This window comes from Zea mays, chromosome 2 (assembly GCF_902167145.1).
Source record: "Zea mays cultivar B73 chromosome 2, Zm-B73-REFERENCE-NAM-5.0, whole genome shotgun sequence".
NCBI lineage: Eukaryota > Viridiplantae > Streptophyta > Magnoliopsida > Poales > Poaceae > Zea > Zea mays.
Window position 1 is genome coordinate 47558084 of NC_050097.1, and position 69472 is coordinate 47627555.

Below are 69472 nucleotides of genomic sequence, written 5' to 3' on the forward strand. Positions count from 1 at the left end.
TCCTAAGGGGAAGGGAATTGTGATCAACGACAAGGAGAAGGAGTCCTTCGTCAACGAGCCAAGGGATGACAAGTCCAATGACTCGGGCTCGGGCCACAAGCGAAAAGATGGGAAGAAGAAGAAGACAAGACGCATCAAGGAGATCGTCTACTACGACAGCGATGAGTCCTCTTCTTCCCAAAAGGACGACGACCACGACAAACAAAAGACGGTTAACTCAAACTTTTCTTTTGATTATTCGCGCATTCCATATAGCTCAAATGCTCATTTGCTCCCCATTCCACTTGGCAAGCCTCCTCACTTTGATGGAGAGGACTACGGATTTTGGAGTCACAAAATGCGTACTCACCTATTTTCTCTCCATCCAAGCATTTGGGAGATTGTGGAAAGTGGAATGAAATTTGATAGCTCGGATAGCCCTTCATTCATTAATGAGCAAATCCATAAGAATGCACAAGCTACCACTGTTCTTCTAGCTTCATTGTGCAGGGATGAATATAACAAAGTGAGCGGCTTGGATAACGCCAAGCAGATCTGGGACACCCTCAAAATTTCTCATGAGGGGAATGACGTTACCTTGCTCACCAAAATGGAGTTGGTGGAAGGCGAGCTTGGACGATTCGCGATGATAAGGGGCGAGGAGCCAACTCAGACATACAACCGGCTCAAGACCCTTATCAACAAAATAAGGAGCTACGGAAGCACGCGATGGACGGACCACGACGTCGTCCGACTAATGCTCAGGTCCTTTACCGTTCTTGATCCTCATTTGGTGAATAATATTCGTGAGAATCCCAGGTACACCAAAATGTCGCCCGAAGAAGTCCTAGGAAAATTCGTCAGCGGGCGAATGATGATCAAGGAGGCAAGGTATGTGGACGACGCCTTGAATGGACCGATCAACGAGCCGCAACCTTTTGCTCTCAAAGCCACAAGGAGCAAGGAGACGCTACCCAGCAAGGTGGCGCAAATTGAGGCAGCCGGTCTTAATGATGAAGAAATGGCCCTCATCATCAAGAGATTCAAGACGGTGCTAAAGGGTCGCAATGGACAGCCGAGCAAGACTAAGACCAAGGGGAAGCGATCATGCTTCAAATGCGGTAAGCTTGGTCATTTTATTGCTAACTGTCCTGATAATGAAAGTGACCAGGAAAAGGGGAACAAAAGGGAGAAGAAGAAGCACTACAAGAAAGCCAAGGGCGAGGCGCATCTCGGCAAGGAGTGGGATTCGGATTGCTCCTCCTCCGACTCCGACAATGAGGGACTCGCCGCCACTGCCTTCAACAAATCGGCTCTCTTCCCCAACGAGCATCACACTTGCCTCATGGCAAGGGAAAAGAAGGTAATCACTCGTAATGCTAATACTTATGATTCTTCTAGTGATGATGAATCTAGTGAGGATGAAGTAGATTATTCAGGTTTATTCAAGGGCTTAGATAGATCTAAGATAGACAAAATTAATGAATTAATTGATGCCTTGAATGAAAAGAATATACTTTTAGAAAAGCAAGAGGATTTGTTGTATGAAGAACATGATAAGTTTGTAGAGGCTCAAAAATCCCTTGCATTAGAAATTAAGAGGAATGAAATGCTTGCTTGTGAAGTGTCATCATGTCATGATTCTATTTCTAACTTAAAGAGCATAAACGATGATTTAAATGCTAAACTAGTAGAAGCAAATAAATCCAACTCTTGTGTTGAATATGTTGAAGTTTGCACTAGGTGTAAGGATATTGATATTAATGCTTGTAGCGAACACTTAGTTTCTATTTCAAAATTGAATGATGAATTAGCTAGTCTTAATGCTCAACTTAAGACTAGCAAAAGTGATTTTGAAAAACTAAAATTTGCTAGGGATGCCTACACGGTTGGTAGACACCCCTCAATTAAGGATGGACTTGGCTTCAAGAGGGAAGCCAAGAACTTAACAAGCCATAAGGCTCCCATTCCCGCCAAGGAGAAAGGGAAGGCCCCTATGGCTACTAGTGCTAAAAGGAACCATGCCTTTTTGTATCATGATAGAAGACAAACTAGAAATGTAAATAGAAGTTATGATGCTTTTGATTCATATGTTTATGATTCTCATGCCATGTTTGCTCCTAGTTCTTCTTATGTGTATGATAGAAATGTTACTAGGAGAAATGTTGTTCCTAAAAGAAATGTTGCAAATGTTCATAGAAAAGTAGTGAATGAACCCTCTACAATTTATTGTGCTTTGAATGCTTCCTTTGCTATTTGTAGAAAGGATAAGAAAATTGTTGCTAGGAAGTTAGGGGCAAGATGCAAGGGAGATAAAACTTGCATTTGGGTCCCTAAGAATATTTGCACTAACCTTGTAGGACCCAACATGAGTTGGGTACCTAAGACCCAAGCCTAAATTTGCCTTGCAGGTTTATGCATCCGGGGGTTCAAGCTGGATTATCGACAGCGGATGCACAAACCATATGACGGGGGAGAAGAAGATGTTCACCTCCTACGTCAAGAATAAAGATTCCCAAGATTCAATTATATTCGGTGATGGGAATCAAGGCAAGGTAAAAGGTTTAGGTAAAATTGCAATTTCTAATGAGCACTCCATATCTAATGTGTTTTTAGTTGAGTCTCTTGGATATAATCTGCTATCTGTGAGTCAATTATGCAATATGGGATATAACTGTCTATTTACAAATATAGATGTGTCTGTCTTTAGAAGAAGTGATGGTTCACTAGCTTTTAAGGGTGTATTAGACGGCAAACTTTATTTAGTTGATTTTGCAAAAGAAGAGGCCGGTCTAGATGCATGCTTAATAGCTAAGACTAGCATGGGCTGGCTGTGGCATCGCCGCTTAGCACATGTGGGGATGAAGAACCTTCATAAGCTTCTAAAGGGAGAACACGTGATAGGTCTAACTAATGTTCAATTCGAAAAAGATAGACCTTGTGCAGCTTGCCAAGCAGGAAAACAGGTGGGAGGCTCTCATCACACCAAAAATGTGATGACGACATCAAGACCCTTGGAGATGCTGCATATGGACCTTTTTGGACCCGTCGCCTATCTGAGCATAGGAGGAAGTAAGTATGGTTTAGTTATTGTTGATGATTTTTCCCGCTTCACTTGGGTGTTCTTTTTGCAGGATAAGTCTGAAACCCAAGGGACCCTCAAGCGCTTCCTCAGGAGAGCTCAAAATGAGTTTGAGCTCAAGGTGAAGAAGATAAGGAGCGACAATGGGTCCGAATTCAAGAACCTTCAAGTGGAGGAATTCCTTGAGGAGGAAGGGATCAAGCACGAGTTCTCCGCTCCCTACACACCACAGCAAAATGGTGTGGTAGAGAGGAAGAACAGGACGCTAATCGATATGGCAAGGACAATGCTTGGAGAATTTAAGACCCCCGAGCGGTTTTGGTCGGAAGCCGTGAACACGGCTTGCCACGCCATCAACAGGGTCTACCTTCACCGACTCCTCAAGAAGACGTCGTATGAACTACTAACCGGTAACAAACCCAATGTATCGTACTTTCGTGTATTTGGGAGTAAATGCTACATTCTAGTGAAGAAGGGTAGAAATTCTAAGTTTGCTCCCAAAGCTGTAGAAGGGTTTTTGTTAGGTTATGACTCAAATACAAAGGCGTATAGAGTCTTCAACAAATCATCGGGTTTGGTTGAAGTCTCTAGCGACGTTGTATTTGATGAGACTAATGGCTCTCCAAAAGAGCAAGTTGTTGATTGTGATGATGTAGATGAAGAAGATGTTCCGACGGCCGCCATACGCATCATGGCGATTGGAGAAGTGCGGCCACAGGAACAAGATGAGCAAGATCAACCCTCTTCCTCAATTATGGTGCATCCCCCGACTCAAGACAATGAACAGGTTCATCAAAAGGAGGCGCTTGATCAAGGGGGAGCACAAGATGATCAAGTGATGGAGGAAGAAGCGCAACCGGCACCTCCAACCCAAGTTCGAGCGATGATTCAAAGGGATCATCCCGTCGACCAAATTCTGGGTGACATTAGCAAGGGAGTAACTACTCGGTCTCGATTAGTTAATTTTTGTGAACATTACTCCTTTGTCTCTTCTATTGAGCCTTTCAGGGTAGAAGAGGCCTTGCTAGATCCGGACTGGGTGTTGGCCATGCAAGAAGAGTTAAACAACTTCAAACGCAATGAAGTTTGGACACTGGTGCCTCGTCCGAAGCAAAATGTTGTGGGAACCAAGTGGGTGTTCCGCAACAAACAGGACGAGCACGGGGTGGTGACGAGGAACAAGGCTCGACTTGTGGCAAAAGGTTATGCCCAAGTCGCAGGTTTGGATTTCGAGGAGACCTTTGCTCCTGTGGCTAGGCTAGAGTCAATTCGAATCTTGCTAGCATATGTCGCTCACCATTCTTTCAGGTTGTACCAAATGGATGTGAAGAGCGCTTTCCTCAACGGGCCAATCAAGGAGGAGGTGTACGTGGAGCAACCCCCTGGCTTCGAGGATGAACGGTACCCCGACCATGTGTGTAAGCTCTTTAAGGCGCTCTATGGACTTAAGCAAGCCCCAAGAGCATGGTATGAATGCCTTAGAGATTTCTTAATTGCTAATGCTTTCAAGGTTGGGAAAGCCGATCCAACTCTTTTTACTAAGACTTGTGATGGTGATTTGTTTGTGTGCCAAATTTATGTCGATGACATAATATTTGGTTCCACTAACCAAAAGTCTTGTGAAGAGTTTAGCAGGGTGATGACGCAGAAATTCGAGATGTCGATGATGGGCGAGTTGAACTACTTCCTTGGGTTCCAAGTGAAGCAACTCAAGGACGGCACCTTCATCTCCCAAACGAAGTACACGCAAGATCTGCTAAAGCGGTTTGGGATGAAGGACGCCAAGCCCGCAAAGACGCCGATGGGAACCGACGGACACACAGACCTCAACAAAGGAGGTAAGTCCGTTGATCAAAAAGCATACCGGTCCATGATAGGTTCTTTGCTTTACTTATGTGCTAGTAGACCGGATATTATGCTTAGCGTATGCATGTGTGCTAGATTTCAATCCGATCCTAAGGAGTGTCACTTAGTAGCAGTGAAGCGAATTCTTAGATATTTGGTTGCTACGCCTTGCTTCGGGCTCTGGTATCCAAAGGGGTCTACCTTTGACTTAGTTGGATACTCAGACTCCGACTATGCTGGATGTAAGGTCGATAGGAAGAGTACATCGGGGACGTGCCAATTCTTAGGAAGGTCCCTGGTGTCATGGAACTCTAAGAAACAAACATCCGTCGCCCTATCCACCGCTGAGGCCGAGTATGTTGCCGCAGGACAGTGTTGCGCGCAACTACTTTGGATGAGGCAAACCCTCAGGGACTTTGGCTACAATCTGAGCAAAGTCCCACTCCTATGTGATAATGAGAGTGCTATCCGCATGGCGGAAAATCCTGTTGAACACAGCCGCACAAAGCACATAGACATCCGGCATCACTTTTTGAGAGACCACCAGCAAAAGGGAGATATCGAAGTGTTTCATGTTAGCACCGAGAACCAGCTAGCCGATATCTTTACCAAGCCTCTAGATGAGAAGACCTTTTGCAGGCTGCGTAGTGAGCTAAATGTCTTAGATTCGCGGAACTTGGATTGAATTGTAGCATACATGTGCTTATGCCTTTGATCATGTTCATTCTGCATTTTTGTTGCTTATTATGGTGCTCAAGTTGTACAAACACTCCCTGGACCTCACAAGTCCGTTGCAAAGTGATGCACATGTTTAGGGGGAGATGTGTTACAACTTGATCCTTTGAGACTAACCATATGCTTGAGTTTGTTATGATTTAGTCTCAAAGGAGAATTGAAAGGGAAAAGGTGGACTTGGATCATGCAAGACTTCCACTGCACTCCGATGAGAGGGTAACTCATTCCAAATCCATCTCATGAACTCTTATTGCCATTTGCTCTTAATTGAAAATTTTGGTGAGGCAATGGGGTTCCAGGGCCAAGATTGATCCCGTTTTGGTGCTTGATGCCAAAGGGGGAGAAAATAAAGGCCAAAGTAATAAATGGATCAGCTACCACTTGAGAGATTTGAAAATAGTAGAATAGAGTTTTTGTGAGTTTTTGTTTTGTCAAAAGCTTTTATTGTCTCTTATTGTCTCTATTGTCAAAAGTTGACTTCTTGTGGGGAGAAGTGGTGATTATGGGATTTAGGGGGAGTTTTTGAAATCTTTGATCAATCTCTTTTGGAATGACTCTCTTTATGCTTCAACATGTGTGTTTGACTTAGAGATAGAGATTTGAGGTTGATTTGCAAAAACAAACCAAGTGGTGGCAAAGGATGATCCATATATGCCAAAATTGAATAAAACTCAAAGTTAGTTTTTATTTGAAGTAGTTTTGCACTTGTTCCACTTGCTTTATGTTGTGTTGGCATAAATCACCAAAAAGGGGGAGATTGAAAGGGAAATGTGCCTTTGGGCCATTTCTAAGTATTTTGGTGATTGAGTGCAAACACAAGTGCTTAAATGTGAAAATATGCCCATGGATGAACAAAGTGCAAATCACAAGTTAAGGTATGTTTCTAAGCCTTAGTACATTGTTTTTGTGTACTAATATCTTGTCTAAGTGTTAGAAACAGAAAGAAGAAAAGAAGAGAAGACTTGGCTGTGTACAGCCAAGGGGCTGTTTCGGTCTGGGGCACCGGACTGTCCGGTGGAGCACCGGACAGTGTCCGGTGGTGCACCGGACAGTGTCCGGTGCGCCAGGCTGCCTCGGCCGAAGAGGCTGCTCTCGGGTTTTTCTCCAGCGACTTCGGCTAAAATTCACCGGACTGTCCGGTGTGCACCGGACTGTCCGGTGAGCCAACGGTCGGCCGCGCGATCGGCGCGCGACACGTGGCCGAGCCAACGGTCGGAAGGAAGCACCGGACTGTCCGGTGTGCACCGGACTGTCCGGTGCGCCAGATCTGCAACGGTCGGCAACGGTCGGCTGCGCCTATTAAGGAAAGAAATCGGGCACCGGACAGTGTCCGGTGTGCACCGGACTGTCCGGTGCGCCCGACGACAGAAGGCAAGGATAGCCTTCTGGATTTGTTCTCAACGGCTCCTAGCTGCCTTGGGGCTATAAAAGGGACCCCTAGGCGTATGGAGGAGGACACCAAGCATTCCTACAACCTTTCTAAGCACCAAGACATTGATCTAGCGCATTCGATTCATTGTGATAGCATATAGAGCTCTTGTGGAGTTGTGTACTCTTTGAGTTGTGTTGCGAGCTCTTATTGCTGCTTGTGTGCGTGTTGCTCTGATCTTTTGAAGTCTTGTGTGCGTTGCTCATTCCCTCCCTTGCTCTGTGATTCTCTGTGAACATCTTTTGTAAGGGCGAGAGGCTCCAAGTTGTGGAGATTCCTCGCAAACGGGATTGAGAAAAGAAAAGCAAGAACACCGTGGTATTCAAGTTGATCATTGGATCACTTGAGAGGAGTTGAGTGCAACTCTCGTCCGTTGGGACGCCACAACGTGGAGTAGGCAAGTTTTTGTACTTGGCCGAACCACGGGATAACCACCGTGTCATCTCTGTGATTGATTTCTTTTGGTTATTGTGTTTTGACTCCTCTCTAGCCACTTGGCCATACTTGTGCTAACCCTTAACAAGTTTTGTGGCTTAAGTTTTGAAGTTTTACAGGATCACCTATTCACCCCCCCCCCTCTAGGTGCTCTCAGAAACCCTAGAGGGTTTGGACTCGCCTTTACGAGAGCGTCCGCCAAAGCGAGGTCGCTAGGCGGGTTGAGGCTGAATCCAAATGACGTAGGATGGGAATCGGTCGGTACCTTTTTGGTCGACGAGCGGCGATGAAGTCACGTCGGGGACTGACTGCACCGTCGTCTCAGGTGCGAGGGTGACGTCTAGCAAGCTCTCCGCGAGCGCGCTGGCGTCGTCCGCTTGCTCGGGATGGGCGTGTCGCGGGGAGACGGCGCTCGTCTTCGACTCAGGCGCGAAGTCGATACCCGGTGTGCCCCTCGTTGGGGTGTCGGCGCTGTCGGCTCGCTCAACAGCCAACGAGGCGCTGCCTCCTGCTTGGCCTTGGTCGCCCTGCCTTCCCCTCCGTCGGTGGGGGAAAAGGCAGGATGAGCTCGAAGGTCGTTCTTCCACCACGCGGGGAAGACGTCGTTGATTCCGCCGCCGGCGGGCGGGTCGTCGGCCGCCATTGTCGTCGTCGCGCGGCGGTGGAAGGAGTATCATGTCGTAGCCGCCGTCGAGGGACATGAACTCAAGACTCCCGAAACGGAGCACCGTCCCGGGTTGGAGAGGTTGTTGGAGACTGCCCATCTGGAGCTTGACGGGAAGCTGTTCGTCAACACGCAGCAGGCCCCTACCTGGCGCGCCAACTGTCGGCGTTTCGAGACCGGGGGGTCCCTGGGCCGACGAGTGAGTGTCGCCGCGTGCCCCAGCCCAGATGGGTCGAGCGCGAGGGCGAGCGCGAAGGGGGGAGAGCGAGGCGGCCGGAGACCGGCGTGAGAGAGGTGGGAATCCCGCGGCCTTCGTGTTCGTCCCGCGCCCAGGTCGGGTGCGCTTGCAGTAGGGGGTTACAAGCGTCCACGTGGGAGAGGGAGCGAGCGGCCCCAAGCGAGCGCCTGTCTCGTCCTCGTCCCCGCGCGGCCCACCCTCCCTAAGAGGGCCCTGGCCCTTCCTTTTATAGGCGTAAGGAGAGGATCCAGGTGTACAATGGGGGGGTGTAGCAGAGTGCTACGTGTCTAGCGGGGGAGAGCTAGCGCCCTAAGTACATGCCATCGTGGCAACCGGAGAGATTTTGGCACCCAGCTCGTGTGATGTCGTGGCCGTCGGAGGAGCGATGGAGCCTGGCAGAGGGACAGCTGTCGGAGCGGTTGGGTCCTTGCTGACGTCTTCTTGCTTCCGTAAGGGGGCTGAGAGCCGCCGTCGTCACAGAGCATGCGGGGCGCCATCATTGCCTATCTGGCGGAGCTAGCCAGATGGGACGCCGGTCTGGTTCCCCGTGGCCTGAGTCAGCTCGGGGTAGGGTGATGATGGCGCCTCCTGTTGACGTGGCTGGCCTGCGCCCTAGGTTGGGCGATGCGGAGGCTCCTCCGAAGCCGAGGTCGAGTCTGTCTTCCGTGGCCGAGGCCGAGTCCGAGCCCCTGGGTCAGGCGAGGCGGAGGTCGTCGGCTGAGGCCAGGGCGGAGTCCGAGCCCTGGGGTCGGGCGAAGCGGAGTTCGTCGTCTTCCGGGACTTAGCCCGAGTCCGAGCCCTGGGTCGGGCGGAGCGGAGTTCACCGTCTTCCGGGACTTAGCCCGAGTCCGAGCCCTGGGTCGGGCGGAGCGGAGTTCGCCGTCTTCTGGGACTTAGCCCGAGTCCGAGCCCTGGGTCGGACGGAGCGGAGTTCGCCGTCTTCCGGGACTTAGCCCGAGTCCGAGCCCTGGGTCGGGCGGAGCGGAGTTCGCCGTCTTCCGGGACTTAGCCCGAGTCCGAGCCCTGGGTCGGGCGGAGCGGAGTTCGCCGTCTTTCGGGACTTAGCCCGAGTCCGAGCCCTGGGTCGGGCGGAGCGGAGTTTCCTATGGTGCCTCCGGCGGGGCCTGACTGCCTGTCAGCCTCACTCTGTCAAATGGCACCGCAGTCGGAGTGGCGCAGGCGGCGCTGTCCTTCTGTCAGGCCGGTCAGTGGAGCGGTGAAGTGACGGCGGTCACTTCGGCTCTGCCGGGGGGCGCGCGTCAGGATAAAGGTGTCAGGCCACCTTTGCATTAAATGTTCCTGCGACTTGGTCGGTCGGTGCGGCGATTTAGTCAGGGTTGCTTCTTAGCGAAGGCAGGGCCTCGGGCGAGCCGGAAATATGTTCGCCGTTGGAGGGGGCCTCGGGCGAGACGGAAATCCTCCGGGGTCGGCTGCCCTTGTCCGAGACTAGGCTCGGGCGAGGCGTGATCGAGTCGCTGAATGGACTGATCCCTGACTTAGTCGCACCCATCAGGCCTTTGTAGCTTTATGCTGATGGGGTTACCAGCTGAGAATTAGGAGTCTTGAGGGTACCCCTAATTATGGTCCCCGACACTTCTCTTCGGCTCTACGTCGATTAGAGGTGTCTAGGGTGGCCTACCGACCCTAGACGAAGCCTAGGATCTCTCCTCCCCGACGGGGTCCCTCCCGGGAGCGAGATTCAAGTGCCACTGACGAACTCCGTCGCCCCTGCGCACGCGCGGACCATATGGCCCGTCAGGTGGGGAACCTGAGCCTTGCGCCAGGTCGTGGACCATCGGCCCCTGGCTGCGAACCGTCCGTGCCTGTGCAGAGAGCACCGCCGCAGGTTCTCAACGTAGTGATTGGTGCCCGGATCGGCGCCAACAGTAGTATAAGATTATAGGGGATACTCGTCTCAGCCTTCTTCCTCGCGCGGTAATCACACATCCTTTTATTTCTCGCCTCCCTTTCCTCTGTGGTTTTTTCGGCCTTTCTCCGTGCATAGTATTCTCTTTGTTTTCTGTTCCTCTCCTCCCTCTTACGTTCTTCTTCATTGGATCGCACTGGTTGTGGGGGCAGATTTATTAAGATATTTAAACAGCTCGAAATTATCAGTACTAAACGAAGACATGGAAACACCAATATAGTTGAGAAGATTTTGTATGAACCTTTGTTATTCTCATTAGATATATTTATAAGCGCACTCTGTCCCCTAGTTCACATTTTGTTTGGTGATCACAAATATTTGGAACCTTACAATAGGTAACTCGTCAGAATTGAAGTGATTATATATGTAGGATATGAACTGTCTGAGTACATATACTTGGGATATATGTATAATATGAACTGTCCCTTAGAATATGAACGGGTTGAGACTTTTTGTATAAGAAAGCGTAGAGAAGTTTAGGAGGCGACAAATCTCAAAGGCAATGAAGTGAATAAACATTTATAATCGTGGCAAAAGTCATCAGGATAAAGAGGGGGGCGAAAAATTTTAAATCTATGTTTCTTATTGTAAGCTATGAAATACCCCACAAGAAGCATTGCGAAAGAGATCAAGTACATACCAGAACAAATGTACAACCACAGTTCGTACCCTACGCTTCCAATCACATAATGGCATATTTACTAATAAATGTTTAACATATTCAATGCCGCCTAAGGTATAGCTACTGAACTGAAAACCAGACAAAGCTATGGTTGAACAACGTTCAATAAAAAAACATAGAGTTTTCATTCTCGATTCCCTTTGTGACGTTCTATGGAACGTGTTATCAGCACAAGACGAGGAACGTGTTATCAGCACAAGACGAAGACTCTCCCCTTCAGAACTACACACTAGAGCTAGAAACCCAAGACACATGGAGTCACCTATTGCAGCGAGCGCGAGCGGACGACGAGGGCTTACCTTGGCTATGATAGAGGAGAGGTTGGTGGTGACCTTGCAGTTGAGGAGGGCGTTCTCGGCGGTGCGATGGTCAAGGACGAGCGCTAGTAGCACCGGCCAGCCTTCCCCCGCCCCTAGTGGCCATCCTCTTGTCTTCGTCTGTCTCCTGCCTCAGTTGCAGTAGTAGTAGCAATCTCTGACGAGAGGTAGGTGAGGCTACGGTTCTGCCGACGGATCTGCCGACTGTGGAGGATTTACGGTGGCCGCGTCGGAGGCGGTCTCGTCGTTGGTGGTGGCGTCGGTGGCGGTCGTCGTGGCGTAGCCTTGTTGAGGCAAGGCGGGCAAGCGTTGAGGCGGGGCAGGCTGGTAGCTTTGATGGGGTACGGGGCGGTTTCACGGGGCCAGGGTCTGGGCATAGGAAGACGCGAGATTGCTGCTCCGTTTCTGCGGGAGAGTGTGTGCGATTAGGATGATCCATTAAAGATTGGCCGTCGGATGTGTTTCAGTAAGAGAGGGGACACAAATAAATAGATATGGTACGTTGGTTGTTGATTGTGGGATTTGCCTGGAGTTTAGACACCATGTGGATTTAGCAGGGGCATGAGTGCGTGAGGTGTTTACTGTTTAGTGTGTTGTACTTAGCGATATTTTAACGGGTGGATTTAAGGGGTAGAGATTAAGACACAATGTGGATTTAGCAGGGGCATGAGTCTCAGTTTATAATTCATTTGATTTTTTACATGGTCTTATTCAATTTTTCCGAAAAGGATAAAAATTCAAATCATATTTAAATCATGTTAAATGACATTACAATAATAAATAATAATAACTATGATTTTTTAATAGGACAAGTCAGTAAAACTTGACATAAAAAAGTAAAATAAATTATAAATTAAAATAAAGAGTGTACTCCTACAATTTTACTTTTCAAAAAACACTTCCAAACAGCCCCTGAGCTTGTCGTTTTCGTTTGAAAAACATCCGTATGAGAAAACCCTGCGCTTTCAGTCCATCTCCCTCCGTCCTCCGATGGGCATGCTGCCTCCCTGCATCCCGACTCCATGACCGCCGCCGCCCCCTCCTCCACTCACACGCTCCGACACGCCTTCCTCCGCATTCCCCGATGTTCCCCTGCCACGATACGCTCCGCCTCCGCATACCTCCTCATCACCCACTACTTCGCCTCCTCCACTACGCCTTCAGCCCCGAGGCCCACCCGCCGCCGCAACACCCGGCCCCGGCAGCATCGCACGCCGCCGAGCTCTGGATCGCTAAGGCACTCGCATCAGCTGCCCTCTTCCGTCCGCACTGCCTCCCGGCCTTCCGCGGCCTCACGCCCTCCCATCTTGCTGCCGTGGCCGCAGTTAGGCTCGCGCCGTGCGCTGGGTCTGCCCTCCGCATCTTCTCCGCCCTGCACTCCCCGCCGCTCTCTGTACCCCCTTCTGAGCAGTCCTACATCCACGTTATCGCGTTTCTATGCCGGTCCGGTCGCCACAGGGACGCACTCAAGCTGTTCGACCAAATGATGGATCAGTCGGGGTACTTACCCGAAGCAGGGTTCTTCTCGTTCGTGGCTGGATCCTGCACCAATGCCGGCCTTCTTGATGCCGCATCGACTTTGCTCACAAAGGGCTCACGGCTTGGTTGCTGCATTGAGCCGTATGCATATAATTACCTCTTGAACTCGTTAATTGCCCATGGCCGTGCGCAGGATGCTGTTGCTTTGTTTGAGAGCTGGATTCAGGACGGGCTATATTCTCCCGATGTCTGGAGTTTTAATGTTGTTATTAAGGGCGTGTGTCGGATGGGGAATTTCCAGAAGGCACTTGAGTTAGTTGAAAGGATGACTGAGTTTGGGTGTTCTCCGGATACCATCACACACAATATTCTTGTTGATGGGCTATGCAGGGCGAAGCAGGTGAACAAGGGCCATGAGGTATTGAGAAGGCTCCAGAGGGATGGTGTTTGCATGCCCAATGCTGTGACATACACCTCAGTAATATCAGGTTATTGCAAGGCTGGCAAGATGGAGGATGCAATGTCAGTATATAATGACATGCTTGAATCTGGAACAAGACCCAACACGGTCACATACAATGTGCTTATTAATGGATATGGAAAGGCTTTGGACATGGAATCTGCAGTGAGAATGTATCGGCAGCTGATTCTCCGTCACTGCCCTCCCGATGTTGTGACATTTAGTTCTTTGATTGATGGATATTGTCGGTGTGGACAGCTTGATGATGCCAAGAGGATTTGGAAGGAGATGGGTCTGCATCATATTCAACCAAATGTGTACACCTTCTCCATCATAATACACTCACTTTGTAAGCAGAACAGATCAGCAGAAGCTCTTGATATTCTAAGGGAACTGAATATGCGAACAGACATTGCTCCACAGACATTTATATATAACCCAGTCATTGATATACTGTGCAAGGGAGGAAAAGTGGATGAAGCAAACTTGATTGTAACAGACATGAAAGAGAAAGGGTGTCATCCTGACAAGTATACATATACTATTCTAATAATTGGGCACTGTATGAAGGGTAGGATACCAGAGGCAATCACCCTTTTCCACAAAATGGTGGAAGCTGGGTGTCGCCCTGACAATATTACAGTTAATTCTTTTGTTAGTTGTGTTTTGAAGGCTGGGATGCCTAATGAGGTAGATCAAATCATGCTTATTGCTTCAGGTCATGGTTTAGCTAGTCAGAAAGTTTCTTCTCAACAGAGCCGTAGACTAGATATTTCAGTTGCTGTATAGTTGAATTGTGCTACAATAAAGAATGTAGAGAAGAGACCTGAGCTGTCTCAGATAGTCAGATGCTTATTGCAGCATAGAACTGGTCAGGGGCGGAACTAGAGGCTTTTATTGGTGTCATTTGACACTGATAGATTTTGGAAAACCAATGAAGAAACAGTATAATTTACTGATTTACGGTGTAGATGATACTATCCTGTAATGGTGATGACACCGGCAGCTTTATTGGCTGGCTTCGCCCCTGGAACTGGGACTTCTCTAGATGAGGAAAGGCGTGGTGAGTTTTTCTTTTCTTTTATATCAGTTGCCTCCTGCATGGCACCTATACTAGATTGTAATTTTTTTTGAACTATCTCTATCTGCATTCTAACTCAAAATTACCTAATCATGCTCCAGTTAGATTTTATAGTTTGACAGCATGCTTAATACCCTCCCTACATTTTAGTACATCACAAATATGGTAACAACTAACAATAACATGTTTAGTCTGAAAGAAATGCTGGGTCTAATAGCCTGATTGGATATGCACAAATTATGGGCAAAATTTTACTACACTGGTCATAATCTGATCATTTCTAAATTAAAGACATAACTGGCATAATTCTTTAGTTTGTTAACATACTGTTACAGACGCCTTTGTAGGGCGTCAATTCACTAGCTGCAAGTCGAGTCTGGACAGCGGATAGACTTGTTAAAAGAGGGCTGAGTCATCCTGAGAAGTGCCCCTTTTGTGATCAAGAGGATGAAACTATTGATCATCTCCTCGTTACCTGCTCCTTCTCCAGGGAATTCTGGTACCCGTTGTTAAGGAAATTCGGTCTGCATTCTTTGGCTCCTCAACCTAATGTTGGCTCATATCTAGGCTGGTGGGAATCGGTGGGGAATATTGCTACTGGGCTCACTAAAAAAGGCCTTGATTCCCTTATCATTCTGGGAGCCTGGACCTCGTGGAAACATAGAAACAAATGCGTTTTTATGGCTGTAACCCCAGTGTTACCATGAATCTTAGAGCTGCTAATGAGGAAAGGACGCAATGGGAGATTGCTGGTGCCAAGGGGCTCTGCCATCTAGCTGTACCTTTAGCTGAGAGCTAAGGAGGGTCTAATGGATTCATTTATGTATGCTTCTTACTGGCCTCCGTAAGGAGACTGTTTTGTACTGGCCTTTTTTGGCCCCCCTTTTTCCTCTTCTTAATATATTATGGGGCGCAGTTCTCCTGCGCTTTCGAGAAAAAAAATTCACTAGCTGCAAGAAATCTGGGCAGAACAGCAGGGTTGGGGGAGAAAGGAAGTAAATGTGCTGTGTTGCCTTAGATGGCATATTCTGGGTAGTTTCTAAATAATAGCGGTGATAAGCTTCTTTATATGCAATGGATTAGTTTCCTTTTGGGTACATCCTAAGAATAGCAGAGGGGATTAGTTTCCAAAGTGATGTATGCCATGTCGTCTGCATCTATAAAAGCGACTGGCCATAGGCTGTAAGAGGCATCTAAGAAGTAAATAAATTCCTCCTTAGGGGTGGGATTACCTTCGGTCATCCTGGCTGGGCACCACACTAGCCGAGCTGACCTTGGTAATCTGCGCCCTCCAGAGTCCAGTCACATACGCCTTGCGTCGTTCTGGCCTTCCCCTCCACTCACCATTGAGAGACTCCAGGAAGCCCAAGCACACACGTGAGGAGAGACAAGTCGGTATCACATACTTCGTCCTGTAAATCCCTCATTCCCACTTCAATTTAAATTAATAAAACACTACTGAAGATTGAAAGGTGTTGTGCTTCTCTCTTAACTTTTTGTTTTTGTTTTTTGTAGGAATTCATCTAAGTAAACTCAGGTGTGAATTTTGAGATATTGGTTGCACCAAGGCTACCTAACTATCAAAAAGTAGTCAAACCAAGTTGATGCTGTGTAAAAATGACAAAGGTAAGCTATTTGTTGCACTGCACATTCAGTGAAGTGGCTCGCTTAGTCCCACGAAGAGGAGTCAAACAAGTGTCCATAGTGCTGCTCTGCCGCTGTGGTGCTACAAAACTTGCACACAAGAATGCTGGACACACTCCTGTTATGTAAACATTATATCCAAGCATACGTTCTGTCAGTCTCCTTGACCTTTTGCCAAGATTCAAGAGCAGCTACATTTGGGAGATTGTTAACTGGATAATATTGAATTAGCATATGCAGACCCATTGCTTGAAGAATTGGGTTGAAGTAAATTTACTCTCTAGTAGTGGTTCTGCAGTTGTATTCTTTCTTTAGAAGCCTCGGTGCTTGAAGGATTCGATGGAAGTAATTTACTTTCTAGCAGAGGTACTTCATTTCTATTATTTCTTCTCTGTGTATTGTTCACCCTCATATAGGTTTTTTTAGGAAAGAGTATGCAGTATGCACATTGTTGTGCATTCTTCATGTCTACACAAGCCTGACTATACACTTTTGCTAGGTTAGGTCTACGCAAGATTGACTATACAGTTTTTCCATTGCAGTTTTAAACCTGCCATTAAGGTGCTGAGTATCCAGTTTCTAGTTTTCCAAACATAATTGCCCTAGGAACTGGAATCATTAAGTCAAGGGTTTCTCTTCATGAAAGTTGCACATTTGTTTGTCTACTGGACCTCCAATATCACACTTTTTGTCTTTTTGGGAGGTTTTAAGTTGGCCTCAGAATTAAAATTAATTTTAAGTTGTTCGAGTGAAGTCCAATTTAAGGCAGTAGCATTCTTCATAATTTCAATTACTAAGTCAAGACATTTCCCATCCTTTCTTTGTTTTCTCTGCTTAAGAGATATCACTTCGTTGGACTTTTTAGACACCCACGATCCATGGCCAAATCGTTCCAGATTTCTGATGGCTGTGGTACAATGTACACATTTAGTTACTTTGTTCACAATTCATGAAAATCACAATTCTTGTGTATAGAATTATATGAAGCACCAGGTTTGTAACATTGGAATAGGGATGCTCTATGCTGCTGTACATTTAGTCAATTAGTCACATCTCTATGTTTATTAAAGAGATATAGTTAAGTGGCAGTGAAAGTTAGGCTCATATTATCAGCTGGCCTGTGGATATTATTCAATGCGGGTCATAGTCATACAATCATTATGATGGTGCCAGCATGTGTCTGTTTCTTACTTGAAGATGAAAGTATGTTGCAAGATAAGTGCTATTGAACATTAGTCTACTCTTATAAACAAGAGCAAATTCTCTAATTCATGTTATCAGCATCTAGTGGATTCTCCATGTATGTTGTCAAGAATTGCCATCACCCCAATGATGAAAGCTTGGTCATATCCTGACTGCACTTCCACATGGTAGAAGTCCTTGCCTCCTATTGGCTCTTTCGTGCCCATCTGCAGAACAGATACTATGTCTTAGATCTCAATCCCTCTGACACTCAAATGCTGGTGGCATGAATGTAATACTGTCTGTAAACTTCTACACTTTAATATAAGTACTTGCATACACATGTACATAACAGGGTAGCACTATCTCTAGGGACGGTTATACATTTTTTTAGCCAAAAATGCACCATGTCTATAGATATGTAGAAATAGACTTTCTTATTTTCTGCTCTCATGGAATAACACCTGTTGATCATGACCTGGATCAGCTCAGGTATGCCTTTAATTAGTGACAACACAAGGAATCTGCAAATATAATTTACTACAAAAGCAGAGGTGTAGGGGATTATAAAGGCGTGGCATACCTGGGCTACTATTTTTCTGGTGCAATCAACTATTGTACAGTCTCTATCTGCAAAAGATCCACCAATTTCGAAATCCCAATTTTTGCAGTGCCTCTTAGGTTCAATATGAATTCTAATTGGAGCACCTTGTGCTGTGCATAATTTCGGATCAGTTAGGCTAAAAACCAACTTGTTTTTCCCTTGGTAATCCATGGAGTATCCATTCCATTTGTTCCTTGTGCTTAGCGCCTGGACAATTCCTCCCTGCGGTGTAGAGTATTAATATGGTGAGCACACACAAAAAAAACAGGAAATGAAGACATTGTAGGGCAAATATGTCATGTGTTTTTCACAACTTATCTTTCTTCCATTTCTCAAGAAAAAGTAGTTCTGTGTCCTTGTTATTTTGTTGTCTAGAGCTAGTCTCATTATCATAAATGTGAGCTGAAACAGAAAGGAATTCCCACATCTCTTCAAAATTTAAGAGCTAGCCTGTCCAAGCAAAGCATGAGATAATGTAAACAAGCTCATAGGAATAAGATCAACTTAATAGAGCTACGTTCTGGACCTATCAATTAACTTTTGTTCAAGTCATCAAGTGAAACAGTCAAATCGTGGAAAATCAAGAAATCATGCAACTTTGTCCAAAGGTTACTATTTTGCAGTTATGACCCGTTACCTTTTTAGAGATGAATAATATTGGTTCTCCTTCACCGTCTTTGACCATAAGCTCTCCCTTGGATCCAAGTATTCCACAACCATCTACGACGAATACAATGTTATGACTGAGGTCAGTAACAACAAAACCACCACCGTTCACTACAATAGGTCTCATCCTTATCATCAGCATTGTTGGAGTGCCTGAGCAAAAAATCTTGCTAACTACAGGAATGCTCTTGTCCATTTTGCTTGATGTAGCTCACGAATTGGAGAGAGAGAGATTACTTGTATCTGAACCCCTGTTTCTGTTTGTCTGCCTTGCCTCGAGCAAGTTCTGTGGCCAGCAGGTGAGTACTTATATTGGAGCAATGGATGATTGTTTCAAACAAGACAGTCTCCCAAGCTAAGAAGCAACGAGGAGAGTTCAGTAGGTTGGTGTGGTTCAAGAGTCTGCAATGGAAAGTCACTGCAAGAACCTTTTTCTTGCAATTGGACGAAAGCCCTGCATAAAGTAATTGCAGAAAAACTGTTCTGGCTTAATATAATTTTTTCTAACTTTTATAAAGCATCATCTGTCTGGTAGCCTTGCTCATTTGTATCTATCTCTTCTGTGAGTGCTTATGCACATTCTGGCTGACTTCGTTTGAGGTTGCAACCAACATTTAATCTTTTCATGTCAAGCTGCTCGCAATTTCTAAGATATGGAGCACATGACATTTTTAGATGATTATAATTTTAGCATAACATAGAGCATCTGTCACTGTTTCTTATATTGATTTTAGCATAACGTGGAGTATTTGTCACTAGCACTGTTTCTTATATTACCTATGCTTTTGTCTTAATGAAGTTAGCCTTGTGTAATCCATGCATGTGGAAAGGTTGCGTATGGTGTCTTGGCTCTGGACACATGCTCTCTACATGCTACTATTGTTTGTAACCTAGGTGGTCAATAACTTATTTTTTCTGTTTAACTAATAAGCCTTCATATTGCGCATGAATCCATAAAAATGTTCTGTTCAGCAATTGCACATTTGTTATCGTAATTGGCAATATAAAGCATTACATATGCAGCAAACATATGGATTGGCATGGAAGCAGTTATATATTGTGTAGTGAGCTGAAAGAAAAGACCGCATTGGACGGAGGAAAGGTATTGAGAACAGGCCACCTGATTTTTCTAACCTATCCAATTTGGCAAAGCGTGTTTGATCAAGCTATTAACCTATTCATGGAAAATTACAAAGGTGTCAAAATGAAAACGGGTGGAGAATAGTTTTACCAGCAATGGATGGAGACTTGGCATCCTGTTAGCATGTCATATGGTAGGTGCCCATTGTATTCCTTCATTTTGTGCATTTCATGAGAGTTTGTCTCTTTGTAATCTGCCCCTTTGAGTGCAACTACTGTTACAATTTAAGTGCGCAAGCAATTTAAATCCTGGAATTTTACTGAACCTAGACTCAGTTTGTTTTTGTTTTTACCATCCCACTACCACTAGTCCGTTTAGTGTGTTTAGATCAAAATTTTAGCTCATTGTTTTTTGCACACCATATCCTTTCCTTTTTCTTTTCTTTTCTTTGTTCTAAAGACCAACATCTCTTGACGGTCCCTCTCATGCAATCAATCATGCTGGCTGGATGTGCTGAATCTTAGGATCCTAGATTTCTGAGGCACTTACTTTGCAAGAAAAAAAGTGCGCAACCTATTCTTGATGCCAATATCATTTGCGTTGAAAAGGATTGGCCATATTCTGCCACTAGTGTTTTCTGGTGGTCTGTAAAGGCTTCCTTTCTGAGGCCTAGAAAAATCCTTGGTTTTCCAATATTCTTGTCCCTCACTGGTGTTTAGCGGACTATATTGAGATTTTGTGTTTACCGAACTATTACTGAGATTTTGTGAAAAAAATACGTGGCAATTATTCTGCCACACCAGTTCAGGAATTTTTCTGTGCCCTCGATATCCTGACTTGGTTTAATAGGCCATGCTGTTGCCGAACAGTTGAGCAAGCATTAGCTAGAGCCGTGGGCTTTTGTTGCAACCCCTCTAGTATAGCTATGGTACAAAATGCCTAACCTAAAGGATTCTCTTGCCTAACCCTACTGTTCATTTGTGGCCAGAGAAGGTCTAACGGGTAGCATCGTGGGACATCGTCAAACATTTCTGGCAAGCAAAGTCTTAGGCATGTTCAACATGTTCAGTGGTCGCAAGAGGAATTGCCGGTGAGCTCTTCCCATCGATCCTTTGGGACTAAGCAATCACCTGCTAAAGGAAACTTGAGTCCTTCATGTCTCTGCAGAACGCAGTTTTCTGCAGCTGGGAGTCGTGAGCCCGTGAGCATAACTTTCGTTCTTTCTTGACTAGCATAACTTTCGTCCTTTTTCCACCTGCAGCGAAAATGCAGGTAGCAGATGCAAAACGGACGGAAGATTCACAAAGTTTCGGTGGAGACTTTGGGGTAACACATGATTAGGCTAAGATTAATTTGATAATGCAACATAAAATGTAAAATCTAGATCTATTGGCAGATAATGTTCGTAACATTAGAATAAAACAGATCTAGGCTAACTTAATCAGATTAACGTATAAAAGAAAAATCAACAATGGATCTAACCATAATACCGTTATCGCAAGAAATTGAAAATGTAGATTTACTTACATTGTTTTCCAAGAGTGATGGTGAGAAACACGAGCAGACGTGCACGAATCATTTTTCAAAAACCTGGGTTGTCAAATCATCGTTCTTCCTTGATCTGTTGCACGACAGACAAAGGGACGACATGATAGAGAAGCGATGACGCTAAGAGTTGAGAATGAGAAGACAAATTGGTTGCTATGTTTCCTGCGCACCCTCTGTTTGAAGGACATTCTCCCTTTATAGATGGTCGCTGCAATTTGATTTGCTAAATTCTATGAACTGCCCCTTGGAACCCCTCTACGTGCAATCGCTCAGAGATCTTGCACATAATGTGTGTGTCCATTACTTCTAGTTGACGTGATAGTCTATGTGTAGTATCCGACAACCAAATAAACTAAATGCAAAAAATAAATTGTTGTTTAGAACACGTTGCGATCGTGCATCGTCGAAGTCACAAGTCATACGAAAAACGTGGAACGTGAGCGTGTGGCGGCCTGCATAACCCTTTATTTGTCCCATATAAAGAGTAGTGAACACCTCCACATAATTTTGTTCTCTCCTAACTAGATGAGCAATATAGGACTAAAGCTCCATGCTATCTCTACATGGCACTTTGGCTTCCTTATTTGAATTGGGCCACACACAAGTGAGCCAAATTCCAACAATCCACACAAAAGTCAAGGTTTCCAATTGACTCAATCTTCGCGCTTTCATATATCAAGTTTACAGTGCAGACTTGATACGGTTTGAACTACACCTTGTATTACAGGATTCACCTCCTCATTACTATGTAATATACAAAGTCTTGAACTGCTCTCTCTTGATCTGCTTCACGATAGACGGAGGAACGATTGAGAGAAGCGACGACGTAGAGAGTTGAAAATGAGAAGACAAGTTGGTTGCTCTATTTCATGTGCGCCCTCCGACTAAAGGACACCCACTTTATAGAGGGTCGCTGTAACTTGATGGGTTCGATCTGCTAAATTTTAGAAACCACCCCCTAGAACCTCTTTACGTGCAACCTCTCGGAGATCTCACATGTAATGTGCGTTGTTTAGAACACGTCACGATCGCACATCGTCCCAAGTCACAAGTCAAGCGATAATTATGCGAAAAACCTAAAACGTGAGCACGTGTGACAGCCTCCATAACTCTTTATTTGTCTCGTTGTCTCATGTGAAGAGTAGTGAACACCTCCACATATAATTTGGTTTTCTCCTACTTAGATGAGTAATATGGGACTAAAGCTCTCATACCATCTCTATACACCACCTTAGCTTTCTTATTTGAATTGGACCACACACAAGTGGGCTAAATTTCAACACCTTCTAACCTTTTGTTATAGCCTCAAAAGACCTTTTGATCACATAAACGAACGATGTGTGATGATTGATGCTCGGAGAGATGGGTGGTTGGGCGCGTGAGTTGCAAATATTCTGTTGGGCGAGGACGCGGGGTCGTATTAGTGACCATCGGTCCATGTGTGTATTTGTCTGATTTTTTTATATGTCCTACTTTTGTTAAATTTTTACGTTTATATCTCAAATTTTGATCTCTAGTGCAACTACAAATGGTTGTCGCCACTGGGATCGGTGCTATGACTTAGGCTATCACCAACAGTTGCGTCATACGCATACGGAAGTTGCACTAGCCAGACACGGATGCGCGACGGAAAAATAGCGTGCACGTCCAGTAGCACACATGAACATGCAAACCCACTGAGGAGAATCGAATTTTTTTTTGCAATCGAGCGGTTGAGCGCTCATTTTACATGACCAGTGAATTATTGAATGTGGACGCGCAAGGTGCTACGCGCGGCCGGGAATAACCTGTTTCCAGCGGACTATGGATGCACATGCGGAAAATAGGCAGCCTGACATCACAACCGCATCAGGATAGAGAGAGGGGAGAGGGTATTTAGATTGTCTTCAGCCGACAGTGTAAACTTCATCGGTCCGTGTAAAATAGAGGGTTTGCATGGTAGATTATACTGTTTTTAGAGTGAAACTTTAGATTTAGGGTATGTGAGGAGGCAAAGCCTTTTTTCACATCCACACCCTCATGGAGAGATGGTATGTTTGGATTGCTTCTCTCAAACCAAAAATAGGTCGTTACCGTTGGCAACTTACATGTTTGGATGCAGGCTAATTATTGGCCGGCCAAAGACATGCCTAGCTCACTAGCTATTTTTCCTGCGAAAGTTGGCCAATCTGTGGGCAGCCAAAATTTGGTCGGCCAATCCATGGGCATGGATAGCTTTGGGCACTATCCAAACATGCACAGAGTGACTGAGAACCTTTTTTTTCCATGCTGGTGTGATAGGGGTGCTGCGACACGGCACAGGCTAAGGAGGTGTTTGCTTCTCACCTTTTAAATTTTAGTTATTTTTAGTCTTTAAAATACCAAACAAGTTGACTAAAATAAATCTTTAAATATGATTTCTAGGAACAAGGATGACCGAAGGAAGGAAAATCCGCAAACGCCACCGCTTCCCCTGTCCGTCCGCCGTTCCGTTCGCCCCCGCACATGACTCAGAAATCCATGGCCGTTTTGATTCGCTGGTGGGCCGGGCCTGTTCGCCATGGCCATTTGCAGGTGCCAGCTGGCACCGACCCGACCGGATCTGCCGCTCGGTTCCCTTCTCAGTTCTGACCTCCGCAAGCTGCCACCGCCAGGCGCCACCAGCTCGTCACGCGCTTGTGCCTATGCCTGGGCGGCGTGGCCCGCCCGCTGCGTCTTCCTTCCGTAGCAGTGCAGTGCAGTGCAGCACAGCCAAGACAAGAAAGGACCAACCCAGCCCATGCATTCTAGTTGGGCCGAGCAAGACCAGGCACTGGCGGATGACTACATTAGTATATACGTACGTAGATCATTGGCTGGATGCCGGCCGGCAGCACGATCTGATGCAAATGTCACTCGCTGCTAGTGCTGTCATTGCCGCTATCCCTAGATTCTTACTAGTGTCATCAGTAGTGACTCCTGAGTCCTGAGCGGCCATCGCTCGGATCATGGCCCAAAGAAAGCAACAGCCGCGTGACGCGTCGACGGCGGCACCCCACGGCCACCGCCACCGCCGCCCGCCTGCCTTCGGTGGGGTTCTGTCTCTCTGTTTGCCGGTTTCTACTCCCTTGGCATCGACCCGCCTGGATACGGACGCGTATGCGTATACGGCCGGCCAGCCGCCAGCGTACCAAAGACAACACGGCAGCCCACCTCTCGCCGCAGAGCTTAATTTGCTAAGCTAATGGGGATCAGTGCACTGACTCCCATTACCATATGTACGTGTGTGTGCATGCTGATACGACGCATGCTGATACGACGACTGCATTTACGCACGCGCACATAGAAAACACGATGCTACCACTCCATATATTCTTTTTTTTTGTTGTTGTTCCTATCAAGTGACCTACCGGCCGTAGTTATATGAAACAACTAAATTAAAGGGGTTTCCATTTCCCGAGTAGGTCTGTACATATATGAAACAAAATGGAGCACTGGGATGTGGTTGTACACTTGTAGAGATTAAAGAAAACCGGAAAGAGAAAAATGGATCACTGGGAGATGTGGCTGTAGTACCACCTGTGTACAAATCAAAGAAAACCAGAAAGAGAAGAAAAGCTGACTGGCACCGTACACGAACACATGGGGATTCCCTTTTTTTCCATTTAATTTGTGCAGGCCTTTTTTTTCTTTCTTTCTCCCACCTTCTTTCTCCTTTCCCTTCTCTCGTCACCAACCCTGACAAACGTGTTTGAACTGCCCTGTTAGGGCGCCATGCTAGCGTAGCAGTAGATGCACCGTGCGTTTCAGAGGTGCAGTATGTATGCACTGCAAGTCTCAAGACGCGTCAACGATTCGTCCTGGCACCTCGGTTTCGTGTCACCGGCAGTATGTATGAACCCTCTGACCCTCTCCATTTGTTCCAGGAATGATGCTGGTCCTAGTCATTATCAATAAAACTAACTAAAAAAAAGTAAAAAGTGTGTCTGCTGCGCTGCATCAGCATTTTCCAGCCAGCTTGTTTCGTCCTAACGAATTGAGTGCATTGTCCGTCTCTCTTCAGTTTTTTTGTGGGTGTGGTTTCCCGCGTTTTCATTTCATTGATTTATTAATCCATATATTAGTTTTATATATAGTTTAAGAATACGTGTGCACTCTAGTGTCGGCGTGGGTGTCCCCTCCCTCCCCCTTTATATACAGTCACGGCACAGGATCGGAGCACGGGAACGCAACGCAACAGAGGGAGAAGGAAAGGAAACAGCAGAGCAGAGGCCACGAGCCCCCCCCCCCCCCCCCCCCCCCCCCCCCCCGCGCGAGAGAGAGAGAGAGAGAGGAGGCGCCGCGGAGCGAGCAGCGAGAACGAGCAAAGGCGCGAAGAATGGGGGAAGCTCCGCCTCCGTGCGCCATCGTGGGGCCACGCCGCGCCGCCGCGCACTCCTTCCGCCTGCCTCGCCACGGCCGCCGCAAGGTGCACGTGGTCCGGCTCGGCGGCCCTGGCGCGCGCGGCCGCGGCCGCGGGCTCCGGCTCCGGCAGTGGCTGCGGCGCGCGGCGTGGCGCCTCGCCGAGCTCTGCGTGGCGGCGCTGTCTGGCCACCACGGTCACCCGCACCCGGGGGCGCCGCCCAGCGCGGCGCACCCGCCGTGGACCGGCGTCGAGCCCTGCTTCGCCGCGCCCTTCGTCCCCGTCGCGCGGATGAAGCGCGCGGCAGCGCAGGCCTAGCTAGCTTGCCGCGATCGACGACAGGCAGAGTTGGTTACCGCTGCTACGCCGCCTACGCGTGACGCCGTGACGCCTGAAGTGAAGAGACTTGCTTCGCTCGTGTCGATCTCGGCATGTAGCAGCGAATCATGTAGGACAGGGGGCGCTCTCGCTGTGGTGCCCAGTGCGCAATGGCATATTGCACACTCCAGTGACCGTACTTAAATCTTATTGTACTTGTGTCTGCTGCTACTGATAACTAATGAAACATTGCTATCAAATATGACCGTCTAAAAAACGAGCTGCCGGTGTCGTCGTCCCAACCATGAGATCTCCAGATGACCACGTACGTGAAGAGTCCAGTTGAATGCTGGAAACAAGATGAAACGCGAGGCACAGGCCCGAGCTTTCCCACCACCACACCAGTTTGGTTGGCCGCCATATAATAACGCCTGATTTCTGCCTTCGGATCCCGTCCGTGGCCATGCATGGCGTCCGCACGCACGGTAGACGAGCTCGGACGATAATGCGGAGACGTACCGGTACCGGCGACCCGAGACGGTTGGGAGCCGATGGATGGGGTGTCGAGACCCACCCGCCCGCATGCACGCCGCCGTCTTCAATGACCGCCGGCGGATAAGGATTAAAGCGCAGGCGTCCTGGCGTTGCCGGCCTCACGGGCTCACCCTCAGCACACACCACACCGCCATGTGCGCGCGCTGCCACGCCCCCCGCCACCGAGCATTTAATCAACGGAGGCGCCCAACCTACCGTGCGTGCGCAAGTGTGCAACAAACAGAGCAACATGGCTAGTTGGCTAGCTTCTTCTCAAAACCGGTGAGATCCCCTGTCGTGGCCCCTCCTCCAACCGAGATTTGGCGGACCGATGCCTGATTGGGAGGACAAATCACATTAGAGGAGCTGCAATGGTGATTAGCTAAAAAATTAATAGTTGCTATATGTTGGTGTTTGGACACCGGTTGTCCTAACTAACAAGTGAATTTTGTGTTACGTGCCTCCCTGGTCCACATGGTGATACAAAAAGACACGAGATTTATCTTGATTCGAACAAGGGAAGACCCTACTTTCAGCGATGTGGATGAGACTTATATTATTTTGCACTGAGGTGCTCGTAGTAGGGAGTACAATCTAGTCGAGAGAGAGAATGAGTACTAAATATCTAGAAGTGATTGAGGCAAGTGCCAATGTCAGGAGTGAAGAGTAAATGATAAGTGTTGCGCCTTCCTCCTCTCCCTCTGGGGACCTTGGACTCCTCCTTTTATAGCCGTAAGGGAAGCCCAAGAGTACAAGTGTTGTTGTTATGTTCAGAGGAGACGAATTCAACCCCCCTTAGCAGTATGGTCGACAAGATAGTCCTTGCCCTAGATGTTGCTTTTGATCAGGAGAAGTATGTCTGATCCCTGTAACCTGCGCTTTTGATCGGTTAGAGAGCTGAGGCCGGGGTCGGGGGCTCGGACGCATACTTGAGCCTGTCCTATTTAGAAGTATGTCGAATCGTAGTGGTTAAAATACCACCCGACATATGGTGAGAAGTGTGTGGTAATCTGCCCCGTGCATCATCCAAGATGGCGGGAAGCGGATTGGACATCGACCTTGTGGTTTCTAATAGCCATCACGTCTTCAGCGGGGTTCACGGGAGGGACAACGACGTCGTGCATTTCTTGGTTGGTGTTGTTGGCCAGGGCAGAGCTCGAGCGAGACTTCTCCCGAGACCGAGGCCGAGTCGGCGCGCGGGTACACAGTCATGCCTGGAGTGGTTGGAATAGCAGTCAGAGTGGCCTGATGCGGGGTTCGCGGAAGAGTTGGTGGCATTTATTGCGCCCTTGCCTGGGCAGTTGGCCAATGCTAAGCTCGGGAGGCCGAGGCCTTGACCAAATGTTGCCTGTTTCTCTTGGAGTTGTTGAAACAGTAACCGGAGTAGGGGAATAGTGCTCGGTATTCGCCCGTGCATCATTGTGGGCGATGAAAGTAGATTTGACCGCGGTCGCATCGTTCTTTGTTGACTTCGACGTCTTCAACCGGGCAGGTGTTCGTACAGTGTGCGTTAAATGCACATGTCCTGATGTTCTGAGAAGTTGGCCGAGGCCAAGCTCATACCCCTTAGGCAAGGCGGATATATATTTTCCGTCCAAGGGTGCTCTCGAGTGAGTTACGGACCCACACAGACGTAGTGTTCGCCCAAGGTTGAGCTCGGGCGAAACGTATTTGTGAGACCGACACGCTGAGCCTCGGGCGAATCATGATTTTGGTCCTGCCTGACTTTGGAGGCTAGGGAGCGTGTTTTGCTCTGTGATTCCATGGTACTTGGGTGTCTTAGTACGTTTAGGGATATAACGAGGAACATAACATTGCCCCCCTCTGCCCCTTCCTGTCTTCGCCACCGGCCACTTGACTTGCGCATTGCATGTCACCGGAGATTCCAGTATTATTGCTGCAAGACCAGACCAACACAGATCGCACGTTGCGCCGCAGTGCTGATTGGCAGGTTGATCGATGAGCTAGCTCCGGGCTCCGGCCTCCGGCCCCCAGCAGATCCAATCCAGTCAGGTGTAGTACAGTAATACCAGTTATATAAATAAATAAATAAATAAATCACGAGATAGGGCGAATGCACTGTTGCAAACGACGACGGAGGAGAGCACATGGCATCTCCCCAGGCAGTAGTAATAATCAGAGAGAAGTGACAGCCGTATCAGGAGGCGCTCAAAGGATCTGATGTGGCATCAAAAGTACGTAGAAAACATCACTGCTAGTCATCAGGTATGGCACAGGCCGCCACTAAAAACTCCGCGGCCGCAATGGGAGGGGAGCAGCAACCACCACGGGAACGGGTTTATTATCAGTCGAAGTCTAGGAACTCCATCCGTTTCCTCATCGTGCCTTTCAGATCCCTTGCTTCCCGCTCCGCCTTCTCAGCCTGGATGATGGAAGGAGAAAACAGATACCACTAGTAAGACACAGTGACAACGTGGATGGAGAGAGTCAGGTTCCTTTGTCTACGCGTAAAAGGTAAGCCATACACACATATTTCACCGGCTGATTGCTACTACTAGAGTATGAGGAGCCAGGAACCTTAAGTCCCTTTCGAATTCTTTATAGCCTAGGAGCAGTTTTTTTGGGGGACAGAAAAGACAGACTGTTTCTCCTAGGAACTGCGTTCTGGAATAGGGTAAGTAAAACATTTGTTTTGCTCCCATGTTGTTCCCAGGTTTGTATGAGTATTCCTTTCTTTTTGTCAGAAGCAAAATTGGTTTTGTCCAAATTGAACTAATGCTCCGTTTAGATGTCGATATTGGAGAGGATGAAATTGAATTTGGTTGAATACCGAATCAGGCATGGTATTGAAATGGGATATAATTCCAATTCTATTGTTTGGATGTCACTGAATTGGAGTTTGGAATTGTGCGGTCTAATTCCACGCAATACCGAGGGGTGAGGCTTTGTATTGGGAGAGTGTGTTTCTAGTTATAGTCCAATTCCATGGAATTGAGCCTCTGATACCAAATCCAATTCCACGTGCAACCAAACAATATAATTTAGAAAAGCTGATTCCAATTCCTAATTCTATGATCCAATATCTATATCCAATCTCAGAGTGCCTTCTAAACCCAAGAAAAATAGTTTTTTTGTTAATGTTTGGATTTTGGAAGGAGAAACGTGGTCCAACATTACACACAAGCTCTGTTCTTGTTTGAATGTAAAAGTCAATCAAAATATGCAACAGTTTCAACAAAAAATATCACAACTAAGAGTTTAGAGAAATAAATCTTCGCATCTTTATTGTTCGTGTAAACTATTCGTTGAGACTGCTCGCACATATGTACCAGACTGCAAAGAAGTTATTAGGGCACAGAAATGCCAATGGTTGCGTCCACAGTTTTCCATGTTATACGTCAGGATGGGTTGCAAAAGTTACGGCAATCTATAAATCATCTGTATTTTCAGCTAATAAAAAGTTTATGTATTTCTTTAAGGCTGAAACTGTGGCCATAACAACTTACCAGTGAAACACCCAGTAAAGGAGCAAGACAACAAACTTTTTAGAGCCACAGTTAGAATTATCTTCGGGAAAACACAGGGTTGTTCATGAACAATCTGTATCACTAGGATATCAACATGCATGAATGCAGAAAAGATTTAGCTAAACACCAGAAAAAGGCTTCAAAACAAGAATAGATTGAGGGTCCGCGAATACCTTTCTAATTTCTGCTTCTAAAACACATGTCATGTGAGCGGGGAGTTCATCCTTTTCGTGATCCTGCTCAATGCAATGTACCAGATCTATAACATCAACGTGGAGACATAAGTTTGGCCATGCTCACTTTTGATGTAACAGGTTATTACCAATTCTCCGATTAAAACAACGTTCTCTCCCCGGATCACATACAGACCAAGAGGAACATCACAATATTGTTCCCCTACAATTACTCGTTCACAAGCACCCTGAAGAACAACATTTGCTGCAAAGTAAAAAAAAAAGAGAAGATTAGTAGCACAAAATATAATTGGAAACAACACTAAGGAAAGTGGGAGTAAAGCAGCATACCAAACTGATCAAATGAGCAGAGGGTGCCAAGAAGTTTCCGTCCATCTCTTAGCAGGACAATAAGTTTCTCTGAGATCAGATACAAAATAAATTAGTACTATTGGTTACTGATGAAAATTTTTTGAGATGAAGCAGGCCATGCATGCGGAAATCTTAGGTACAAGTATTCTCATTTTTATTAAATATATAAAAGAAATGTTCATTAACATGACTCATGGTAATACAATGTCATGGGCATCATAGGGAGCGAGACGCAAAAGCCAGGTTGGGATAAGGCTAGAGAATAAGATTGAGATGAGCTGGGATAAGGCTAGAGAATAGGATTGGGATGAGAGAATCGTGGAGAGTTGGTTAGCATCAGATAAGTCCAAGAAAGTAGGAGTTAGTTGAGAGTTTATAGGAGAAGTTGGTTAGCCATAGGGCTATTTATAAGTCGCATGGCAACAGGGAATAAATCAAGCAAGATCAATACCAAACCAATCTCTCTCTCTCTCTTGCAATGACCCTCTCAAGCGCCTAGGGCTGCTACCCTAGAACCAAGCCTGCGGCAGAGGGGTATAACCTCGCCGGAGAAGACAGCTATCCCCATGGACCGAAGGTCCATGACACCTGGTATCAGCTCCAGGTTATCCTCACCACCACCAGCCGCCCATCCCTCACCACCACCAGCCGCCGCGCCATCTGCCGCCGCAACGCCCTCCCACCCGCCCTCTCCAACTCTAGATGCATTCACTCGGCTCGAAGAGAAGTGGGATCAATTCGTTGTGATGTTCCACCGCTACAAGGAGAAGACAGAGAAGGAACTCCAAGCAGCGGTGCGGATTCAGGCGGCAGCGCGAGGGTTCCTGGCACGCCGCCAGGTACAGTCCCTTCGTGGGGAGAAGCACCTTGTTGTGGCCTCCAGGGCCACCCCATGGCCATCATCACATGAGCAGGCCGTGGTGCGCCTGCAAGCCGCAGTGCGTGGCTTCCTTGTTAGGCGGGCGGTGCAGAAGCTGCACTTGCTGATCAGCTCATCGCTGCACCAACTCGCAGCCTGTGCGTCCAACCACCAAGTCTCGTCTATACTTTTTGAACCCCATGCAGAAGTCAAGATTTGGGTATGCAATCCCCCTGCACGGCCAAAGAGGGTCGTCTCCTTCATTCGGGCAACTGCCTTGGTGCTGGACAGACCCAACATAAGAACGGGCTGGTTCCTCCTTCACCTTTCATCCAATGTGAAGTCCGCAGTTCAGCTCTTTCCTTGAGATCCAGGAGGACATAGCTACAGTTCAAATTTATATTTTAGTTCCATAATTATTTTATATTTTCGTCTTAAATAATAAAGGTAAGCCGAGATGTAAAAGGCTTAACCTTAAGTCGTGTCAGGTAAGTCTATGGCAGCTCGAGGACGAGCTGGTCCTCAAGGGAGGGGGAGATGTCATGGGCATCATAGGGAGCGAGACGCAACAGCCAGGCTGGGATAAGGCTAGAGAATAAGATTGAGATGAGCTGGGATAAGGCTAGAGAATAGGATTGGGATGAGAGAATCGTGGAGAGTTGGTTAGCATCAGATAAGTCCAAGAAAGTAGGAGTTAGTTGAGAGTTTGTAGGAGAAGTTGGTTAGCCATAGGGCTATTTATAAGTCGCATGGCAACAGGGAATAAATCAAGCAAGATCAATACCAAACCAATCTATCTCCCTTGCAATGACCCTCTCAAGCGCCTAGGGCTGCTACCCTAGAACCAAGCCTGCGGCAGAGGGGTATAACCTCGCCGGAGAAGACAGCTATCCCCATGGACCGAAGGTCCATGACATACAATATTTGGTTTAAACTATTTTATCAATAGCAATAGTTTTAGCTAAAACCTCAAAAGAGCATAATCCATGCAATCTCTAATAATACTTCCAAGGTAATGAAAGTAGACAGAAAAGAACTTTTAGCATACTGTTCTAAGTAACCTACTTATTTACATCAATTAAGAATGAAATAATAAATGAACAAATGATATGCCATGGTAATCTTATACTTGGCATACCTTTGGAACAAAATTGATTGAAGATGCAACATCATTTGCAAATAGTCTATAGTACCCACTCAGATTTACAAATACTAGATTAAAATATTGATTTACATATATGCCTAGAAACCAATAGACAAGTAGACAACTAACAATATATTTAGTTAATGCCTTTAGCTCCAATAAGGCAATAACGAGTTGTGCAATCGTGTCACTAGCGTCTTGCACTGCAGCTACCCAATGCTTGCATAAGTTACCCTCTCTTCTCATTATCTCATGTGCACTTACAAAAGTGCTAAACAATCATAATGCAATTGCTTATAAAAAAACACTCTGGGTTCCACCATAATATAGAAACAATTTCAACTGAACATATCCAGATGTTAAGAAAACAACAGATTCAAAGGGACTCAGGTGGGTTCTCATTGTCTCGTACAGTGTTATTGAAACTACGTGTAAACTACGTTTAAACTACAAAACACTAATTAGAGGTTGAAACCAAGTTTTGGCGTTTTGGCGTTTTGGCATTCTAAACTGTAAAACACAATGTTTCATGCGTTTTAGACCATTAGCTACTTTTGGGCCAGTATGTTAGTTACTTTTGGGTCCAATCCGGCTCACCGAATTTTTTATATTTTAGCCCTTCCTCGGAAAAAAATTCACGTTTGGACCTTAGAAAATTTTAATGTCATTTTTGGACCCTTTCCTCGGCGCCATAGCCAATGGCGCCTAGGTAACACAGCTCGGCGCCATAGGCTATGGCGCCGAGGTGCGTGCTACGCTGGCCCAACCTAAACGACGTGACGCCAACGTGGTACCGAGCTCGGCGCCAAGATCTATGGCGCCGAGCTCGGATATGTAACAGCAAAGTATGTCTAGCTCAGTCGGTAGAGTGCAAGACTTTTAACCTTGAGGTTGTGGGTTCAAGCTCCATGGTGGACGTATTTTTTATCACTAATTTGTTTTTTTGTTGTCCATTTTTTCGTTTATGTCGCTGATTTGTCCGTCCAGATTTATTTTTCATCTAGTTTTTTGTTTTTGTGACCGATTTATTTATTCATCTAGATATTTTTTGTTTTTGTTTATTCAAACCGCGTGACGCAAGTACCATGCACATAAGTAACCCACCCTATGGAATAAGTAACCCACCCTATGGAAGTACGGAGTACTTTATAAAATCATCAAGTCACTGTTTATTTATACCTTGTATATTTATATTTTGGACTCTAATTATAATCTTTTTGTTTATTAAGTATATTTATATTTTGGACTCTAAAACTCCAATAATCTAATGTATTCGAAATTATACTTTTTAATATTAATTAAAATTTATCATTGTACATCACTACTAATGTAAGATTAACACAATCATTTGTTTATGATATAAATATTTTTAACATTTTAAATGGTGTACTTCGGTTTTTAGTATATTATTTAATGTTTAAAATCACTTGTAATTAGCGAGAGGACGGAATCAAGCTTAAGCATGTGGGGTTTACAATGCACCAAGGGCCAGACGGATTATTCAGTACTATTAAACAAAATGTAATAAACAAATCAGTCGCAAAAGCAAAAACAAATCAAGATGAGAAATAAATTTGGACGGACAAATCAGCGGCATAAACGAAAAAAACCACGATGCACCATAGCTAAACCGGTGGCCGCTAACCAATGCAAGTACGTTTCCTTAAGCTTAATAAACGAAAAAAATATGGACAGATAAACAAATCAGTCACAAAAACAAAAAAACTGGATAAGAAATAAATTTAGACGGACAAATCAGCGACATAAACAAAAAAAATCTGGACAACAAAAAAATCAGTGACAAAGACAAAAAAAAAGTATGAAAACATGACTATCGTGGGGCTTGAACCCACAACCACAAGGTTAAAAGCCTTGTGCTCTACCAACTGAGCTAGACAAGTTTTGTGTACATAATAGAGCTCGGCGCCAAGATCTATGGCGCCGAGCTCGGTGCCACGTCGGTGCCACGACGTCCGTTTGTGCCAGCGTAACACGCACCTCGGCGCCATAGCCTATGGCGCCGAGCTGTGTTACCTCGGCGCCATTGGCTATGGCGCCGAGCAAAGGGTCCAAAAATGACATTAAAATTTTTTAAGGTTCAAACGTGAATTTTTTTTCGAGGAAGGGCTAAAATATAAAAAATTCGGATCCGGCTCATGGGTGAAGTTTTGGTAAGCCAAACATCTATATTTTGGTATTTAACTTTATGTTATTGTTTGAAATTATGATATATTGGTATTTTTCTATGTTGTTTAAAACTACGTTTAAACATTTAAACGTTTAAAAGTCAAAACTTCACCATGAGTGTTTCAACATTTTATTGTTTTAATAACCTTAGTCTCGTATACACTATAAAACCAATACAAATATCAATTAACCGTAGTGCCATCAGCTTGCAAAATCACGGTTCTACTGTCATAGGGCAGGCAATTTAAACTAAGTTTTTATTAAGTTATAAAATTCATCAACTAATTCAGAGGGAACTCACACAGACAAAAGGTGGTGTCTTTTTTAATGACAGATAATGGAACAAAATAACATCTTCAAACAACTAACAGCTATCATAGCTAAGTTTAAATGCTAATCAAAGGCACACACCATCCACTGAAGGTAAAATTGGAAGAAAAAAAGAAATCTACTATCAGTGAACCAAAGAAAGTGGCACTTGGAGATTGAAGAACGCACCAAAGTAGCCTCACAATTAGTCTGGTCCAACATAGAACTAAAACATTTCATAATCAGGTCTATCCAACCAACCAAATGTTCCAAATGCAATACAATTGTTCACAGCGGAGAGCTTCAGGTTACCAGGTACAACTATAACGCACGAGATGGTCCCATAAGCCACGATTTTATACATAGCATTAAGTTTGCACAAATAGTTGCCAAAATCAATGTGGAACAAAATAGATCATGGGACCTAACAACTTTTTAAAACGTTTAGTGTGACCTCACCAGAATTCTGCCTTCATATATCATGAGGCGCACCCAACTCCAGGTAAGATTTCCATCAACAAACATAAGGCATTCTCATTCAGTAGACACATGGTAGCATTCAGACATTGGTACAAACAGTACACACACAAAATCTGTAGTCTATCAGCATAAACAGATAAACCTACAAGTTCAAGGCATTCACAAGGCAAAATTGGAGCGAATTGCAGCAAAATACTAAATGAGCTGCATTGAATATGGATGGCTGCATAAGCCATAAGAGCTTATTCTCCTACTAACAACGACTACATGGATTTACGGAGAGTGACCTAATAATCTGCATGCACGTATCTGGTGCTCAAAGGGGTACGGTGCTCATGTGCACATTTTAAATCTGGTGCATCCATCTTACATCTAACAGCAGCACCAATTTTGTGAAGCACCCCTTCCACCTTCGTCCCCTGGTGGAAGGGGTTCTTCGTAAAATTAGCCGGTGCCGTTGAATGTAAGATGGATGCACCAGATTTAAAATGTGCACATGAGCACGGTACCCCTTTGAGCACCAGATACGCAGAAGGCAATCGTCGGGACGAAATTCTCGCAATGACTCGGAATCACGGCCTCCATAAGCAGGAAACCAGGCCAATCGGATCTACGAACCCCATAAAAACCTAATCTTGGCGCCTCGGTTGAGTCCCACGGACCAATATCAGCATCTAGGTAACAAGACAAGCTCAGAAAAATCGCACAGAGGATCTCAGGACAGAAACTCACTGTCCAGGAAGCCCGCGAGTGAGGTGGAGAGGAGGATGTCGTCGGGCGCGGACCAAGACATCGCGCGGATCCCAAATCCGGCGCCAGAAACCGGAGCTGATGGCTTCAATCTGCCGTGTCCCGTGGCTGGGATCGGAGTTGCTTAAGTTCTACAGACAGCTTGGACCAAGCTGCTTTAGCGGCCCCCAAGGTACAACCGCTGCTAATGTTGTGCTCTCGCCGTCTCGCGTGACGGAAGCAGAGCCCGGTGCTTTATACCCCCACGCACAGGGGAGGGGACGAAGCAGATAAAAGGGTTTGGTACTCCCTTGATAGAGACGAACCTCTGACCGGTGGGCCCAGGAGCAAACATAGAAAAAAGATACTCGTTTCAAATACTTTTTTTATTTACGTTGTTTAGTTTAAAAATAAATTAGCGGATTTTTTTACTCTTGATTTTTATATTTATATTAAATAGATAATAATAAATCTGGGCGCATATAATATATATATATATTATTGTATAAATATTTCAATTAACTAAAATAAATTTTAGTTTGGGACAGAGATACAGTACGTGTTAAGGCCCTTTGAACAAAGGTAAATTTCCTTTGAAATTTCTATACTATTTTTGTAAAATTCCTGCCTTACAAAGCATCCCTAAAGCATGAATTCTTATGTGGAAAGAGAAAACACCATATTAAGTGGTGCAGAAAATATAAGATAAACAATATTTTACCTATGTCGGTCCCACCTTAATATGTGCTCAGATTTTTATCATTAGAGTATCTTCAATAATATCTTAAACTGGTGTCTCAAATTAAAATATGAGACACTATATAGGAAAAACTACGCCAATAATAACTTAAATTATAAAATTTAGTTAAAATTATAATTTTAGTCTGCACTAAATTGTTAACAAATTTACGAGATCATCTGTTATTTTATTGACCTTTGTCTCTATGTTTATTTGGCTTTAATATGTATCAGTTTCTGCTGTTTTTAAATTGTTTTGTTTCTATAGAATGCAATGCTTTATACGCAGCGCTAGAATTATATTTCGCGGGAAGTAAAGCGACACGGTCTCCGATCTCAATTTCGTCGAGGAGGTACCGGTACCTCACCATGGACGGAACGTGGTGGACAAGCGGTCTTCCTGCCGGCCGACGCGTCGAGGTCGGGTTCCAACCAGCCCAAACCACTCCCGCCGCCGGCCGTTTCCCCGTGCCCCACCACCTGACCTGCGCCGGCCCATCCTCCCCGCCTGGCCCAAGCCAACGCTGCCCTTGCCGTGCCGAGTACCAGCCGGATGCCCGGATCCCCCTCAAAGCACGACCGACAACCCCACGCCGCCGGCACCGCCGCACCACCGAAACTAACCCTACCCAAACCAGATCGGATCCGATCCCCTTCTCCTTCACCAACGCTCCCCTCGCCCAATTCGCTTCGATCCGCCGGGACCCAGATGGACGACGACGACGACATGTCGCCCTCCTCCTCCCCGTCGCCGCCCTCCTCGGCGCTCCCCGTGGACGGCCCCGTCACCGTCGCCGCTGCGCCGCCGGGCGCCACCATGGTGGTCGCGCTCCCGATCCATAGGACCGCGGCGTCCCTGTACGCCAGCGCCGCCGCCGCCGGCGGCGGGGGCGGCGGGAGGGAGGACGCCTGGAGCGACGGCGCCACCTCCGCGCTCATCGACGCCTGGGGTGAGCGGTTCGTCGCGCTGGGCCGCGGCAGCCTCCGGCACCCGCAGTGGCAGGAGGTCGCCGACGCCGTCTCCTCCCGTGACGGCTACTCCAAGGGGCCCAGGTCCGATGTCCAGTGCAAGAACCGCATCGACACGCTCAAGAAGTACAAGGTCGAGAGGGCCAAGCCGGTCTCCGCCTGGCAGTTCTTCGACCGCCTCGATTTTCTCCTCGCGCCCACATACGGCAACAAGCCCGGCTCTAGCGGCGGCGGCGGCGGAGGGCACAACTCTAACAGCCGCGGCCAGATGCCCTCGGCGCTGCGGGTGGGCTTCCCGCAGCGCAGCCGCACGCCGCTGATGCCCGCGGCCAAGCGGAGGGCGCCTTCGCCGGAGCCGTCGGTGTCCTCAGACGGCTTCTCGCCGTTGCCGGCGCTTCCTCCGGCGGTGAACGGGAAGAGGAAGAGGCCGGACGAAGGGCGCCCCGACGGTGGCAGCGGCGACGACCGCGCGCGGGGGCTCCAGGAGCTGGCGCATGCGATACGGCGCCTCGGCGAGGCGTATGAGCGCGTGGAGGCCGCGAAGCTGGAGCAGGCCGCCGAGATGGAGCGCCAGCGCATGGACTTCGCGCAGGAGCTGGAGTCGCAGCGCGTGCAGTTCTTCCTCGACGCGCAGATGGAGCTCACGCAGGCCAGGAACCACGTGTCTCCTGCCTCGGCCGCGCGCCCCGCCGCTGGTGGCTCGTCCAGGAGGACGTCCGTGGTTACCGACACCGGCGGCAGCAGCAATCACCATAGCCGTTACCGGATCAGCCATGGCGACATGCACCGTCACGCTCCACGCTCCCATTACCAGCCGCAGTACCATGGCAACAATCACGCGGGGGCGGGGGCGGGGGCTGCAAGTGAGGAGGAGGATGATTACGAAGAAGAGAGCTAGTAATTGTAGCCGCGATTCGCCATAATTTATATAGGTATTGCCATGGAATTATTGCATTGCTCCGATTCAACTTTTTTGTGTGATCGCAAAGGCGATAAGAGCAACTCCAGTAGTTCTCTAAAAGACTTCCTAAATCAATAATTTAGGTAGTTAATATGAAAACTATTCTCCAACAGTTCTCTAAATGAACTTTCTAAATTTAACAACTTGTCATCTAACCTCATTTTCTCTCTACATTTGACAACCATTTAACAACTCCCTAAACAAAAATGTTGGCTGCATTATATAGTTTTTGTGACTTATTTTTTATGTGGATAAATACAAAACAAAATTACAACCTATATTTAGAGAACTATTGGAGAACTCACATTTTTTTTACTCCAAAAGCCATTTAGCAACTTCTTAAATCTGTGATTTAGAGAGCTAAAATTTACATAACTATTGGAGTTGCTCTAATAACTTGTTATGGGAATGGGAGCAGTGGAAATTGGCCATATCGGTAAAGGCACTAGCAGTAGCATTAGATAGCCCCTTGTTGTACCATGATGTTAGTTAATTCGTTGCTTTCTTTTCAACTTTGCGTTAATAACATCTGATGTGGTTTCATTTGTCTCAAGAACTGACAAAATTACTGCTGAATGGCAATATGGCATGCCATGAGTCGCATCAATGCTTGTTTTTTTTTGCTCTTTTTTTGGAACAGCAATCGGCCATGAGACTTGATGGAACTGATCCCATGTTTGTAATGATATGGCCCCTTTGGTAGGGCTTATTTTTCAGCTTCGGCTCTGGCTCATGCAAAAGTTGTGTCAAACATCTCTTTTTCAAATGGCTTCACCAGTGAAGTGCTTTTCCAAAATGAACTAGAGGGCATGAGCCAAAAAAAAGTGGCTCACCCGGCTTCAGCTCACGTCATTTTTGTACAATAGCCCTCCCATCAGTCCAAATTATTTTTTTTGGTCCTGCCCTCAATCCCTAGCCATGTACATGAGAGATCGACCAGTATCGGTCTTTCTCCCACAAAGGCGCCGCCAGCAACCAGCGCTGGCCCCCTGCTGCGCGTCCACCCTCCCGTCCAGCTCGCCGGAGCAGCTCCCCGCCGGCCCCCGTCATGCAGTCCGCCACCAGCCCTCCATCCAGGTCGCCATCACGCCAGCCACCGTGGAGGGCGCCGCCACCTCCGTGAAGAACGCCGCCACATCCGTGAAGGGCGCCGCCAGGTACTGCTCCCTCCCTCCATTTTGCCACAATCCACCCTCAAGACATCGTCATCCCTTGGTGTCCAGATCTCTCTCCCTGCAGCTGACCATCATTCTCCTCCCTGTAGGTCGCCATGAATCCGCTACGTCGCCAGCTGTTGCCGCCGTCTGGCCGAGGCCAACCATCCAATGCCGGAGTAGGTCGTGGTTCCACTGGTGCTGTGGGCGAGGGTGTGGTACCAACAAGTGTCGGGTCTTTAGATGCGAATTGGGCTACTCACGTCGACACATCAGCTGTACAAGACGATGGGTGGCTTGCCGGCATTCTTGGCACTGCCATAGACATCCTTCAATCACCTTCCGCTGAGATGCACCGAGCACCGTCTCCCGCTGATGTGCGACGTCCTCCTACTGGTGATGTGCGATGCCCTTCTCCTAGTACTGAAACTCGACGCCCTTCTCATGTTGCAACCTCTATGGACACTGATGTGGAAATTACTGATGCTAGGTGATTATTTGATTCCTAATCCTTTATTACTCATTGTTATGCTTGCTGCAACTTGAATTGTTATGCATTGTTTGTCCACATTAGCGTGTACAGTACGGCGATATGGGGTGACGAATATACTAGGATAGTTTGTGAGATTTTTGCAGATGAAGTGATCAAAGGAAATCAGTCAAATACACATTTGAATAAAGCTGGATATCAGAATGTGATACAAAAATTCAAGGATAGGACTGGTATTGTGTACAATAGAAAACAGTTTAAAAACAAATGGGATCGACTAAAACTTGATTATGGCATTTGGAAGCAATTGACTCGGCAAATAGAATTAGGATGGGATGCTAATGGAAATATTGACATGCCTGAGGATTGGTGGAAAAGAATGGCAAAAGTGAGTATTCATTTCAGTTTTGAAGTTATTTTTCAAGTAATTCAGGTAATATTCACATGCTAATTGAATGTTTTTTATTTGTCCTTCAGGCTATTAAAGGATCACTACGGTTCAGGCTTAGAGGCCTTCAAAATGAGGACAAATTGGCAATTATGTTTGAAGACCTTAGCAATACCGGTGATGACCATTGGAGTGCCAGTAGTGGTGTTCCTCCATCCCAGCCGAACATATCTATGGACAATTCGCATGTTGAAGTGGATGGAACTGAAGGGGATGAACATGTCAATGAAGATGAAAGTGAGGCTAAAGAGGTAACACCGACCAGTAACAAAGGAAAGAGAAAGATGGCTAGCGGCTCCAAGGAAAAGAAGAAGAAAATGGTTAGAGCAAACTGGGTTGCTGAAGGTTTTGATCAAATTCTCGAAATGACCAAGAGAACTACGGAGTCATGTGAGTCTATTGTTAGGAGAGAGGATACATCAGGTTGTTCAATCAAGGAAGTTATTGAAAGGGAAATGTGCCCTTGGGCCATTTCTAAGTATTTTGGTGATTGAGTGCCAACACAAGTGCTTAAATGTGAATCTATACCCATGGATGGACAAAGTGCAAATCAAGAGTAAAGGTATGTTTCTAAGCCTTAGTACATTGTTTTGAAGACTAATGTATTGTGTCTAAGTGCTTGAAACAGGAGAAATCGAGTCAGAGAAAAGTTGGCTGTGTACAGCCAAAAGGCTGTTCGGTCTGGAGCACCGGACTGTCCGGTGGTGCACCGGACAGTGTCCGGTGCGCCAGACTGACTCGGGCGAACTGGCCACTCTCGGGAATTTACCGGCGACGTACGGCTATAATTCACCGGACTGTCCGGTGTGCACCGGACTGTCCGGTGAGCCAACGGTCGGCCGCGTGATCTGCGCGGGACACGTGGCCGAGCCAACGGCTAGAAGGGGGCACCGGACTGTCCGGTGTGCACCGGACATGTTCGGTGCGCCAATGGCTCTCTGGCGGCCAACGGTCGGCTGTGCCGTTTAAGGAAAGAAATCGGGCACCGGACAGTGTCCGGTGTGCACCGGACTGTCCGGTGCACCAGTCGACAGAAGGCAAGATCAGCCTTCCAGATTAGCTCTCAACGGCTCCTAGCTGCCTTGGGGCTATAAAAGGGACCCCTAGGCGCATGGAGGAGTACACCAAGCATTCCTACAACATTCCTAAGCACCAAGACATCGATTCCGCGCATTTGGTTCATTGTGATAGCATCTAGAGCTCTTGTTGAGTTGTGAACTCATTGAGTGGTGTTGCGAGCTCTTGTTGCGACTTGTGTGCGTGCTGTTGCTCTGATTTTGAGTCTTGTGTGCGTTGCTAGTTCCTCCCTTACTCTGTATTTCTTTGTGAATCTCAAGTGTAAGGGCGAGAGGCTCCAAGTTGTGGAGATTCCTCGCAAACAGGATATTGAAAGGCAAAGCAAAACACCGTGGTATTCAAGTTGGTCTTTGGACCGCTTGAGAGGGGTTGATTGCAACCCTCGTCCGTTGGGACACCACAACGTGGAGTAGGCAAGCATTGGTCTTGGCCGAACCACGGGATAAACCACTGTGTCATCTCTGTGTTTGATCTCTTGTGGTATTGTGTTTTGTTGAGACTCCTCTCTAGCCACTTGGCGATTATTGTGCTAACACTTAACAAGTTTTTGTGGCTATAAGTTTAAGTTTCACAGGATCACCTATTCACCCCCCCCTCTTGGTGCTCTCAATTGGTATCGGAGCCGTTCTCTTCACAAAGGGACTAACCGCCCGAAGAGATGGATCCTAAAGGGAAGGGAATCGTGATCAACGACAAGGAGAAGGAGTCCTTCGTCAACGAGCCAAGGGATGACAAGTCCAACGACTCAGGCTCGGGCCACAGACGCAAAGATGGGAAGAAGAAGAAGACAAGACGCATCAAGGAGATCATCTACTACGACAGCGATGAGTCTACTTCCTCCCAAAAGGACGACGACCACAACGAATACGAGAGAAAGAAACCGGTCAATTCGAACTTTTCTTTTGATTACTCTCGTATTCCTCAAAGTACTAATGCTCATTTATTATCTATTCCACTTGGTAAACCTCCTCATTTTGATGGAGAGGACTACGGATTTTGGAGTCACAAAATGCGTAGTCACTTGTTCTCTCTCCATCCTAGCATATGGGAGATTGTAGAAAGTGGAATGCACTTTGATAGTACGGATAGTCCCATGTTTATTAATGAACAGATTCATAAAAATGCACAAGCTACTACTGTGTTGCTAGCCTCTTTGTGCAGGGACGAGTACCATAAGGTGAGCGGCTTGGACAATGCCAAGCAGATCTGGGACACCCTCAAGATCTCTCATGAGGGGAATGATGTCACCTTGCTCACCAAGATGGAGTTGGTGGAGGGCGAGCTTGGACGGTTCGCAATGATAAGGGGTGAGAAGCCAACTCAAACATACAACCGGCTCAAGACCCTTATCAACAAAATAAGGAGCTACGGAAGCACGCGATGGACGGATCACGACGTCGTCCGCCTAATGCTAAGGTCCTTTACCGTTCTTGATCCTCATTTGGTGAACAATATTCGTGAAAATCCTAGGTACACCAAGATGTCGCCCAAAGAAGTTCTGGGGAAGTTCGTAAGCGGGCGAATGATGATCAAGGAGGCAAGATATGTGGACGACGCGTTGAACGGTCCTATTCATGAGCCTCAACCCATTGCTCTCAAGGCAACGAGGAGCAAGGAGGCGCTACCAAGCAAGGTGGCGCAAGTTGAGGCGGCCGGGCTAAATAATGAGGAGATGGCCCTCATCATTAAGCGCTTCAAGACGGCGCTTAAAGGTCGCAAGGGACAGCCAAGCAAGACCAAGACAAAGGAGAAGCGCTCGTGCTTCAAATGTGGTAAGATTGGTCATTTCATTGCTAACTGTCCCGATAATGAAAGTGACCAGGAAAAGGGGAACAAAAGGGAGAAGAAGAAGCATTACAAGAAGGCCAAGGGCGAGGCACATATCGGAAAGGAGTGGGATTCGGATTGCTCCTCCTCCGACTCCGACAATGAAGGACTCGCCGCCACCGCCTTCAACAAGTCATCCCTCTTCCCCAACGAGCGTCACACTTGCCTCATGGCAAGAGAGAAGAAAGTAAGCACTCATGATACTAGTACTTATGCTTCTTCAAGTGAGGATGAGTCTAGTGATGATGATGAGATAGATTACTCATGCTTATTCAAGGGATTAGATAGATCTAAAATTAATAAGATTAATGAGTTGATTGATGCTTTGAATGACAAGAATAGATTACTAGAAAAACAAGAGGATCTTTTATATGAGGAGCATGATAAATTTGTTAGTGCACAAAATTCTCTTGCTCTAGAAATTAAAAGGAATGAAATGCTCTCTAGTGAATTATCTACTTGTCATGAATCCATCTATAAATTAAAAAGTGTTAATGATGATTTGAATGCTAAGTTAGAAATAGCTAGTAAATCAACATCTTGTGTAGAAATTGTTGAAACTTGCAATAAGTGTAAAGATTTTGACATTGATGCTTGTAGTGAACACCTAGTTTCAATTCCCAAACTTAATGATGAATTGGCTAGTCTTAATGCTCAACTTAAGACTAGCAAGAGTAATTTTGATAAGCTAAAATTTGCAAGGGATGCCTACACAATTGGTAGACACCCCTCAATTAAGGATGGACTTGGCTACAAGAAGGAAGCCAAGAACTTGACAAGCCATAAGGCTCCCATCTCCGCCAAGGAGAAAGGGAAGGCCCCTATGGCTAGTAGTGTGCAAAAGAACCATGCCTTTATGTACCATGATAGGAGACAATCTAGAAATGCTTATAAGAGATGTAACACATATGATGCTTTTGATTCTCATGACATGTTTGCTTCTAGTTCTTCTTATGTGCATGATAGAAATGTTGGTAGGAGAAATGTTGTTCATAAAATGCCTAGGAGAAATGTTGTTAATGTTCCTAGGAAAGTAATGAATGAACCCTCTACAATTTATCATGCTTTAAATGCTTCCTTTGCTATTTGTAGAAAGGATAGGAAAATAGTTGCTAGGAAGTTAGGGGCAAAATGCAAGGGAGACAAAACTTGCATTTGGGTCCCTAAGGATATTTGCACTAACCTTGTAGGACCCAACATGAGTTGGGTACCTAAGACCCAAGCCTAAATTTGCCTTGCAGGTTTATGCATCCGGGGGTTCAAGCTGGATTATCGACAGCGGATGCACAAACCATATGACGGGGGAGAAGAAGATGTTCACCTCCTACGTCAAGAATAAGGATTCCCAAGATTCAATTATATTCGGTGATGGGAATCAAGGCAAGGTAAAAGGGTTAGGTAAAATTGCAATTTCTAATGAGCACTCTATCTCCAATATGTTTTTAGTTGAGTCTCTTGGTTACAATTTGCTATCTGTTAGTCAACTATGCAATATGGGATATAATTGTCTTTTTACAAATGTAGATGTGTCTGTCTTTAGAAGAAGTGATGGTTCACTAGCCTTTAAGGGTGTATTAGACGACAAGCTTTACTTAGTTGATTTTGCAAAAGAAGAGGCCGGTCTAGATGCATGCTTAATTGCTAAGACTAGCATGGGCTGGTTGTGGCATCGCCGCTTAGCACATGTGGGGATGAAGAACCTTCACAAGCTTCTAAAGGGAGAACACGTGATAGGTTTGACTAACGTACAATTCGAAAAAGATAGACCTTGTGCAGCTTGTCAGGCAGGTAAACAGGTGGGAGGAGCGCATCACAGCAAGAATGTGATGACCACATCAAGACCCCTCGAGCTGCTACATATGGACCTCTTCGGACCCGTCGCCTATCTAAGCATAGGAGGAAGTAAGTATGGTTTAGTTATTGTTGATGACTTTTCCCGCTTCACTTGGGTGTTCTTTTTGCAGGATAAGTCTGAAACCCAAGGGACCCTCAAGCGCTTCCTCAGGAGAGCTCAAAATGAGTTTGAGCTCAAGGTGAAGAAGATAAGGAGCGACAACGGGTCCGAGTTCAAGAACCTTCAAGTGGAGGAGTTCCTTGAGGAGGAAGGGATCAAGCACGAGTTCTCCGCTCCCTACACACCACAGCAAAATGGTGTGGTAGAGAGGAAGAACAGGACGCTAATCGATATGGCGAGGATGATGCTTGGAGAATTCAAGACCCCCGAGCGTTTTTGGTCGGAAGCCGTGAACACGGCTTGCCACGCCATCAACAGGGTCTACCTTCATCGCCTCCTCAAGAAGACTTCGTATGAGCTACTAACCGGTAACAAACCCAATGTATCTTACTTTCGTGTATTTGGGAGCAGGTGCTACATTCTAGTGAAGAAGGGTAGCAATTCTAAATTTGCTCCCAAAGCGGTAGAAGGGTTTTTGTTAGGTTATGACTCAAATACAAAGGCGTATAGAGTCTTCAACAAATCATCGGGTTTGGTTGAAGTCTCTAGTGACGTTGTATTTGATGAGACTAATGGCTCTCCAAGAGAGCAAGTTGTTGATTGTGATGATGTAGATGAAGAAGATGTTCCGACGGCCGCTATACGAACCATGGCGATTGGAGAAGTGCGGCCACAGGAACAAGATGAACGAGATCAACCGTCTTCCTCAACAACGGTGCATCCCCCAACTCAAGACGATGAACAGGTTCATCAAAAGGAGGCGTGTGATCAAGGGGGAGCACAAGATGATCACGTGATGGAGGAAGAAGCGCAACCGGCACCTCCAACCCAAGTTCGAGCGGTGATTCAAAGGGATCATCCCGTCGACCAAATTTTGGGTGACATTAGCAAGGGAGTAACTACTCGATCTCGATTAGTTAATTTTTGTGAGCATTACTCCTTTGTCTCTTCTATTGAGCCTTTCAGGGTAGAGGAGGCCTTGCTAGATCCGGATTGGGTATTGGCCATGCAGGAGGAACTCAACAACTTCAAGCGCAATGAAGTTTGGACACTGGTGCCTCGTCCCAAGCAAAATGTTGTGGGAACCAAGTGGGTGTTCCACAACAAACAGGACGAGCACGGGGTGGTGACGAGGAACAAGGCTCGACTTGTGGCAAAAGGTTATGCCCAAGTCGCAGGTTTGGACTTTGAGGAGACGTTTGCTCCTGTGGCTAGGCTAGAATCAATTCGTATCTTGCTAGCATATGCCGCTCACCATTCTTTCAGGTTGTACCAAATGGATGTGAAGAGCGCTTTCCTCAATGGGCCAATCAAGGAGGAGGTGTACGTGGAGCAACCCCCTGGCTTCGAGGATGAACGGTACCCCGACCACGTGTGTAAGCTCTCTAAGGCGCTCTATGGACTTAAGCAAGCCCCAAGAGCATGGTATGAATGCCTTAGAGACTTCTTAATTGCTAATGCTTTCAAGGTTGGGAAAGCCGATCCAACTCTTTTTACTAAGACTTGCGACGGTGATCTTTTTGTGTGCCAAATTTATGTCGATGACATAATATTTGGTTCTACTAACCAAAAGTCTTGTGAAGAGTTTAGCAGGGTTATGATGCAGAAATTCGAGATGTCGATGATGGGCGAGTTGAACTACTTCCTTGGGTTTCAAGTGAAGCAACTCAAGGACGGCACCTTCATCTCCCAAACAAAGTACACGCAAGACTTGCTGAAGCGGTTTGGGATGAAGGACGCCAAGCCCGCAAAGACTCCGATGGGGACCGACGGACACACCGACCTCAACAAAGGAGGTAAGTCCGTTGATCAAAAAGCATACCGGTCAATGATAGGGTCTTTACTTTATTTATGTGCTAGTAGACCGGATATTATGCTTAGCGTATGCATGTGTGCTAGATTTCAATCCGATCCTAAGGAGTGTCACTTAGTGGCAGTGAAGCGAATTCTTAGATATTTGGTTGCTACGCCTTGCTTCGGGCTCTGGTATCCAAAGGGATCTACCTTTGACTTGGTTGGATACTCAGATTCCGACTATGCTGGATGTAAGGTCGATAGGAAGAGTACATCAGGGACGTGCCAATTCTTAGGAAGGTCCCTGGTGTCGTGGAACTCTAAGAAACAAACCTCTGTTGCCCTATCCACCGCTGAGGCCGAGTATGTTGCCGCAGGGCAGTGTTGCGCGCAACTACTTTGGATGAGGCAAACCCTTCGGGACTTTGGCTACAATCTGAGCAAAGTCCCACTCCTATGTGACAATGAGAGTGCTATCCGCATGGCGGAAAATCCTGTTGAACACAGCCGCACAAAGCACATTGACATCCGGCATCACTTTTTGAGAGACCACCAGCAAAAGGGAGATATCGAAGTGTTTCATGTTAGCACCGAGAACCAGCTAGCCGATATCTTTACCAAGCCTCTAGATGAGAAGACCTTTTGCAGGCTGCGTAGTGAGCTAAATGTCTTAGATTCGCGGAACTTGGATTGAATTGTAGCATACATGTATTTATGCTTTTGATCATGTTCCTTTTTGCATTTTGTTGTTTAGTATGGTGCTCAAGTTGTACAAACACTCCCTGGACCTCACAAGTCCGTTGCAAAGTGATGCACAGTTTTAGGGGGAGATGTGTTACAACTTGACCCTTTGAGACTAACCATATGCTTGAGTTTGCTTGTTTTAGTCTCGAAGGAGAATTAAAAGGGAAAAGGTGGACTTGGACCATGCAAGACTTCCACTACACTCCGATGAAAAGAGTAACTTTTCCAAGTTCATCTTTTAACTCTTATTGCCTATTTGCTCTTAATTGAAGATTTTGGTGAGGCAATGGGGTTAAAGGGCCAAGATTGATCCCGTTTTGGTGCTTGATGCCAAAGGGGGAGAAAATAAAGGCCAAAGTGATAAATGGATCAGCTACCACTTGAGAGATTTTGAAAATAGTAGAATAGAGTTTTTTGTTTTGTCAAAACTCTTTTATTGTCTCTCTTGTCAAAAGTTGGCTTCTTGTGGGGAGAAATGTTGATTATGGGAAAAAGGGGGAGTTTTTGGAATCCTGAATCAAATACTCCTGAAATGACTCTCTTTATGACTTAACATGTGTGTTTCACTTAGAGATAGAAATTTGAGTTTTGATTTGCAAAAACAAACCAAGTGGTGGCAAAGGATGATCCATATATGTGACAGAACCTCCCAAGTAATTAGGCCCACCTACAGTTGTCCTTGTCCAACGGACCTCAGACAACCCTGTAGGTGCCCCTGAACTACTTGACAAGTTCGGTATCTTTTCTTACCTTACCAGGAACGTTTCACCCGTCTTGCAAACATTACAGAACATCGGAGATAAAGAAATGCGGAAGCAATTATATAAACTTACATTTATTTAGAAAGTAAGATTAAGTTACTTATTACAGACCAGAACTAAAGGCGAGTGCAGAGTAGTAATATTATACAAACCAAGGGAGGCACAAACTCCTCCCGATAAGCTAAAAACAAAAGATCCTAAATGGAGGACTGAGTCCTCCCGCACTTCAGTCTTGTTTTTCCTCATTTGGTACCACCTTGGAGCAAAAGCAACAAAAATTTGTCGCTTCCTCACCTAAAAACAACAAAGGGATAAACCCTGAGTATGAAATTACTCAGCAAGTCTTACCCGACTAAGGAAAAGACTCTCAAGGGTATGCTGGATAAATAGGAGTCAAGGAGAGGCTTTAGCAAAAATCAACTTATACTTTTGCAGAAGTAGCTTACTAAAGTGAGTCCTTACTTTCAATCTTTTAACGCCATATTAAGTATTAATAAACTCTATTTGCATCTAGTCTAATTTCACATCACATCAAGACAACATCATTTTTATCCATAGTGTTCACGTCCTGACTTTAGGTTGCAGGGAAGTGACCAAGTCTTCATAACCGCGAAGGTACAACGATCCGAATCGATTATACTCAGCTGAGGATCTCCAATCACACGACATATGTAGCACTTAACCCTTGCATATGTCAACCCGCCACCGGGGTTCTTAAGACCGGATCAGGTTCACGCAAACCGAGAGCACAGATACACCACCGTCCGGCCTCTTGCCACGGAGGGTACACGCTACTCTCGCCACCGCTCCACGGCCATTTCGTGTTATCTTATTCCGGCCTTAGTCTGCCAGAGGCAAGGCTTACCCATGATGAGGCATGTGACCAGTTAAAGGGTCCTCGGTCAGCACGCCTACATACGCGTTAATCCTTAACCAACCTGGGTAGAACATCACCTGTTCCTAACCCAAGTCTCAATTTAAGTATTTCCATCCTTAGGATTGTGTCTGTTCCTTAGGATGAAAGAGCATCACGGGGAACTTTGCAGTAAGATCCCAATATTGCTCCAATGAAAATATTCTTGCAGGTAGAAGCCATCCTCTCCATGGTTAAATTGAGGATAACCTCTATTCACAAGATCTAAGCAAGGCTAAGCATTTTTGTAAATCATATTTTGATACCTCACAGAAGTATCTAAAAAGGTATGGATATCAAGGAAAGCAATGTGTCGGCGTTTCGAGACAGGGGGGTCCCTAAGCCGACGAGTGAGTGTGCTGCGTGCCCCAGCCCAGATGGGTCGAGCGCGTGGGCGAGCGCGAAGGGGGGAGAGGCGAGGTGGCCGGAGTCGAGCGTGAGAGAGGTGGAAGTCCCGCGGCCTTCGTGTTCGTCCCGCGCCCAGGTTAGGTGCGCTTGCAGTAGGGGGGTTACAAGCGTCCACGCGGGTGAGGGAAGCGAGCAGCCCCAAGAGAGCGCCTGTCCCGTCCTCGGTCCCGCGCGGCCAACCTTCTCTAAGAAGGCCCTGGTCCTCCCTTTTATAGTCGTAAGGAGAGGATCCAGGTGTACAACGGGGGGTGTAGCAGAGTGCTACGTGTCTAGCGGAGAGAGAGCTAGTGCCCTAGGTACATGCCAATGTGGCAGCCGGAGAGATCTTGGCACCTTGCTGGCGTGATGTCGTGGCTGTCGGAGGTGCGACGGAGCCTGGCGGAGGGACAGCTGTTGGAGCGGTCAAGTCCCTGCTGACGTCGTCCTGCTTCCGTAAGAGAGCTGGGGGCCGCCGTCGTCACAGAGCTGGTGGAGCGCCATCATTGCCCATCCGGCGGAGCTGGCCGGATGGGATGCCGGTCTTGTTCTCCGTGACCCGAGTCGATTCGGGGTAGGATGATGATGGCGCTCCCTGTTGACGTGGCGGGTCTGTGCCCTAGGCAGGGTGACGTGGGGGCTCCTCCGAAGCCGAGGTTGAGTCTGTCTTCTGTTGCCGAGGCCGAGCCCGAGCCATGGGGTCGGGCGAGGCGGAAGTCGTTCGGCCGAGGCCAGGGCGGAGTCCGAGCCCTGGGGTCGGGCGAGGCGGAGTTTCGTCGTCTTCCGGGTCTTAGCCAGAGTCCGAGCCCTGGGGTCGGGCGGAGCGGAGTTCGCCGTCTTCCGGGTCTTAGCCCGAGTCCGAGCCCTGGGGTCGGGCGGAGCGGAGTTCGCCGTCTTCCGGGTCTTAGCCCGAGTTCGAGCCCTGGGGTCGGGCGGAGCGGAGTTCGCCGTCTTCCGGGTCTTAGCCCGAGTCCGAGCCCTGGGGTCGGGCGGAGCGGAGTTCGCCGTCTTCCGGGTCTTAGCCCGAGTCCGAGCCCTGGGGTCGGGCGGAGCGGAGTTCGCCGTCTTCCGGGTCTTAGCCCGAGTCCGAGCCCTGGGGTCGGGCGGAGCGGAGTTCGCCGTCTTCCGGGTCTTAGCCCGAGTCCGAGCCCTGGGGTCGGGCGGAGCGGAGTTCGTCGTGGCGCCTTTGGCAAGGCCTGACTGCCTGTCAGACTCACTCTGTCGAGCGGCACCGCAGTCGGAGTGGCGCAGGCGGCGCTGTCCTTCTGTCAGACTGGTCAGAGGAGTGGTGGAGTGACGGCGGTCACTTCGGCTCTGCCGGGGGGGCGCGTGTCAGGATAAAGGTGTCAGGCCACCTTTGCGTTAAATGCCCCTGCAATTTGGTCAGTCGGTGTGGCGATTTAGTCAAGGTTGCTTCTGAGCGAAGCCAAGGCCTCAGGCGAGCCGGTGATGTGTCCGCCGTAAAAAGGGGGGCCTCGGGCGAGACGGAAGTCTCTCGAGGTCGGCTGCCCTCGGCCGAGGCTAGGCTCGGGTGAAGCGTGATCGAGCCACTCGTGAGGACTGATCCCTGACTTAATCGTACCCATCAGGCCTTTGCAGCTTTATGCTGATGGGGGTTACCAGCTGAGAATTAGGCGTCTTGAGGGTACCCCTAATTATGGTCCCCGACAGTAGCCCCCGAGCCTCGAAGGGAGTGTTAGCACTCGCTTGGAGGCTTTCGTCGCACTTTTTTGCAAGGGGACCAGCCTTTCTCGGTTGCATTTTGTTCCGGTGGGTGCGCGCGAGCGCACCCGCCGGGTGTAGCCCCCGAGGCCTCGGAGGAGTGGTTACACTCCTTCGAGGTCTTAATACCTTGCGTAATGCTTCGGCTGGTCTGGTCGTTCCCTCATGCGAACTGGCCGTAGCCCGGGTGCACGGTCGGGGCCCAAGCTCTCGGGCTGGTATGTTGACGCTGTCAACGGGTTGGCCGGAGCCGGTTTTTGCGAGAGCAGCCCCTGAGCCTCTGCACAGGGCGAGAGGACGATCAGGGACAGACTCGACTTTTTACATACGCCCCTACGTCGCCTTTCCGCAAGGAGGAGGGGGGGAGTGCGCCATGTTACCCTCGATGGGCACCGAACATGGTGTCTCCGGTGAGCTGCAAGCGGATAATCCGAGTGGACGTCCGTGCCCCGTTCGTTGGGGGTCGGCTAGGGGCCCAGAGGCACGCCCAAAAGTACCTGCGGGTGATTTGCCGGACCCGGTCCCCTGGCGACGGGGTCCGAGGGCTCGATGCCTCCCTCCGATGGGATTCCGTTACAAGATCGTTCCCGCTGGTCTCGGAAATGTCCTAGGGTACCTCGGGAGCGCAGCCCGAGCCTCGGTTATGTATCGAACGTACCCCTGGTCATCCCTCGCTCGGTGTCTGAGGCGACTGTGAACCCTTCGGGGGCCAGCCTTCGAACCCCTGATCAGTAATGGGCGCGGAGCCCGAGTAGCCTGAGGCGGCCATGGAACCCTTCGGGGGGCTGGCCTTCGAACCCCTGACCAGTAGTGGGTGTCGGGCCCACGCGATCTGAGGCGACTGTTGAACCCTTCGGAGGGCCAGCCTTCGAACCCCTGATCAGTAGGGGGGCTCGGAGCCCGGTTCCTTCGCGGAGAAGGATCCTTTTTGGGGTATCCCCCTTTCCCGGTCCCTGTTGCAAGAGATAGAGAAAGAGGAAAAAGGAAAAGGATACGAAATCGAACGACGTGGCGTACCTTTTCTGACGTGGTCATTACGGCAAAGGCGAAGCGTCGCGCGCTCCTCCCGTCAGAGGCGCCGCCTGTCCCGCCGCGGAGTTAATGCGACGGGGCGAGTGGTTGTCGGGGCGGCCGTTGCGCGTGTGTGATCCGTTCGAGGAACGGGTCACGGGTGCACCGTCTTCACGCCGTGAGAGGAGGCTCTCTTGCTGTCCCAGGATGGGACGTGAGCCTGGCTGACGACGTGACGGCTGCGCCCGCCCGCCTGCCACCGCCATTACTGCCGGCCCACTTTCGGTCGCTTTGACCGACGCGCCAGGCTGGCGCTGTTGGGTCGTGCGCTGGGTCGCCTCAAGTCGCGACATAGGCTCCACAACCGAAGAGGCGCGATAGTGGCACAAGTGGCGGTGCGGTTGCTTGCATGCAGCAACTGGCGCGCCGGTTGCTTGACGCGTGGGCCTGGGCTTACAAGCTGGCGTGTCAGAAGTCGGAGAAGCGCGTCCACCTGGCGTGGTTGCATGCCGCCTGCATGGCTGCCTGCCCCTTCCGCCCGTTGGTCTGGGCAAAAGTGGGGGGTCGCTTGTAACCGCTGGACGGTCGTGCGCACCACGCGCGGCGGTTTGGCTTCTTCTGCCCTGAGCCGGTTTGCATGACATGCGGGACCCAGCCCCCGAGTCGCAGGGGAGGGCCTTGGAGCGTGTTGGAGAAGACTCAGCCCGCGGCGTCTGGGGGCGCACGTAGGGAGAGTTGCCTTTAAAAGGAGGGAGACTCCTTTCGGAAGGCAACCATGCCTTCTTCCTCCCTTATGCGTCGTGTCTTTCCATCTTCCAAGCCCCCGGATGGGGGGTATCCGCCGCCTTTCCGCCTCCTCGTTGGAGGGACGCAACTCCATGGGAGTTGGTACCTCTCAGCCATCGTTCGGCTTCAAGGATTTTCATCAGGCAGCCTGGTTGCTCCCTTCCGCTGGTGGCCACCCAAGACGGTGACCTCCAGCTCCTGGATGGGGAGAGGCAAACCAGGCTGTGATCCCGCCCTCAGCATCGGGTGTGTTCGTCATCCTCGCTGGGGCGGGGGTCGAGGCGAGCCGGGGCTCTACCTCGTGTGCGGGTCGGCGAACCACCTCCTCTTCCAGCTTCTGGTGGTGGCAATCGTCCTCCCGCGCTACGACGGAGTCGTCCTCCAGTCATGCCGGGGAAGGCGAACTGTTGCTGTCCAGCTAGGATGCAACATTCCGTCTTCCCCCTTGCATTCGAGGCGAGGACGGCAGCGAGGATCTACCGGAGCGCTTGGGAGCGGCCCGCTCTTTGGCTTCGATGGCTTGTTCGCGTCCCTTGAGCGAGACCGCGAACAAGAGCCTTCCGGTGGCCGCGTTCACCTGGGGTCATGGCTGCCGCTGCAGAGGTCGCTGGCGAGCCTCCCGGCGTCCGTCATCCCGCAGGCCCGAGGTCGCTTGTACCCCCGGGGACGGAACCAGAGTTCCGTTTGTGATGGCACCTTGAATGCCAGTGTTTTTTGTTCATTACGGCTGTCGGGGCCTGAACATGTACGTAATTTCGGCACGGAGCCGTGTTTTTTCCTCATTTTCGAGCACTAAGTCTCGCCTGTTGATTATCTGAACCGCTTTACCAAGCATGAGTCGCCCCATGTCAAGGTGACGAGTGAGGTATCCGTATCCCGGAGGCGTAGGAATCCCTCGGCCCGATCGGCCTTGTTGTCTGGGGCTCCTCTAGCTTAGTTAAAGAGACCCCTCGGCCGCCCTTCGATGGGCCGAGGCCAGGGGTAGCGATATCAGCATGAACAGAGGCGGAGTTGGCTCGAGAATGGGAACCTGGTTGGCCGGAGCCCAGTCGTGTTGTCCGTCGGTGGAGCCGACGCCAAAGTCGATCAGCCGAGGCCTCAGGTCGGGCCGGCGCCCTTGGAAGCCGGTTGGCCGAGGCCCCAGGGGTAACCGGCCGAGCCGCCTGCTCGGGCCGGATTCCCGGAGGAGTCCTTGGACCGCGTCGCCGTCCGAGGCTGGGTCGGACTTTGCTGAAGACGTCGTCGATGCCGAGGGTGCTATGGCTCCCTTCGGCGTGAAGACCCGAGCCTGCAGGATCAGATCGTCTTGTAGCGTGTGCCTTCTGCGGCCGCCGAGGCCGGAAAAAACACACCCTCGCCGCGCTTGCGAAGCTGCGTCTTTTTTCCTCTTGTTTCGAGCATCTGGACTCTGTCGGTAACAGGGATGTTTGTGTGAGCGAGAGTTGCTTCTCGCGGAAGGGACGAGTGAGGTATCCGTATCCCAGAGGCTTGGGAATCCCTCGGCTCGGTCGGCCTTGCCGTTTACGCGTACTTTCACCCGTTCATGAGGCCCTGTCCCCGACTTAGTCGAGAAAGCTTGAAGGACTGCTTCGGCAGGAGAGCTTCCGAACGTGAAGACTTGTTCAGTCCACGGAGTCGCTTTATCCGAGCGCGAGTTACTTATCGCAGAAGGTGATGAGTGAGGTATCCGTATCCCGGAGGCGTAGGAGTCCCTCGGCTCGGTCAGCCTTGGCTGCTTACGTGTACTCCGTCGTTTCCAGGATCCGCTTTCCGAGGTAGTCAAGAAGCACGAAAGAAATCCTGCTAAAAAGAGATCCTTTTTCGAGGAAAAAATTCGACGCAGAGGGGGTCTCCCCCCTTTTAGCCCCCGAGGGAGGGTCGGGCTTTGTCGAGGCTAGGCCGACCCTTCCTTGATGACTAAACTTTGCGTAGGTGCGAGGTATATGAACAACTTGAAAACATCTTAAGGGTAGAAGCGACGTAGCTGTTTGATGTTCCAAGCGTTGCCGTAGATCTCGCCTTGATTGTTGGCCAGCTTGTATGTTCCGGGCTTCAGAACTTTGGCGATGACGAATGGCCCTTCCCAGGGGGGCGTGAGCTTGTGCCTCCCTCGGGCGTCTTGCCGCAGCCGAAGCACCAGATCGCCCACCTGGAGGTCTCGGGACCGGACCCCTCGGGCGTGGTAGCGTCGCAGGGACTGCTGGTACCGCGCCGAGTGCAGTAAGGCCCTGTCCCAAGCCTCCTCCAGCTGGTCCAGCGATTCCTCTCGGCTAGCTTGGTTGCTTTGATCGGTGTAGGCCCTCGTCCTCGGGGAGCCGTATTCCAGGTCAGTGGGCAAGATGGCTTCAGCCCCGTAGACCAGGAAAAACGGCGTGAAACCTGTGGCGCGACTCGGCGTCGTCCTTAGGCTCCAGACCACCGAGGGGAGTTCCTTCATCCATCGCTTGCCGAACTTGTTGAGGTCGTTGTAGATCCAAGGCTTGAGCCCTTGTAGAATCATGCCGTTGGCACGCTCTACTTGCCCATTCGACATGGGATGAGCCACGGCGGCCCAGTCCACCCGGATATGGTGATCCTCGCAAAAATCCAAGAATTTTTTGCCGGTGAACTGGGTGCCGTTGTCGGTGATGATGGAGTTCGGGACTCCGAAGCGATGGATGATGTTGGTGAAGAACGCCACCGCCTGCTCGGACCTGATGCTGTTCAGAGGTTGGACCTCGATCCACTTGGAGAATTTGTCGATGGCGACCAGCAGGTGCGTGTAGCCCCCGGGCGCCTTCTGCAAGGGACCGACGAGGTCCAGACCCCATACAGCGAAGGGCCAGGTGATGGGTATTGTCTGTAGAGCCTGAGCGGGCAGGTGGGTCCGCTTCGCATAGAATTGGCACCCTTCGCAGGTGCGGACAATTCTAGTGGCGTCAGCCACCGCCGTTGGCCAGTAGAAGCCTTGTCGGAAAGCATTCCCGACAAGGGCTCGGGGCGCTGCGTGGTGGCCGCAAGCCCCCGAGTGTATTTCTTGCAGCAATTCCCGACCTTCGGCGATGGAGATGCATCGCTGAAGGATGCCCGAGGGGCTGCGATGGTAGAACTCCTCTTCATCGCCCAGCAAGACGAATGACTTGGCGCGTCGCGCTACCCGCCGAGCCTCGACTTGGTCGAGGGGTAGCTCTCCTCGACGGAGATATTGCAGGTACGGGGCCTGCCAATCCCGATCTGGCGTGGCCCCGCTCTGCTCTTCCTCGACGTCCAGTGCCTCGCCCTCGGGGGCCGAGGGTACCTCGGGCTGTGCCGAGGGTGCCTCGGGCTGAGCCGAGGGTGCCTCGGGCTGAGCCGAGGGTACCTCGGGCTCGGGCGCGTCGTCGATCTTGACGGAGGGTTGATGCAGATCCCGGGAGAAGACGTCCGGGGGGACCGTCGTTCGCCCAGAGGCTATTTTAGCCAGCTCATCTGCGGTTTCGTTGTAGCGCCGAGCGATGTGGTTGAGCTCGAGCCCGAAGAACTTGTCTTCCAGGCGCCGAACCTCGTCGCAGTAGGCCTCCATCTTCGGGTCGCGGCAGTGGGAGTTCTTCATGACTTGGTCGATGACGAGCTGCGAATCACCACGGGCGTCGAGGCGTCTGACCCCTAGCTCGATGGCGATCCGCAACCTGTTGACCAGAGCTTCGTACTCGGCCACATTGTTGGACGTCGGGAAATGGAGGCGCAGCACGTAGCGCAAGTGCTTTCCGAGGGGCGAGATGAAGAGCAGGCCCGCGCCGGCTCCTGTCTTCATCAGTGACCCGTCGAAAAACATGGTCCAGAGCTCCGGTTGGATCGGAGCCGTCGGCAACTGGGTGTCGACCCATTCGGCCACGAAGTCCGCCAACACCTGGGACTTGATGGCCTTCCGAGGGGCGAACGAGATCGTTTCGCCCATGATTTCCACCGCCCACTTTGCGATCCTGCCCGAGGCCTCTCGGCACTGGATGATCTCCCCCAGGGGGAAGGATGACACCACAGTTACCGGATGAGACTCGAAGTAGTGTCGCAGCTTCCGCCTTGTCAGGATCACAGCATACAACAGCTTTTGAACTTGTGGGTAGCGGATCTTGGCCTCGGACAGCACTTCGCTGACGAAGTAGACCGGCCTCTGAACGGGCAATGCATGCCCTTCCTCTTGCCTCTCGACTACAATCGCGGCGCTAACCACCTGAGTGGTCGCGGCGACGTAGACCAGGAGGGCTTCTCCATCCGCCAGGGGCACCAAGACAGGCGCCTTTGTAAGGAGCGCCTTCAGGTTGCCGAGGGCTTCCTCGGCCTCAGGGGTCCAAGCGAAACACTCGGCCTTCCTTAAGAGGCGGTACAGGGGCAGACCTCTTTCGCCGAGGCGTGAGATGAAGCGGCTCAGGGCCGCGAGGCATCCCATGACCCTCTGTACACCTTTTAAGTCCTTGATGGGTCCCATGCTGGTGATGGCCGCGATCTTCTCCGGGTTGGCTTCAATGCCTCGCTCGGAGACGATGAACCCTAGGAGCATGCCTCGGGGCACCCCGAAGACACACTTCTCAGGATTGAGCTTGACTCCTTTCGCCTTGAGACATCGGAATGTCACTTCAAGGTCGGAGAGGAGGTCGGAAGCCTTCCTTGTCTTGACTACGATGTCATCGACGTAGGCCTCGACTGTGCGACCGATGTGTTCGCCGAACACATGGTTCATGCACCGCTGGTACGTCGCGCCCGCATTCCTCAAACCGAACGGCATGGTGACATAGCAGTACATGCCGAACGGCGTGATGAAAGAAGTCGCGAGCTGGTCGGACTCTTTCATCCGGATCTGGTGATACCCTGAGTAGGCATCGAGGAAGGACAGGGTTTCGCACCCAGCGGTGGAATCCACGATTTGGTCGATGCGAGGCAGAGGGTAGGGAACCTTCGGACATGCTTTGTTGAGACCAGTGTAGTCTACACACATCCGCCATTTCCCCCCTTTCTTCCTCACAAGCACAGGGTTGGCAAGCCATTCGGGATGGAATACCTCTTTGATGAACCCTGCTGCCATTAGCTTGTGGATCTCTTCGCCAATCACTCTGCGCTTTTCCTCGTCGAATCGGCGCAGAGGCTGCCTGACGGGTCGGGCTCTGGCCCGATTATCCAGCGAGTGCTCGGCGACATCCCTCGGTATGCCGGGCATGTCCGAGGGACTCCACGCAAAGACGTCGGAGTTTGCGCGGAGAAAGTCGACGAGCACTGCTTCCTATTTGGGGTTGAGCCCGGAACCGATCCGGACCTGCTTGGAGGTGTCGCCGCCGGGGTCGAGAGGGACGGCCTTAACCGTCTCCGCTGGCTCGAAGTTGCCGGCATGGCGCTTCACGTCTGGCACCTCCTTGGAGAGGTTCTCCAAGTCGGCGATGAGGGCCTCGGACTCGGCGAGGGCCTCAACGTACTCCACGCACTCCACGTCGCATTCGAACGCGTGTTTGTACGTGGGGCCGACGGTGATGACCCCGTTGGGGCCCGGCATCTTGAGCTTCAGGTAGGTGTAGTTGGGGACGGCCATGAACTTCGCGTAGCATGACCTCCCTAGTACGGCGTGGTAGGTTCCTCGGAACCCGACCACCTCGAACGTCAGGGTCTCCCTTCGGAAGTTGGAGGGCGTCCCGAAGCAGACGGGGAGGTCGAGTCGCCCGAGGGGCTGGACGCGCTTCCCAGGGATGATCCCGTGGAAGGGCGCAGCGCCTGCTCGGACGGAGGACAGATCGACGCGCAGGAGCTTGAGGGTCTCGGCGTAGATGATGTTGAGGCAGCTGCCCCCATCCATCAGGACCTTGGTGAGCCTGACATCGCCGACAACGGGGTCGACGACGAGCGGGTATTTCCCCGGGCTCGGCACATGGTCGGGGTGGTCGGCCTGGTCGAAGGTGATGGGCTTGTCGGACCAGTCTAGGTAGACTGGCGCCGCCACCTTCACCGAGCAGACCTCCCGGCGCTCTTGCTTGCGGTGCCGAGCCGAGGCATTCGCCGCATGCCCTCCATAGATCATGAAGCAGTCGCGGACCTCGGGGAACTCTCCTGCTGGGTGATCTTCATTCTTGTCGTCGTCGCGGGCCCTGCCACCCTCAGCGGGTGGCCCGGCCCTATGGAAGTGACGCCGAAGCATAACGCACTCCTCGAGGGTGTGCTTGACGGGCCCCTGATGGTAGGGGCACGGCTCCTTGAGCATCTTGTCGAAGAGGTTCGCACCTCCGGGGGGCTTCCGAGGGTTCTTGTACTCGGCGGCGGCGACAAGGTCCGCGTCAGCGGCGTCGCGTTTCGATTGCGACTTCTTCTTGCCTTTCTTCTTGGCGCCGCGCGGAGCAGACGCCTCGGGAGCCTCTTCCGATGGGTGGCCCTGGGGCTGCTTGTCCTTTCGAAAGATAGCCTCAACCGCCTCCTGGCCAGAGGCGAACTTGGTGGCGATGTCCATCAGCTCGCTCGCCTTGGTGGGGGTCTTGCGACCCAGCTTGCTCACCAGGTCGCGGCATGTGGTGCCGGCGAGGAACGCGCCGATGACATCCGAGTCGGTGATGTTGGGCAGCTCGGTGCGCTGCTTCGAGAATCGCCGGATGTAGTCCCGGAGCGACTCCCCCGGCAGTTGCCGGCAGCTTCGAAGGTCCCAGGAATTCCCGGGGCGCACGTATGTGCCCTAGAAATTGCCAGCGAAGGCTTGGACCAAGTCGTCCCAGTTGGAGATCTGCCCCGGAGGCAGGTGCTCCAACCAGGCGCGAGCAGTGTCGGAGAGGAACAGGGGGAGGTTACGGATGATGAGGTTGTCGTCGTCCGTGCCACCCAGTTGGCAGGCAAGGCGGTAGTCCGCGAGCCACAGTTCCGGTCTCGTTTCCCCCGAGTACTTCGTGATAGTAGTCGGGGGTCGGAACCGGGTCGGGAATGGCGCCCGTCGGATGGCCCGACTGAAGGCCTGCGGACCGGGTGGTTCGGGCGAGGGACTCCGATCCTCCCCGCTGTCGTAGCGCCCCCCACGCCTGGGGTGGTAGCCTCGGCGCACCCTTTCGTCGAGGTGGGCCCGACGGTCGCGCCGATGGTGCTCGTTGCCGAGGTGGCCCGGGGCCGCAGGCGCGGTGTTGCGCGTGCGCCCGGTGTAGACCGAGGCTTCCCGCATGAATCGGGAAGTCGCGGCATGAGGTTCCGAGGGATATCCTTGCCTTCGGGAGGCAGTGCTCTCGGCCCGTCGGGCCGCAGCGCCTTCCAGGAGATTCTTGAGCTCTCCCTGGATTCGCCGACCCTCGGTGGTTGATGGCTCCGGCATCGCGCGGAGGAGCATCGCTGCGGCTGCCAGGTTCTGACCAACCCCGCTGGATGCGGGCGGCGGCCTGACCCTGGCATCGTTGGCGACGCGGTGCTGGAGACCTTGGGGCAGGCGACGTATTTCTCCGGCCAGGGGTTGGCCCGCCCATACCTGCCCGACGTCCCGACGGATAGGCTCAAGCGCTCCTGTTCCCTCGTTGAGCCTGGCCTGCGCCTCGCGGACTTGCTCGAGTTGTGGGTCGTAACCCCCCGCCGGAGCGGGGACCACAGCTAGCTCCCGTGGGATGTCGGCGCGAGGCACCGGCCTAGGAAGATCACCGTCCTCCGGCATGCCGAGATGGTTGCCTTCGGAGGGATCCCCTAGCTCGATGTGGAAACATTCGCGGCTTGGGCCGCAGCTCTCGTTGCCAAGGCTGCGGCTTCTGTCGGAACAGTCGGATAGGCAGTAGTCACATGCGGTCATGAAGTCCCGCATGGCACTGGGGTTGCCAAGTCCGGAGAAATCCCAACAGATGCTGGGATCGTCATCTTCCTCGGACCCAGAGGGCCCGTAAGTCGAGACGTCCGTCAGCCGGTCCCAAGGTGACCGCATACGAAACCCCAGTGGGGTTGCACTCGCCTCAATGAGAGCGCCCGCCAAAACGAGGTCGTTTGGCGGGTTGAGGCCGAGTCGAAATGACGCAAGATGGGAGTTAGTCGGTACCTTTTGGTCGACGAGGAGCGAAGTAGTCACATCGGGGACTGGTTGCACCGTCGTCTCAGGTACAAGGGCGACGTCCTGCAGGCTTTCCGCGAGCGCGCCGGCGTCGTCTTCTTGTTCGGGGTCAGCGTGTCGCGGGGGGACGGCGCTTGCCTCCGTCTCGAACGCGAGGTCGACGTCCGGCGTGCCTTCCGTCGGGGCGTCGGGGGCGTCGATTCGCTCGACGGCCAACGAAGCGCGGCCTCCCGCCTGGCCTTGATGGCCCCGCCTCCTCCTCCGTTGGCGGGGGAGAGGACGGTGCGAGCCCGAATGTTGCTCTTCCACCACGCGGGGAAGATGTCGTCGATTCCGCCGCCGGCGGGCGGGTTGTCGGCCGCCATTGTCGTCGTCGCGCGGCGGTGGAAGAAGTATCATGTCGTAGCTGCCGTCGAAGGACATGAACTCAAGAGTCCCGAAACGAAGCACCGTCCCGGGCCGGAATGTTGCTGGAGACTGCCCATCTGGAGCTTGACGGGGAGCTGTTCGTCAGCACGCAGCAGGCCCCTACCTGGCGCGCCAACTGTCGGCGTTTCGAGACAGGGGGGTCCCTAAGCCGACGAGTGAGTGTGCTGCGTGCCCCAGCCCAGATGGGTCGAGCGCGTGGGCAAGCGCGAAGGGGGGAGAGGCGAGGTGGCCGGAGTCGAGCGTGAGAGAGGTGGAAGTCCCGCGGCCTTCGTGTTCGTCCCGCGCCCAGGTCAGGTGCGCTTGCAGTAGGGGGGTTACAAGCGTCCACGCGGGTGAGGGAAGCGAGCGGCCCCAAGAGAGCGCCTATCCCGTCCTCGGTCCCGCGTGGCCAACCTTCTCTAAGAAGGCCCTGGTCCTCCCTTTTATAGTCGTAAGGAGAGGATCCAGGTGTACAACGGGGGGTGTAGCAGAGTGCTACGTGTCTAGCGGAGAGAGAGCTAGTGCCCTAGGTACATGCCAATGTGGCAGCCGGAGAGATCTTGGCACCTTGCTGGCGTGATGTCGTGGCTGTCGGAGGTGCGACGGAGCCTGGCGGAGGGACAGCTGTTGGAGCGGTCAAGTCCCTGCTGACGTCGTCCTCCTTCCGTAAGAGAGCTGGGGGCCGCCGTCGTCACAGAGCTGGTGGAGCGCCATCATTGCCCATCCGGCAGAGCTGGCCGGATGGGATGCCGGTCTTGTTCTCCGTGACCCGAGTCGATTCGGGGTAGGATGATGATGGCGCTCCCTGTTGACGTGGCGGGTCTGTGCCCTAGGCAGGGTGACGTGGGGGCTCCTCCGAAGCCGAGGTTGAGTCTGTCTTCTGTTGCCGAGGCCGAGCCCGAGCCATGGGGTCGGGCGAGGCGGAAGTCGTTCGGCCGAGGCCAGGGCGGAGTCCGAGCCCTGGGGTCGGGCGAGGCGGAGTTTCGTCGTCTTCCGAGTCTTAGCCAGAGTCCGAGCCCTGGGGTCGGGCGGAGCGGAGTTCGCCGTCTTCCGGGTCTTAGCCCGAGTCCGAGCCCTGGGGTCGGGCGGAGCGGAGTTCGCTGTCTTCCGGGTCTTAGCCCGAGTCCGAGCCCTAGGGTCGGGCGGAGCGGAGTTCGCCGTCTTCCGGGTCTTAGCCCGAGTCCGAGCCCTGGGGTCGGGCAGAGCGGAGTTCGCCGTCTTCCGGGTCTTAGCCCGAGTCCGAGCCCTGGGGTCGGGCGGAGCGGAGTTCGCCGTCTTCCGGGTCTTAGCCCGAGTCCGAGCCCTGGGGTCGGGCGGAGCGGAGTTCGCCGTCTTCCGGGTCTTAGCCCGAGTCCGAGCCCTGGGGTCGGGCGGAGCGGAGTTCGCCGTGGCGCCTTTGGCAAGGCCTGACTACCTATCAGACTCACTCTGTCGAGCGGCACCGCAGTCGGAGTGGCGCAGGCGGCGCTGTCCTTCTGTCAGACTGGTCAGAGGAGTGGTGGAGTGACGGCGGTCACTTCGGCTCTGCCGGGGGGGCGCGTGTCAGGATAAAGGTGTCAGGCCACCTTTGCGTTAAATGCCCCTGCAATTTGGTCAGTCGGTGTGGCGATTTAGTCAAGGTTGCTTCTGAGCGAAGCCAAGGCCTCGGGCGAGCCGGTGATGTGTCCGCCGTAAAAAGGGGGGCCTCGGGCGAGACGGAAGTCTCTCGAGGTCGGCTGCCCTCGGCCGAGGCTAGGCTCGGGTGAAGCGTGATCGAGCCACTCGTGTGGACTGATCCCTGACTTAATCGTACCCATCAGGCCTTTGCAGCTTTATGCTGATGGGGGTTACCAGCTGAGAATTAGGCGTCTTGAGGGTACCCCTAATTATGGTCCCCGACACAATGCATCAAAGGGTTGCAAGTAACTCCTATGAACCTAATGCACATTTCACTAGACTTAAGTGTGCATAAAGTATTTAAAAACACAAGGAAAGGGGTTGCATGCACCGGGGCTTGCCTTCGTTCACAGGTGAATCAGGCTCAGATCCGCAGATATCAAAGTAAAAACAATTCCCGGCCTGAGACTCCGAAGGTGGTGGTGGTGTCTCCTCTTCAGTTACTTCGATTTCTTCCTCACGTTCTAATCATAACCATACATATGTATAAGAATGGATGCCATGGGATGCTCATGAGAATGCAAAGATAACATAAACTTATTATTTATGTCTTGAATACAACTTTCCTTCACGGAATTCCGGGAACTTAGGGTTTCCGGAGTCGGTAAAGGAGTTCATAGGGCAGGGGGGGTGTTTTGGGGTTTGGTGATCAAACAAGGTCCAAAACAATTCAAACTCTACCCAAGGCTCCTAAATATTGTTTTAAGCTCCCATAAAAAGTTTGGGCATTTTTGGACTTACCAATTATTTTCTAAAAATCCATAACTAACATTTTTAACCACTTTAAATACTCTAAAATTTCTTACTTCCACTAAAAATCACAAACTTATTTTTATTAAATACTATGGAAAATAAGAAGCCTAGGAAAATTGGTCTCATATTTTTAGGATTTTCCTATAATTTTCTACATATTTCTAAAGCTCTGCTGAAAAAGAAAAAGGAAAAGGTTTCAACAGTAATGGGCTGGATTCAGCCCAGGCGGCCCAGTCCAGAGAGGAAAGGCGCCCGCGCGCGCCCGTGCCCTGGCATCTTTGCAGAAGAGACCCTGAGTTTCTGACTAACTGAAGACGAGCTTCTTCACTGTTTATGTGTGTCGCTGACCGATTACAAAAAGGCCCCTGCACTTCTACCTATTCACGACTGGAAGTCCACGACGGCGCTCGCGCACAGCCGCGCTCCGGCGAGCATCTACGCCGGCCGATTGGGACAACGGCTAGGGTTTCCAAGTGACTGACACGGAATTGGATCTACCCCGACCATTTCCCCCAACATAATTTCGTTATTGGACACAAGGTTTGGTCTAGCCACGGCGACCGTGGACAAGGCGGACCGATGAGTGCGTTCCCGTCGATTCATGGCGGTCTAATTCGATTTAACTGGTCGGTGAGCATCAAGAGCAAGCAAGGATGTTGAAACAAGTAAACCGAGGGTGAGATTGGACCTGAATCGGGCTGACCGCGGCGGAGTTGAGTTCTACGGTGGCGGAAACCGTGATTGGGGAAAACGAGTAATTCTCAGTCACTGGTGGATAATCCGGTGCAAGGTTTGGTGCAACTGATGCGTAACTATCCTACGGAGTGGCGGGGGCACTCAATTTATAGCGAGGGGAAGCGGTGGCTCTCAATTTGACCGCGATGTGTTGGCGGCCGGAGACGGGGAAGAAGCCTGGCGCGCGCAGTTACGTGGCCAACGGCGTGGCAACCTCCCCGACAATGATGAGATGGCCCATGGGAATCACGGCGACACGGTAGAAAAACTAGGCCACGCGGCGGAGGACCGTCGACCGGAGTTGGAGAAGAAACGCGAGCTGCGGATGCGCTGGCAAGCTTTCCGCGCGGCGGTTTCCGGTGAGGGCACGGGGTTGCCGCTTAACCTGAGTTCGCCACCTAGGTAACTTTTTGCCACGATGCCAAGGAACTTTACCGCGACCACCGACGACCGGTCACGCCGCGGTGGCGTTCTTATCGCCGGCGGGGAGATCTTTTGGCGCTGGCGGTCTGATCGCTAACAGAGCACTGTACCATGGGATCGCCATTCAGTCCATCTGACAGCCCAAGTTGGAGCTTGATTTCCTTCGATTTTTATGTGGCACCAGAACTAGCCTTCTGCATCAAAGTTGTAGTGCCACCTACCAGCTACAAGTTTGTTATGGAAATCATTCACAAATTTGCACTGGATCTCAGCTGAATTGACTCTCAAACTTAGAGCCAATTCTCTGATTTTTAGACTTAGAATAGAACTCAATTGAGGTCCATTTTGCATTTAAGTCCAAAACCTAGGGTTTGGCTTTCAAGTCCACATATTTGTGAACCAATGACTTAAAATACTTATTTGGCTTGGTTTTTGCACTTTAGTCCAAAAGTGGACTAATTTTGCACATAAGCCCCTAGGGTTTGGTTTTAGGGTTTTCTAGGGTTCCAATAAGGGTTTCTGGTATCCCAGGGGTATAAGTGTGATTCAAGTTTATTCTTGGGGTCATTTTATGACTTTTACCCTAAAGTCTTTAGGTTTTCTTAACTTGGGTTAAGTTTTACCCCTTTAATCCCTATTTAGGGTTAAATTCCCTATCCAGGGTCCTATTTGCAAAACACTAAAACGATACAACTTGTTTGAAATTTTTGCCTAGTGAATGCACTCTAGGTGTGTCTAACATATGCAATGCCAATGCTTATGATGCCATGCTCAAGTTTTAGTTATAGTAACACCAGGGGTGTTACATCCTTCCCCCCATAAAAGAATCTCGTCCCGAGATTAAAAATCCTAGGGTAAATAATGGTAAAGGAAACACATCACATTTTTATTTCCTTAATTTTGGTACAAGGCAGGGGTGATGTGGGGGTCACTTTTTTTTATTGCAAAACTATATACACTTTACAAATTACATGAGGCTAGAAAGCCTGGGAAATTCTTATTCAAGAAGTCTTGGGTTTCCCATGTAGCCTCCTCTTCAGAATGCTGGTTCCACTGTATCTTGTAGAACTTGAGAGTCTTTCTTCGGGTGATCCTGTCCTTTTGATCCAGAACTCGAATAGGATGTTCCGAGTAGGTTAAATCTGGTTCCAGGACAACATCAGTCACTTCAATGGTTCGATCAGGAATCCGAAGACACTTCTTCAATTGTGACACGTGGAACACATTATGCACAGCAGACAATGTTTCGGGGAGTTGAAGTCGGTATGCCACTGGTCCACATTGCTCAATCACCAGGAATGGACCAATGTACCTGGGTGCAAGCTTCCCTTTAACCCCGAAACGCGATACACCCTTCATTGGTGAAACTTTCAAGTAGACATAATCGTCTACCAGAAAACATAAGGGTTGTCGTCGTCGGTCTGCATAACTCTTTTGTCGAGTCTGAGCTTTCTTCATATTATGAATAATTCTCTGAACCTTTTCTTCGACCTCTTTCACCATATCAGGCCTAAAGAAGTATCTTTCTCCAGGTTCAGACCAATTTAGCGGAGTTCGACACCGTCGTCCATATAAAGCTTCAAAAGGTGCCATCTTGATACTTTCTTGATAACTGTTATTGTATGAAAATTCCGCTAAGGGCAAACATTCATCACATTTTTGCGAGAAGTCCAGAACACATGCCCGCAGCATATCCTCGAGTATCTGATTCACTCTCTCAGTCTGTCCACTGGTTTGAGGATGATAAGCCGAACTGTGGAGTAATTTGGTACCCAAGGATTTATGAAGTTCTTCCCAAAACTTGGATACGAACTGAGGTCCACGATCCGACACTATGGTCTTCGGAACACCATGCAGACTGAGAATACGGGCAATGTATAATGCTGCATAAGTGGCTACTGTATATTTGGCCCTGACGGGTAAGAAGTGGGCAATCTTTGTGAGTCGATCAACGATAACCCAAATAGAATCATACCCTTTGGCCGTCCTGGGCAGTCCCACAATAAAGTCCATACTGATGTCTTCCCATTTCCATGTTGGGATTGGCAAAGATTGTAATGGACCAGCAGTTTTCATGTGTATGGCCTTGACACGTCTGCAAGTGTCACATTTAGCCACATAGCGTGCAATTTCAATCTTCATCTTTGTCCACCAGTAATGTTGCTTTAAGTCTTGATACATCTTAGTGCTTCCGGGATGAATAGAATAACGACTAAGATGCGCTTCATCAAGAATTTGCTGGCGGAGTTCTTCGTTATTTGGCACTACTATGCGGTTTTTAAACCATATCACACCTTGATCGTCTTCCTTGAAACACTTGGCTACTCCAGCCCTTATCTTCTCTCGTATGTGCTTCATACCCAGATTATCCTTTTGAGCATCAATTATTCTTTGCAAAATGATTGACTCAAGCTTTAGCTGATTTAGAGTCCCTTGTTGGATTATCCCCAGGTTTAGCTTTTCCATTTCTTGACACAAAGTGTTCTCGGAGGTCTTCGCCATAAGACAGTGGCAGGAAGTCTTACGACTCAGCGCATCTGCCACCACATTGGCTTTACCTGGGTGATAATGGATCTCCAGTTCATAGTCTTTAATGTGCTCAAGCCATCGTCTTTGCCTCATATTTAACTCTGACTGGGTGAAGATGTACTTCAAACTTTTATGATCTGTATATATGTGACAGATATTTCCCAGCAGATAGTGACGCCAAATCTTCAGAGCATGAACCACAGCAGCTAGCTCCAGATCATGAGTTGGATAATGCTCCTCATGTCGGCGCAACTGCCTTGAAGCATACGCAATTACTCGGCCCTCTTGCATCAGTACACAGCCGAGCCCACTGCCAGATGCATCACAATATACATCAAAAGGCTTAGTGATGTCCGGTTGAGCTAATACCGGAGCAGTGGTCAATAGTGTCTTCAATTGCTCAAAGGCTTCATTACACTTAGAAGACCAGTTGAACTTAATGTCACTCTTCAATAAACTTGTGATTGGCTTCACAAGCTTAGAAAAATCTGGTATGAATCTGCGATAATACCCAGCTAGTCCAAGAAAACTCCGGACTTGGTGAACAGTAGTTGGGGGTTTCCACTCCAGAATATCTTTGACCTTGCTAGGGTCTACCGCAATTCCTTCAGCCGATAACACGTGCCCCAAAAATTGAATTTCTTCCAGCCAGAACGCGCACTTGCTGAACTTGGCATATAGCTGATGTTCCCTGAGGCGCGTCAATACAATCCGTAGATGTTGAGCATGGTCCTCTTCATTTTTAGAATATATCAAGATATCGTCGATGAAGACTACCACGAACTTGTCCAACTCGGGCATGAACACCGAGTTCATCAAATAGGTGAAGTGGGCGGGAGCATTTGTGAGCCCGAAAGACATTACCAGGTATTCAAACAATCCATACCGTGTAGTAAACGCGGTCTTTGGTATATCCTCGGGCCGAATACGGATTTGATGATAGCCCGACCTGAGATCAATTTTGGAAAATACCCTCGCCCCAGTCAGTTGATCGAATAAGATGTCGATCCTTGGAAGAGGGTACTTATTCTTGATGGTGACCTCATTCAGGGGTCGATAATCCACGCACATGCGCAAGGTTTGATCCTTCTTCTTAACAAAAATGGCGGGACAACCCCATGGGGACGAGCTTGGCCGGATGAATCCCTTATTCAGTAGATCTTGTAATTGAATCTTCAATTCCGCCAATTCATTAGGGGGCATACGGT

The 69472-nt window shown here is 49.5% G+C and overlaps 5 protein-coding genes and 1 non-coding gene across 10 annotated transcripts; 3 read left to right on the plus strand and 3 right to left on the minus strand.

Moving 5' to 3' along the window:
* Positions 1–12272: 12272 nt before the first annotated feature.
* Positions 12273–16462, plus strand: LOC103646391 (pentatricopeptide repeat-containing protein). Its single transcript, XM_008671120.4, has 2 exons — positions 12273–14335; positions 15869–16462. Exon 1 carries the CDS (start codon positions 12280–12282, stop codon positions 14059–14061), a length of 1782 nt encoding a protein of 593 aa, XP_008669342.3. The 5' UTR covers positions 12273–12279; the 3' UTR covers positions 14062–14335; positions 15869–16462.
* Positions 16463–17080: 618 nt separating this feature from the next.
* On the minus strand, positions 17081–19933 carry LOC103646393 (protein LURP-one-related 6). 3 transcript variants are annotated; one of them, XM_020548286.3, is made up of 4 exons: positions 19681–19933; positions 18421–18503; positions 17763–18005; positions 17081–17406 (listed from the first exon to the last, which is right to left on the minus strand). In XM_020548286.3, exons 2-4 carry the CDS (start codon positions 18466–18468, stop codon positions 17275–17277), a joined length of 423 nt encoding a protein of 140 aa, XP_020403875.1. In that variant the 5' UTR covers positions 18469–18503; positions 19681–19933; the 3' UTR covers positions 17081–17274. The 3 variants fall into 3 exon arrangements, with proteins under 3 accessions (XP_020403875.1, XP_020403874.1, XP_008669344.1); XM_020548285.2 differs by lacking the exon at positions 19681–19933 and adding an exon at positions 18687–18853; XM_008671122.3 differs by lacking the exon at positions 19681–19933 and having other exon boundaries at positions 18421–18806.
* Positions 19934–25217: 5284 nt separating this feature from the next.
* On the plus strand, positions 25218–26033 carry LOC103646394 (uncharacterized). Its single transcript, XM_020549284.3, has one exon. The coding sequence runs from the start codon at positions 25415–25417 to the stop codon at positions 25754–25756; it is 342 nt and encodes a 113-aa protein (XP_020404873.1). The 5' UTR covers positions 25218–25414; the 3' UTR covers positions 25757–26033.
* A 2273-nt stretch (positions 26034–28306) lies between these two features.
* Positions 28307–36356, minus strand: LOC100280518 (small nuclear ribonucleoprotein LSM1). 3 transcript variants are annotated; one of them, XR_561718.3, is made up of 6 exons: positions 36035–36356; positions 30303–30371; positions 30101–30216; positions 29952–30014; positions 29758–29859; positions 28307–28673 (listed from the first exon to the last, which is right to left on the minus strand). XR_561718.3 is itself a non-coding variant. In XM_008669661.3 (6 exons), exons 1-6 carry the CDS (start codon positions 36093–36095, stop codon positions 28669–28671), a joined length of 408 nt encoding a protein of 135 aa, XP_008667883.1. In that variant the 5' UTR covers positions 36096–36356; the 3' UTR covers positions 28307–28668. The 3 variants fall into 3 exon arrangements, 2 of the variants coding, with proteins under 2 accessions (XP_008667883.1, NP_001146909.2); XM_008669661.3 differs by having other exon boundaries at positions 29758–29851; NM_001153437.2 differs by lacking the exon at positions 29758–29859 and having other exon boundaries at positions 28357–28673; positions 36035–36224.
* On the minus strand, positions 34155–34228 carry TRNAK-UUU (transfer RNA lysine (anticodon UUU)). The gene has a single exon. It is a non-coding gene; the product is annotated as a tRNA-Lys (tRNA).
* Positions 36357–37108: 752 nt separating the features above from the next.
* LOC100274197 (uncharacterized) lies at positions 37109–38691 on the plus strand. Its single transcript, NM_001148569.1, has one exon. It carries the CDS (start codon positions 37323–37325, stop codon positions 38634–38636), a length of 1314 nt encoding a protein of 437 aa, NP_001142041.1. The 5' UTR covers positions 37109–37322; the 3' UTR covers positions 38637–38691.
* Positions 38692–69472: the final 30781 nt, after the last annotated feature.

Excerpts from the sequence above, each read along its gene's own strand:
- LOC103646394 (XM_020549284.3), top strand. The coding sequence starts at position 25,415 with ATGGGGGAAGCTCCGCCTCCGTGCGCCATCGTGGGGCCACGCCGCGCC.
- LOC103646391 (XM_008671120.4), top strand. The coding sequence starts at position 12,280 with ATGAGAAAACCCTGCGCTTTCAGTCCATCTCCCTCCGTCCTCCGATGG.
- LOC103646393 (XM_008671122.3), bottom strand. The coding sequence starts at position 18,645 with ATGGACAAGAGCATTCCTGTAGTTAGCAAGATTTTTTGCTCAGGCACT. Across the intron at positions 18,006-18,420 it reads TATTATTCATCTCTAAAAAG|GGAGGAATTGTCCAGGCGCT; the intron begins GTAACGGGTCAT and ends TCTACACCGCAG. Across the intron at positions 17,407-17,762 it reads CCAGAAAAATAGTAGCCCAG|ATGGGCACGAAAGAGCCAAT; the intron begins GTATGCCACGCC and ends TCTGTTCTGCAG.
- LOC100280518 (XM_008669661.3), bottom strand. The coding sequence starts at position 36,095 with ATGTCTTGGTCCGCGCCCGACGACATCCTCCTCTCCACCTCACTCGCG. Across the intron at positions 30,372-36,034 it reads ACTCGCGGGCTTCCTGGACA|AGAAACTTATTGTCCTGCTA; the intron begins GTGAGTTTCTGT and ends ATCTGATCTCAG. Across the intron at positions 29,852-29,951 it reads TAGAAGCAGAAATTAGAAAG|ATTGTTCATGAACAACCCTG; the intron begins GTATTCGCGGAC and ends CTAGTGATACAG.
- LOC100274197 (NM_001148569.1), top strand. The coding sequence starts at position 37,323 with ATGCCCGGATCCCCCTCAAAGCACGACCGACAACCCCACGCCGCCGGC.